The 72,089-nt window shown below is 39.4% G+C and overlaps 1 protein-coding gene across 1 annotated transcript; it reads left to right on the top strand.

Moving 5' to 3' along the window:
* Positions 1–32,289: 32,289 nt before the first annotated feature.
* LOC309558657 (uncharacterized protein) lies at positions 32,290–36,741 on the top strand (the record flags this gene model as incomplete). The annotated part of the gene is made up of 3 exons (XM_082261722.1): positions 32,290–32,408; positions 32,496–32,597; positions 35,856–36,741. The coding sequence occupies exons 1-3, from the start codon at positions 32,344–32,346 to the stop codon at positions 36,739–36,741; spliced, it is 1,053 nt and encodes a 350-aa protein (XP_082117848.1). The 5' UTR covers positions 32,290–32,343.
* Between the last annotated feature and the right edge of the window lie 35,348 nt (positions 36,742–72,089).

Here is a 72,089-nt window from a genome sequence, read left to right as displayed (position 1 = left end):
TTGCCTGAAACCTTTGATTGGGTCAAAATGACTTTATTTTGGTCTCCATGTTTCTAAAAAGCCTTATTTAGTCAAAATAACTGCATTTGGTCACCAAAGGTCTGAAAACCTTTTTTAGCCAAAATGACTGTATTTTTGACTTTTAGAGTCTTAAAATGCCGGTTTTAGACAAGATAATTGCATTTTGTTACCAGTGATCTGAAAACATTAGTTTGGTTCAAAATGACACTATTTTGGTCTCCAAGTGTCTAAAAAGCCTTTTTTAGTCAAAATAACTGCATTTGGTCACCAAAGGTCTGAAAACCTTTTTTAGCCAAAATGACTGTATTTTTGACTTTTAGAGTCTTAAAAAGCCGGTTTTAGACAAGATAAACTACATTTGGTGACCAATGGCCTGAAAAAAGGTTTTTGGTCAAAATGACTCTATTTTGGTCTCCAAGTGTCTTAAAAGCCCTTTTTAGTCAAAATAACTACGTTTGGTCACCAAAGGTCTGAAAAACTTTTTTAGCCAAAATGACTGTATTTTTGTCTTTTAGAGTCTTAAAAAGCCGGTTTTAGACAAGATAATTGCATTACGTAACCAGTGATCTGAAAACATTTTTTTGGTCAAAATGACTCTATTTTGGTCTCCAAGTGTCTTAAAAGCCCTTTTTAGTCAAAATAACTGCATTTGGTCACCAAAGGTCTGAAAAAATATGTAGTCAAAATGATTGTATTTTTGTCAATTAGAATCTTAAAAAGCCGGTTTTGGACAAGATAATTGCATTTTTTTAACCAATCGCCTGAAACATTTGTTTGGGCAAAATGACTCTATTTTGGTCTCCAAGTGTCTAAAAAGCCTATTTAATCAAAATAAATGCATTTGGTCACCAAAAGTCTGAAAACCTTTTTTAGCCAAAATGACTGTATTTTTGACTTTTAGAGTCTTAAACCACCGCTTTTAGACAAGATAAACTACATTTGGTAACCAATGGCCTGAAAAAAGGTTTTTGGTCAAAATCACTCATTTTAGGTCTCCAAGTGTCTAAAAAGCTCTTTTTAGTCAAAATAACTACGTTTGGTCACCAAAGGTCTAAACAAATGTAGTCAAAATGATTGTATTTTCGTCTATTAGAGTCTTAAAAAGCCGGTTGTGGACAAGATAATTGCATTTGGTAACCAATTGCCTGAAACATTTGATTGGGTCAAAATGACTCTATTTTGGTCTCCAAGTGTCTAAAAAGCCTTTTTTTAGTCAAAATAACTGCATTTGGTCACCAAAGGTCTGAAAACCTTTTTTAGCCAAAATGACTGTATTTTTGTCTTTTAGAGTCTTAAAACACCGCTTTTAGACAAGATAAACTACATTTGGTAAGAAATGGCCTGAAAAAATGTTTTTGGTCAAAATGACTCTATTTAGGTCTCCAAGTGTCTAAAAAGCCCTTTTTAGTCAAAATAACTACGTTTGGTCACCAAAGGTCTGAAAAACTATTTTAGCCAAAATGACTGTATTTTTGTCTTTTAGAGTCTCAAAACTCCGCATTTAGATTTGGTATTTGTTTGGGTCAAAATGACTTTATTTTGGTCTCCAAGTGTCTAAAAAGCCTATTTAATCAAAATAAATGCATTTGGTCACCAAAAGTCTGAAAACCTTTTTTAGCCAAAATGACTGTATTTTTGACTTTTAGAGTCTTAAACCACCGCTTTTAGACAAGATAAACTACATTTGGTAACCAATGGCCTGAAAAAATGTTTTTGGTCAAAATCACTCATTTTAGGTCTCCAAGTGTCTAAAAAGCTCTTTTTAGTCAAAATAACTACGTTTGGTCACCAAAGGTCTAAAAAAATGTAGTCAAAATGATTGTATTTTCGTCTATTAGAGTCTTAAAAAGCCGGTTGTGGACAAGATAATTGCATTTGGTAACCAATTGCCTGAAACATTTGATTGGGTCAAAATGACTCTATTTTGGTCTCCAAGTGTCTAAAAAGCTTTTTTTAGTCAAAATAACTGCATTTGGTCACCAAAGGTCTGAAAACCTTTTTTAGCCAAAATGACTGTATTTTTGTCTTTTAGAGTCTTAACCACTTAAGCCCCGGAGGATTTGGCTGCTAAAGGACCAGGGGTTTTTTTGCGATTTTTTACTGCGTGACTTTAACGGACAATTGCGCGGTCGTGCGACGCTGTACCTAAACGAATTTGACGTCCTTTTTTTCCCACAAACAGAGCTTTCTTTTGGTGGTATTTGATCACCTGTGCGATTTTTTGATCACGCGCTATAAACAAAAAAAGAGCGTAAATTTTGCAAAAATAACAATATTTTTCACATTTTTTTATATGAAATTCCCCAAAAAAAAAAGTAAAAATCAAAATTTTTTAACATTTTTCGGCCAATTTGTTTTATGCTACCTATGTTTGGTAAAAAAAATCGCAAAAAGCGTATTTTGATTGGTTTGCGCAAAAGTTATCGCGTTTACTAACAAAGAGAAAGATTTTTGTCATTTTTGGTGTTTTTTTTTTTAACGCGTAATGGCGGCGATCTGCGATTTTTTTTTCGGTACTGCGACATTGCGGCGGACAGATCGGACCCTTGACTGACATTTTTGACACTTTTGGGGTTACCAGTGACATTACTGCAGTAATCAGTGCTATACATATGCACTGTTACTGCAAAAATGACACTGGCAGGGAAGGGGTTAACTTTATTGGACAGGGAGGGGTTAAGTGTGTCCTAGGGGCGTGCTTTCTACTGTGTAGGGACATTGCTATTGGTGTAAAAGCAAAGATCAACCGTTCTACATAGAACGGTCAGATCTTTACTTTTACACAGGGAGAACTGACAGGCAGCTTGTTTACACAAGCTGCTCTGTCTTTCTCCCTTCACAGGAGCGATCGCAGTGTGACTGGCGGACATCGAGTCCGCCGGTCACACGCACTGACTTGCCTGTGAACGAGCCGCGGCGGGCGCGCGCCTCGGCGGGCGCGCGCCCGCTCGCTATAGGCTCGCAAGTCAGTGACAGGCGAGTGACGTTAAAACACCGCTTTTAGACAAGATAAACTACATTTGGTAAGAAATGGCCTGAAAAAATGTTTTTGGTCAAAATGACTCTATTTAGGTCTCCAAGTGTCTAAAAAGCCCTTTTTAGTCAAAATAACTACGTTTGGTCACCAAAGGTCTGAAAAACTATTTTAGCCAAAATGACTGTATTTTTGTCTTTTAGAGTCTCAAAACTCCGCATTTAGATTTGGTATTTGTTTGGGTCAAAATGACTTTATTTTGGTCTCCATGTTTCTAAAAAGCCTTATTTAGTCAAAATAACTGCATTTGGTCACCAAAGGTCTGAAAACCTTTTTTAGTCAAAATGACTGTATTTTTGACTTTTAGAGTCTTAAACCACCGCTTTTAGACAAGATAAACTACATTTGGTAACCAATGGCCTGAAAAAATGTTTTTGGTCAAAATAACTCTATTTAGGTCTCCAAGTGTCTAAAAAGCCAATTTTAGTCAAAATAACTACGTTTGGTCACCAAAGGTCTGAAAAACTTTTTTAGCAAAAATGACTGTATTTTTGTCTTTTAGAGTCTTAAAAAGCCGGTTTTAGACAAGATAATTGCATTACGTAACCAGTGATCTGAAAACATTTTTTTGGTCAAAATGACTCTATTTTGGTCTCCAAGTGTCTAAAAAGCATATTTAGTCAAAATAACTGCATTTGGTCACCAAAGCTCTGAAAACATTTTTATAACCAAACTGTTTGAAAAAAATATGTAGTCAAAATGATTGTATTTTTGTCAATAAGAATCTTAAAAAGCCGGTTGTGGACAAGATAATTGCATTTGGTAACCAATTGCCTGAAACATTTGATTGGGTCAAAATGACTCTATTTTGGTCTCCAAGTGTCTAAAAAGCCTTTTTTAGTCAAAATAACTGCATTTGGTCACCAAAGGTCTGAAAACCTTTTTTAGCCAAAATGACTGTATTTTTGTCTTTTAGAGTCTTAAAACACCGCTTTTAGACAAGATAAACTACATTTGGTAAGAAATGGCCTGAAAAAATGTTTTTGGTCAAAATGACTCTATTTAGGTCTCCAAGTGTCTAAAAAGCCCTTTTTAGTCAAAATAACTACGTTTGGTCACCAAAGGTCTGAAAAACTTTTTTAGCCAAAATGACTGTATTTTTGTCTTTTAGAGTCTTAAAAAGCCGGTTTTAGACAAGATAATTGCATTTCGTTACCAGTGATCTGAAAACATTAGTTTGGGTCAAAATGACTCTATTTTGGTCTCCAAGTGTCTTAAAAGCCTATTTTAGTCAAAATAACTACGTTTGGTCACCAAAGGTCTGAAAAATGTAGTCAAAATGATTGTATTTTCGTCTATTAGAGTCTTTAAAAGCCGGTTTCGGACAAGATAATTGCATTTGTTAACCAATTGCCTGAAACATTTGATTGGGTCAAAATGACTTTATTTTGGTCTCCATGTTTCTAAAAAGCCTTATTTAGTCAAAATAACTGCATTTGGTCACCAAAGGTCTGAAAACCTTTTTTAGCCAAAATGACTGTATTTTTGACTTTTAGAGTCTTAAAAAGCCGGTTTTAGACAAGATAAACTACATTTGGTGACCAATGGCCTGAAAAAAGGTTTTTGGTCAAAATGACTCTATTTAGGTCTCCAAGTGTTCAAAAACCCCTTTTTAGTCGAAATAACTACGTTTGGTCACCAAAGGTCTGAAAAACTTTTTTAGCCAAAATGACTGTATTTTTGTCTTTTAGAGTCTTAAAAAGCCGGTTTTAGACAAGATAATTGCATTACGTAACCAGTGATCTGAAAACATTTTTTTGGTCAAAATGACTCTATTTTGGTCTCCAAGTGTCTTAAAAGCCCTTTTTAGTCAAAATAACTGCATTTGGTCACCAAAGGTCTGAAAAAAATATGTAGTCAAAATGATTGTATTTTTGTCAATTAGAATCTTAAAAAGCCGGTTTTGGACAAGATAATTGCATTTTTTTAACCAATCGCCTGAAACATTTGTTTGGGCAAAATGACTCTATTTTGGTCTCCAAGTGTCTAAAAAGCCTATTTAATCAAAATAAATGCATTTGGTCACCAAAAGTCTGAAAACCTTTTTTAGCCAAAATGACTGTATTTTTGACTTTTAGAGTCTTAAACCACCGCTTTTAGACAAGATAAACTACATTTGGTAACCAATGGCCTGAAAAAAGGTTTTTGGTCAAAATCACTCATTTTAGGTCTCCAAGTGTCTAAAAAGCTCTTTTTAGTCAAAATAACTACGTTTGGTCACCAAAGGTCTAAAAAAATGTAGTCAAAATGATTGTATTTTCGTCTATTAGAGTCTTAAAAAGCCGGTTGTGGACAAGATAATTGCATTTGGTAACCAATTGCCTGAAACATTTGATTGGGTCAAAATGACTCTATTTTGGTCTCCAAGTGTCTAAAAAGCCTTTTTTTAGTCAAAATAACTAAATTTGGTCACCAAAGGTCTGAAAACCTTTTTTAGCCAAAATGACTGTATTTTTGTCTTTTAGAGTCTTAAAACACCGCTTTTAGACAAGATAAACATCATTTGGTAACCAATGGCCTGAAAACATGTTTTTGGTCAAAATTACTCTATTTTGGTCTCCAAGTGTCTAAAAAGCCTTTTTTAGTCAAAATAACTGCATTTGGTCACCAAAGGTCTGAAAACCTTTTTTAGCCAAAATGACTGTATATTTGTCTTTTAGAGTCTTAAAACACCGCTTTTAGACAAGATAAACTACATTTGGTAAGAAATGGCCTGAAAAAATGTTTTTGGTCAAAATGACTCTATTTAGGTCTCCAAGTGTCTAAAAAGCCCTTTTTAGTCAAAATAACTACGTTTGGTCACCAAAGGTCTGAAAAACTATTTTAGCCAAAATGACTGTATTTTTGTCTTTTAGAGTCTCAAAACTCCGCATTAAGATTTGGTATTTGTTTGGGTCAAAATGACTTTATTTTGGTCTCCATGTTTCTAAAAAGCCTTATTTAGTCAAAATAACTGCATTTGGTCACCAAAGGTCTGAAAACCTTTTTTAGCCAAAATGACTGTATTTTTGACTTTTAGAGTCTTAAACCACCGCTTTTAGACAAGATAAACTACATTTGGTAACCAATGGCCTGAAAAAATGTTTTTGGTCAAAATAACTCTATTTAGGTCTCCAAGTGTCTAAAAAGCCAATTTTAGTCAAAATAACTACGTTTGGTCACCAAAGGTCTGAAAAACTGTTTTAGCCAAAATGACTGTATTTTTGTCTTTTAGAGTCTTAAAAAGCCGGTTTTAGACAAGATAATTGCATTTCGTTACCAGTGATCTGAAAACATTAGTTTGGGTCAAAATGACTCTATTTTGGTCTCCAAGTGTCTTAAAAGCCTATTTTAGTCAAAATAAATGCATTTGGTCACCAAAAGTCTGAAAACCTTTTTTAGCCAAAATGACTGTATTTTTGACTTTTAGAGCCTTAAACCACCGCTTTTAGACAAGATAAACTACATTTGGTAACCAATGGCCAGAAAAAATGTTTTTGGTCAAAATCACTCTATTTAGGTCTCCAAGTGTCTAAAAAGCTCTTTTTAGTCAAAATAACTACATTTGGTCACCAAAGGTCTGAAAAATGTAGTCAAAATGATTGTATTTTCGTCTATTAGAGTCTTTAAAAGCCGGTTTCGGACAAGATAATTGCATTTGGTAACCAATTGCCTGAAACATTTGATTGGGTCAAAATGACTCTATTTTGGTCTCCAAGTGTCTAAAAAGCCTTTTTTAGTCAAAATAACTGCATTTGGTCACCAAAGGTCTGAAAACCTTTTTTAGCCAAAATGACTGTATTTTTGTCTTTTAGAGTCTTAAAACACCGCTTTTAGACAAGATAAACTACATTTGGTAAGAAATGGCCTGAAAAAATGTTTTTGGTCAAAATGACTCCATTTAGGTCTCCAAGTGTCTAAAAAGCCCTTTTTAGTCAAAATAACAACGTTTGGTCACCAAAGGTCTGAAAAACTATTTTAGCCAAAATGACTGTAGTTTTGTCTTTTAGAGTCTTAAAAAGCCGGTTTTAGACAAGATAATTGCATTTCGTTACCAGTGATCTGAAAACATTAGTTTGGGTCAAAATGACTCTATTTTGGTCTCCAAGTGTCTTAAAAGCCTATTTTAGTCAAAATAACTACGTTTGGTCACCAAAGGTCTGAAAAATGTAGTCAAAATGATTGTATTTTCGTCTATTAGAGTCTTTAAAAGCCGGTTTCGGACAAGATAATTGCATTTGGTAACCAATTGCCTGAAACATTTGATTGGGTCAAAATGACTTTATTTTGGTCTCCATGTTTCTAAAAAGCCTTATTTAGTCAAAATAACTGCATTTGGTCACCAAAGGTCTGAAAACCTTTTTTAGCCAAAATGACTGTATTTTTGACTTTTAGAGTCTTAAAATGCCGGTTTTAGACAAGATAATTGCATTTTGTTACCATTGATCTGAAAACATTAGTTTGGTTCAAAATGACACTATTTTGGTCTCCAAGTGTCTAAAAAGCCTATTTTAGTCAAAATAACTGCATTTGGTCACCAAAGCTCTGAAAACATTTTTGTAACCAAACTGTTTGAAAAAAATATGTAGTCAAAATAATTGTATTTTTGTCAATAAGAATCATAAAAAGCCGGTTGTGGACAAGATAATTGCATTTGGTAACCAATTGCCTGAAACATTTGATTGGGTCAAAATGACTCTATTTTGGTCTCCAAGTGTCTAAAAAGCCTTTTTTAGTCAAAATAACTGCATTTGGTCACCAAAGGTCTGAAAACCTTTTTTAGCCAAAATGACTGTATTTTTGTCTTTTAGAGTCTTAAAACACCGCTTTTAGACAAGATAAACTACATTTGGTAAGAAATGGCCTGAAAAAATGTTTTTGGTCAAAATTACTCTATTTAGGTCTCCAAGTGTCTAAAAAGCCCTTTTTAGTCAAAATAACTACGTTTGGTCACAAAGGTCTGAAAAACTATTTTAGCCAAAATGACTGTATTTTTGTCTTTTAGAGTCTCAAAACTCCGCATTTAGATTTGGTATTTGTTTGGGTCAAAATGACTTAATTTTGGTCTCCATGTTTCTAAAAAGCCTTATTTAGTCAAAATAACTGCATTTGGTCACCAAAGGTCTGAAAACCTTTTTTAGCCAAAATGACTGTATTTTTGACTTTTAGAGTCTTAAACCACCGCTTTTAGACAAGATAAACTACATTTGGTAACCAATGGCCTGAAAAAATGTTTTTGGTCAAAATAATTCTATTTAGGTCTCCAAGTGTCTAAAAAGCCCTTTTTAGTCAAAATAACTACGTTTGGTCACCAAAGGTCTGAAAAACTTTTTTAGCCAAAATGACTGTATTTTTGTCTTTTAGAGTCTTAAAAAGCCGGTTTTAGACAAGATAAACTACATTTGGTGACCAATGGCCTGAAAAAAGGTTTTTGGTCAAAATGACTCTATTTAGGTCTCCAAGTGTTCAAAAACCCCTTTTTAGTCAAAATAACTACGTTTGGTCACCAAAGGTCTGAAAACTTTTTTAGCCAAAATGACTGTATTTTTGTCTTTTAGAGTCTTAAAAAGCCGGTTTTAGACAAGATAATTGCATTACGTAACCAGTGATCTGAAAACATTTTTTTGGTCAAAATGACTCTATTTTGGTCTCCAAGTGTCTAAAAAGCCTATTTAATCAAAATAAATGCATTTGGTCACCAAAAGTCTGAAAACCTTTTTTAGCCAAAATGACTATTTTTGACTTTTAGAGTCTTAAACCACCGCTTTTAGACAAGATAAACTACATTTGGTAACCAATGGCCTGAAAAAATGTTTTTGGTCAAAATCACTCATTTTAGGTCTCCAAGTGTCTAAAAAGCTCTTTTTAGTCAAAATAACTACGTTTGGTCACCAAAGGTCTAAAAAAATGTAGTCAAAATGATTGTATTTTCGTCTATTAGAGTCTTAAAAAGCCGGTTGTGGACAAGATAATTGCATTTGGTAACCAATTGCCTGAAACATTTGATTGGGTCAAAATGACTCTATTTTGGTCTCCAAGTGTCTAAAAAGCTTTTTTTAGTCAAAATAACTGCATTTGGTCACCAAAGGTCTGAAAACCTTTTTTAGCCAAAATGACTGTATTTTTGTCTTTTAGAGTCTTAAAACACCGCTTTTAGACAAGATAAACTACATTTGGTAAGAAATGGCCTGAAAAAATGTTTTTGGTCAAAATGACTCTATTTAGGTCTCCAAGTGTCTAAAAAGCCCTTTTTAGTCAAAATAACTACGTTTGGTCACAAAGGTCTGAAAAACTATTTTAGCCAAAATGACTGTATTTTTGTCTTTTAGAGTCTCAAAACTCCGCATTTAGATTTGGTATTTGTTTGGGTCAAAATGACTTTATTTTGGTCTCCATGTTTCTAAAAAGCCTTATTTAGTCAAAATAACTGCATTTGGTCACCAAAGGTCTGAAAACCTTTTTTAGTCAAAATGACTGTATTTTTGACTTTTAGAGTCTTAAACCACCGCTTTTAGACAAGATAAACTACATTTGGTAACCAATGGCCTGAAAAAATGTTTTTGGTCAAAATAACTCTATTTAGGTCTCCAAGTGTCTAAAAAGCCAATTTTAGTCAAAATAACTACGTTTGGTCACCAAAGGTCTGAAAAACTTTTTTAGCCAAAATGACTGTATTTTTGTCTTTTAGAGTCATAAAAAGCCGGTTTTAGACAAGATAATTGCATTTCGTTACCAGTGATCGGAAAACATTAGTTTGGGTCAAAATGACTCTATTTTGGTCTCCAAGTGTCTTAAAAGCCTATTTTAGTCAAAATAACTACGTTTGGTCACCAAAGGTCTGAAAAATGTAGTCAAAATGATTGTATTTTCGTCTATTAGAGTCTTTAAAAGCCGGTTTCGGACAAGATAATTGCATTTGGTAACCAATTGCCTGAAACATTTGATTGGGTCAAAATGACTTTATTTTGGTCCCCATGTTTCTAAAAAGCCTTATTTAGTCAAAATAACTGCATTTGGTCACCAAAGGTCTGAAAACCTTTTTTAGCCAAAATGACTGTATTTTTGACTTTTAGAGTCTTAAAATGCCGGTTTTAGACAAGATAATTGCATTTTGTTACCAGTGATCTGAAAACATTAGTTTGGTTCAAAATGACACTATTTTGGTCTCCAAGTGTCTAAAAAGCCTATTTTAGTCAAAATAACTGCATTTGGTCACCAAAGCTCTGAAAACATTTTTGTAACCAAACTGTTTGAAAAAAATATGTAGTCAAAATAATTGTATTTTTGTCAATACGAATCTTAAAAAGCCGGTTGTGGACAAGATAATTGCATTTGGTAACCAATTGCCTGAAACATTTGATTGGGTCAAAATGACTCTATTTTGGTCTCCAAGTGTCTAAAAAGCCTTTTTTAGTCAAAATAACTGCATTTGGTCACCAAAGGTCTGAAAACCTTTTTTTAGCCAAAATGACTGTATTTTTGTCTTTTAGAGTCTTAAAACACCGCTTTTAGACAAGATAAACTACATTTGGTAAGAAATGGCCTGAAAAAATGTTTTTGGTCAAAATAATTCTATTTAGGTCTCCAAGTGTCTAAAAAGCCAATTTTAGTCAAAATAACTACGTTTGGTCACTAAAGGTCTGAAAAACTATTTTAGCCAAAATGACTGTATTTTTGTCTTTTAGAGTCTCAAAACACCGCATTTAGATATGGTATTTCTTTGGGTCAAAATTACTTTATTTTGGTCTCCGTGTTTCTAAAAAGCCTTATTTAGTCAAAATAACTACATTTTGGTCACCAAAGGTCTGAAAAACGATTTTAACCAAAATGACTGTATTTTTGTCTTTTAGAGTCTCAAAACTCCGCATTTAGATTTGGTATTTGTTTGGGTCAAAATGACTTTATTTTTGTCTCCATGTTTCTAAAAAGCCTTATTTAGTCAAAATAACTGCATTTGGTAACCAAAGGTCTGAAAAAAAATATGTAGTCAAAATGATTGTATGTTCGTCTATTAGAGTCTTAAAAAGCTGGTTTTGGACAAGATAATTGCATTTTTTTAACCAATCGCCTGAAACATTTGTTTGGGTCAAAATGACTCTATTTTGGTCTCCAAGTGTCTAAAAAGCCTTTTTTAGTCAAAAAAACTGTATTTGGTCACCAAAGGTCTGAAAACCTTTTTTTAGCCAAAATGACTGTATTTTTGTCTTTTAGAGTCTCAAAACTCCGCATTTAGATTTGGTATTTGTTTGGGTCAAAATGACTTTATTTTGGTCTCCATAATTCTAAAAAGCCTCATTTAGTCAAAATAACTGCATTTGGTCACCAAAGGTCTGAAAACCTTTTTTAGCCAAAATGACTGTATTTTTGACTTTTAGAGTCTTAAAAAGCCGGTTTTAGACAAGATAATTGCATTTTGTTACCAGTGATCTGAAAACATTAGTTTGGTTCAAAATGACACTATTTTGGTCTCCAAGTGTCTAAAAAGCCTATTTTAGTCAAAATAACTGCATTTGGTCACAAAAGCTCTGAAAACCTTTTTGTAACCAAACTGCCTGTATTTTTGGCTTTTAGAGTCTTAAAACACCGTTTTTACACAAGATAAACTACATTTGGTAACCAATGGCCTGAAAAAATGTTTTTGGTCAAAATGACTCTATTTAGGTCTCCAAGTGTCTAAAAAGGACTTTTTAGACAAAATAACTACGTTTGATCACCAAAGGTCTGAAAACCTTTTTTAGTCAAAATGACTGTATTTTTGACTTTTAGAGTCTTAAACCACCGCTTTTAGACAAGATAAACTACATTTGGTAACCAATGGCCTGAAAAAATGTTTTTGGTCAAAATAACTCTATTTAGGTCTCCAAGTGTCTAAAAGGCCAATTTTAGTCAAAATAACTACGTTTGGTCACCAAAGGTCTGAAAATTTTTTTTAGCCAAAATGACTGTATTTTTGTCTTTTAGAGTCTTAAAAAGCCGGTTTTAGACAAGATAATTGCATTTCGTTACCAGTGATCTGAAAACATTAGTTTGGGTCAAAATGACTCTATTTTGGTCTCCAAGTGTCTTAAAAGCCTATTTTAGTCAAAATAACTACGTTTGGTCACCAAAGGTCTGAAAAATGTAGTCAAAATGATTGTATTTTCGTCTATTAGAGTCTTTAAAAGCCGGTTTCGGACAAGATAATTGCATTTGGTAACCAATTGCCTGAAACCTTTGATTGGGTCAAAATGACTTTATTTTGGTCTCCATGTTTCTAAAAAGCCTTATTTAGTCAAAATAACTGCATTTGGTCACCAAAGGTCTGAAAACCTTTTTTAGCCAAAATGACTGTATTTTTGACTTTTAGAGTCTTAAAATGCCGGTTTTAGACAAGATAATTGCATTTTGTTACCAGTAATCTGAAAACATTAGTTTGGTTCAAAACGACACTATTTTGGTCTCCAAGTGTCTAAAAAGCCTTTTTTAGTCAAAATAACTGCATTTGGTCACCAAAGGTCTGAAAACCTTTTTTAGCCAAAATGACTGTATTTTTGACTTTTAGAGTCTTAAAAAGCCGGTTTTAGACAAGATAAACTACATTTGGTGACCAATGGCCTGAAAAAAGGTTTTTGGTCAAAATGACTCTATTTAGGTCTCCAAGTGTTCAAAAACCCCTTTTTAGTCAAAATAACTACGTTTGGTCACCAAAGGTCTGAAAAACTTTTTTAGCCAAAATGACTGTATTTTTGTCTTTTAGAGTCTTAAAAAGCCGGTTTTAGACAAGATAATTGCATTACGTAACCAGTGATCTGAAAACATTTTTTTGGTCAAAATGACTCTATTTTGGTCTCCAAGTGTCTTAAAAGCCCTTTTTAGTCAAAATAACTGCATTTGGTCACCAAAGGTCTGAAAAAAATATGTAGTCAAAATGACTGTATTTTTGTCAATTAGAATCTTAAAAAGCCGGTTTTGGACAAGATAATTGCATTTTTTTAACCAATCGCCTGAAACATTTGTTTGGGCAAAATGACTCTATTTTGGTCTCCAAGTGTCTAAAAAGCCTATTTAATCAAAATAAATGCATTTGGTCACCAAAAGTCTGAAAACCTTTTTTAGCCAAAATGACTGTATTTTTGACTTTTAGAGTCTTAAACCACCGCTTTTAGACAAGATAAACTACATTTGGTAACCAATGGCCTGAAAAAAGGTTTTTGGTCAAAATCACTCATTTTAGGTCTCCAAGTGTCTAAAAAGCTCTTTTTAGTCAAAATAACTACGTTTGGTCACCAAAGGTCTAAACAAATGTAGTCAAAATGATTGTATTTTCGTCTATTAGAGTCTTAAAAAGCCGGTTGTGGACAAGATAATTGCATTTGGTAACCAATTGCCTGAAACATTTGATTGGGTCAAAATGACTCTATTTTGATCTCCAAGTGTCTAAAAAGCCTTTTTTAGTCAAAATATCTGCATTTGGTCACCAAAGGTCTGAAAACCTTTTTTAGCCAAAATGACTGTATTTTTGTCTTTTAGAGTCTTAAAACACCGCTTTTAGACAAGATAAACTACATTTGGTAAGAAATGGCCTGAAAAAATGTTTTTGGTCAAAATAATTCTATTTAGGTCTCCAAGTGTCTAAAAAGCCAATTTTAGTCAAAATAACTACGTTTGGTCACCAAAGGTCTGAAAAACTATTTTAGCCAAAATGACTGTATTTTTGTCTTTTAGAGTCTCAAAACACTGCATTTAGATATGGTATTTCTTTGGGTCAAAATGACTTTATTTTGGTCTCCGTGTTTCTAAAAAGCCTTATTTAGTCAAAATAACTACATTTTGGTCACCAAAGGTCTGAAAAACGATTTTAACCAAAATGACTGTATTTTTGTCTTTTAGAGTCTCAAAACTCCGCATTTAGATTTGGTATTTGTTTGGGTCAAAATGACTTTATTTTTGTCTCCATGTTTCTAAAAAGCCTTATTTAGTCAAAATAACTGCATTTGGTAACCAAAGGTCTGAAAAAAAATATGTAGTCGAAATGATTGTATGTTCGTCTATTAGAGTCTTAAGAAGCTGGTTTTGGACAAGATAATTGCATTTTTTTAACCAATCGCCTGAAACATTTGTTTGGGTCAAAATGACTCTATTTTGGTCTCCAAGTGTCTAAAAAGCCTTTTTTAGTCAAAAAAACTGTATTTGGTCACCAAAGGTCTGAAAACCTTTTTTTAGCCAAAATGACTGTATTTTTGTCTTTTAGAGTCTCAGAACTCCGCATTTAGATTTGGTAGTTGTTTGGGTCAAAATGACTTTATTTTGGTCTCCATGTTTCTAAAAAGCCTCATTTAGTCAAAATAACTGCATTTGGTCACCAAAGGTCTGAAAACCTTTTTTAGCCAAAATGACTGTATTTTTGACTTTTAGAGTCTTAAAAAGCCGGTTTTAGACAAGATAATTGCATTTTGTTACCAGTGATCTGAAAACATTAGTTTGGTTCAAAATGACACTATTTTGGTCTCCAAGTGTCTAAAAAGCCTATTTTAGTCAAAATAACTGCATTTGGTCACAAAAGCTCTGAAAACCTTTTTGTAACCAAACTGCCTGTATTTTTGGCTTTTAGAGTCTTAAAACACCGTTTTTACACAAGATAAACTACATTTGGTAACCAATGGCCTGAAAAAATGTTTTTGGTCAAAATGACTCTATTTAGGTCTCCAAGTGTCTAAAAAGGACTTTTTAGACAAAATAACTACGTTTGATCACCAAAGGTCTGAAAACCTTTTTTAGTCAAAATGACTGTATTTTTGACTTTTAGAGTCTTAAACCACCGCTTTTAGACAAGATAAACTACATTTGGTAACCAATGGCCTGAAAAAATGTTTTTGGTCAAAATAACTCTATTTAGGTCTCCAAGTGTCTAAAAAGCCAATTTTAGTCAAAATAACTACGTTTGGTCACCAAAGGTCTGAAAATTTTTTTTAGCCAAAATGACTGTATTTTTGTCTTTTAGAGTCTTAAAAAGCCGGTTTTAGACAAGATAATTGCATTTCGTTACCAGTGATCTGAAAACATTAGTTTGGGTCAAAATGACTCTATTTTGGTCTCCAAGTGTCTTAAAAGCCTATTTTAGTCAAAATAACTACGTTTGGTCACCAAAGGTCTGAAAAATGTAGTCAAAATGATTGTATTTTCGTCTATTAGAGTCTTTAAAAGCCGGTTTCGGACAAGATAATTGCATTTGGTAACCAATTGCCTGAAACCTTTGATTGGGTCAAAATGACTTTATTTTGGTCTCCATGTTTCTAAAAAGCCTTATTTAGTCAAAATAACTGCATTTGGTCACCAAAGGTCTGAAAACCTTTTTTAGCCAAAATGACTGTATTTTTGACTTTTAGAGTCTTAAAATGCCGGTTTTAGACAAGATAATTGCATTTTGTTACCAGTGATCTGAAAACATTAGTTTGGTTCAAAATGACACTATTTTGGTCTCCAAGTGTCTAAAAAGCCTTTTTTAGTCAAAATAACTGCATTTGGTCACCAAAGGTCTGAAAACCTTTTTTAGCCAAAATGACTGTATTTTTGACTTTTAGAGTCTTAAAAAGCCGGTTTTAGACAAGATAAACTACATTTGGTGACCAATGGCCTGAAAAAAGGTTTTTGGTCAAAATGACTCTATTTAGGTCTCCAAGTGTTCAAAAACCCCTTTTTAGTCAAAATAACTACGTTTGGTCACCAAAGGTCTGAAAAACTTTTTTAGCCAAAATGACTGTATTTTTGTCTTTTAGAGTCTTAAAAAGCCGGTTTTAGACAAGATAATTGCATTACGTAACCAGTGATCTGAAAACATTTTTTTGGTCAAAATGACTCTATTTTGGTCTCCAAGTGTCTTAAAAGCCCTTTTTAGTCAAAATAACTGCATTTGGTCACCAAAGGTCTGAAAAAAATATGTAGTCAAAATGATTGTATTTTTGTCAATTAGAATCTTAAAAAGCCGGTTTTGGACAAGATAATTGCATTTTTTTAACCAATCGCCTGAAACATTTGTTTGGGCAAAATGACTCTATTTTGGTCTCCAAGTGTCTAAAAAGCCTATTTAATCAAAATAAATGCATTTGGTCACCAAAAGTCTGAAAACCTTTTTTAGCCAAAATGACTGTATTTTTGACTTTTAGAGTCTTAAACCACCGCTTTTAAACAAGATAAACTACATTTGGTAACCAATGGCCTGAAAAAAGGTTTTTGGTCAAAATCACTCATTTTAGGTCTCCAAGTGTCTAAAAAGCTCTTTTTAGTCAAAATAACTACGTTTGGTCACCAAAGGTCTAAACAAATGTAGTCAAAATGATTGTATTTTTGTCTATTAGAGTCTTAAAAAGCCGGTTGTGGACAAGATAATTGCATTTGGTAACCAATTGCCTGAAACATTTGATTGGGTCAAAATGACTCTATTTTGGTCTCCAAGTGTCTAAAAAGCCTTTTTTAGTCAAAATAACTGCATTTGGTCACCAAAGGTCTGAAAACCTTTTTTAGCCAAAATGACTGTATTTTTGTCTTTTAGAGTCTTAAAACACCGCTTTTAGACAAGATAAACTACATTTGGTAAGAAATGGCCTGAAAAAATGTTTTTGGTCAAAATAATTCTATTTAGGTCTCCAAGTGTCTAAAAAGCCAATTTTAGTCAAAATAACTACGTTTGGTCACCAAAGGTCTGAAAAACTATTTTAGCCAAAATGACTGTATTTTTGTCTTTTAGAGTCTCAAAACACCGCATTTAGATATGGTATTTCTTTGGGTCAAAATGACTTTATTTTGGTCTCCGTGTTTCTAAAAAGCCTTATTTAGTCAAAATAACTACATTTTGGTCACCAAAGGTCTGAAAAACGATTTTAACCAAAATGACTGTATTTTTGTCTTTTAGAGTCTCAAAACTCCGCATTTAGATTTGGTATTTATTTGGGTCAAAATGACTTTATTTTTGTCTCCATGTTTCTAAAAAGCCTTATTTAGTCAAAATAACTGCATTTGGTAACCAAAGGTCTGAAAAAAAATATGTAGTCAAAATGATTGTATGTTCGTCTATTAGAGTCTTAAAAAGCTGGTTTTGGACAAGATAATTGCATTTTTTTAACCAATCGCCTGAAACATTTGTTTGGGTCAAAATTACTCTATTTTGGTCTCCAAGTGTCTAAAAAGCCTTTTTTAGTCAAAAAAACTGTATTTGGTCACCAAAGGTCTGAAAACCTTTTTTTAGCCAAAATGACTGTATTTTTGTCTTTTAGAGTCTCAAAACTCCGCATTTAGATTTGGTATTTGTTTGGGTCAAAATGACTTTATTTTGGTCTCCATGTTTCTAAAAAGCCTCATTTAGTCAAAATAACTGCATTTGGTCACCAAAGGTCTGAAAACCTTTTTTAGCCAAAATGACTGTATTTTTGACTTTTAGAGTCTTAAAAAGCCGGTTTTAGACAAGATAATTGCATTTTGTTACCAGTGATCTGAAAACATTAGTTTGGTTCAAAATGACACTATTTTGGTCTCCAAGTGTCTAAAAAGCCTATTTTAGTCAAAATAACTGCATTTGGTCACAAAAGCTCTGAAAACCTTTTTGTAACCAAACTGCCTGTATTTTTGGCTTTTAGAGTCTTAAAACACCGTTTTTACACAAGATAAACTACATTTGGTAACCAATGGCCTGAAAAAATGTTTTTGGTCAAAATGACTCTATTTAGGTCTCCAAGTGTCTAAAAAGGACTTTTTAGACAAAATAACTACGTTTGATCACCAAAGGTCTGAAAACCTTTTTTAGTCAAAATGACTGTATTTTTGACTTTTAGAGTCTTAAACCACCGCTTTTAGACAAGATAAACTACATTTGGTAACCAATGGCCTGAAAAAATGTTTTTGGTCAAAATAACTCTATTTAGGTCTCCAAGTGTCTAAAAAGCCAATTTTAGTCAAAATAACTACGTTTGGTCACCAAAGGTCTGAAAAACTGTTTTAGCCAAAATGACTGTATTTTTGTCTTTTAGAGTCTTAAAAAGCCGGTTTTAGACAAGATAATTGCATTTCGTTACCAGTGATCTGAAAACATTAGTTTGGGTCAAAATGACTCTATTTTGGTCTCCAAGTGTCTTAAAAGCCTATTTTAGTCAAAATAACTACGTTTGGTCACCAAAGGTCTGAAAAATGTAGTCAAAATGATTGTATTTTCGTCTATTAGAGTCTTTAAAAGCCGGTTTCGGACAAGATAATTGCATTTGGTAACCAATTGCCTGAAACCTTTGATTGGGTCAAAATGACTTTATTTTGGTCTCCATGTTTCTAAAAAGCCTTATTTAGTCAAAATAACTGCATTTGGTCACCAAAGGTCTGAAAACCTTTTTTAGCCAAAATGACTGTATTTTTGACTTTTAGAGTCTTAAAATGCCGGTTTTAGACAAGATAATTGCATTTTGTTACCAGTGATCTGAAAACATTAGTTTGGTTCAAAATGACACTATTTTGGTCTCCAAGTGTCTAAAAAGCCTTTTTTAGTCAAAATAACTGCATTTGGTCACCAAAGGTCTGAAAACCTTTTTTAGCCAAAATGACTGTATTTTTGACTTTTAGAGTCTTAAAAAGCCGGTTTTAGACAAGATAAACTACATTTGGTGACCAATGGCCTGAAAAAAGGTTTTTGGTCAAAATGACTCTATTTTGGTCTCCAAGTGTCTTAAAAGCCCTTTTTAGTCAAAATAACTACGTTTGGTCACCAAAGGTCTGAAAAACTTTTTTAGCCAAAATGACTGTATTTTTGTCTTTTAGAGTCTTAAAAAGCCGGTTTTAGACAAGATAATTGCATTACGTAACCAGTGATCTGAAAACATTTTTTTGGTCAAAATGACTCTATTTTGGTCTCCAAGTGTCTTAAAAGCCCTTTTTAGTCAAAATAACTGCATTTGGTCACCAAAGGTCTGAAAAAATATGTAGTCAAAATGATTGTATTTTTGTCAATTAGAATCTTAAAAAGCCGGTTTTGGACAAGATAATTGCATTTTTTTAACCAATCGCCTGAAACATTTGTTTGGGCAAAATGACTCTATTTTGGTCTCCAAGTGTCTAAAAAGCCTATTTAATCAAAATAAATGCATTTGGTCACCAAAAGTCTGAAAACCTTTTTTAGCCAAAATGACTGTATTTTTGACTTTTAGAGTCTTAAACCACCGCTTTTAGACAAGATAAACTACATTTGGTAACCAATGGCCTGAAAAAAGGTTTTTGGTCAAAATCACTCATTTTAGGTCTCCAAGTGTCTAAAAAGCTCTTTTTAGTCAAAATAACTACGTTTGGTCACCAAAGGTCTAAACAAATGTAGTCAAAATGATTGTATTTTCGTCTATTAGAGTCTTAAAAAGCCGGTTGTGGACAAGATAATTGCATTTGGTAACCAATTGCCTGAAACATTTGATTGGGTCAAAATGACTCTATTTTGGTCTCCAAGTGTCTAAAAAGCCTTTTTTTAGTCAAAATAACTGCATTTGGTCACCAAAGGTCTGAAAACCTTTTTTAGCCAAAATGACTGTATTTTTGTCTTTTAGAGTCTTAAAACACCGCTTTTAGACAAGATAAACTACATTTGGTAAGAAATGGCCTGAAAAAATGTTTTTGGTCAAAATGACTCTATTTAGGTCTCCAAGTGTCTAAAAAGCCCTTTTTAGTCAAAATAACTACGTTTGGTCACCAAAGGTCTGAAAAACTATTTTAGCCAAAATGACTGTATTTTTGTCTTTTAGAGTCTCAAAACTCCGCATTTAGATTTGGTATTTGTTTGGGTCAAAATGACTTTATTTTGGTCTCCAAGTGTCTAAAAAGCCTATTTAATCAAAATAAATGCATTTGGTCACCAAAAGTCTGAAAACCTTTTTTAGCCAAAATGACTGTATTTTTGACTTTTAGAGTCTTAAACCACCGCTTTTAGACAAGATAAACTACATTTGGTAACCAATGGCCTGAAAAAATGTTTTTGGTCAAAATCACTCATTTTAGGTCTCCAAGTGTCTAAAAAGCTCTTTTTAGTCAAAATAACTACGTTTGGTCACCAAAGGTCTAAAAAAATGTAGTCAAAATGATTGTATTTTCGTCTATTAGAGTCTTAAAAAGCCGGTTGTGGACAAGATAATTGCATTTGGTAACCAATTGCCTGAAACATTTGATTGGGTCAAAATGACTCTATTTTGGTCTCCAAGTGTCTAAAAAGCTTTTTTTAGTCAAAATAACTGCATTTGGTCACCAAAGGTCTGAAAACCTTTTTTAGCCAAAATGACTGTATTTTTGTCTTTTAGAGTCTTAACCACTTAAGCCCCGGAGGATTTGGCTGCTAAAGGACCAGGGGTTTTTTTGCGATTTTTTACTGCGTGACTTTAACGGACAATTGCGCGGTCGTGCGACGCTGTACCTAAACGAATTTGACGTCCTTTTTTTCCCACAAACAGAGCTTTCTTTTGGTGGTATTTGATCACCTGTGCGATTTTTTGATCACGCGCTATAAACAAAAAAAGAGCGTAAATTTTGCAAAAATAACAATATTTTTCACATTTTTTTATATGAAATTCCCCAAAAAAAAAAGTAAAAATCAAAATTTTTTAACATTTTTCGGCCAATTTGTTTTATGCTACCTATGTTTGGTAAAAAAAATCGCAAAAAGCGTATTTTGATTGGTTTGCGCAAAAGTTATCGTGTTTACTAACAAAGAGAAAGATTTTTGTCATTTTTGGTGTTTTTTTTTTTAACGCGTAATGGCGGCGATCTGCGATTTTTTTTTCGGTACTGCGACATTGCGGCGGACAGATCGGACCCTTGACTGACATTTTTGACACTTTTGGGGTTACCAGTGACATTACTGCAGTAATCAGTGCTATACATATGCACTGTTACTGCAAAAATGACACTGGCAGGGAAGGGGTTAACTTTATTGGACAGGGAGGGGTTAAGTGTGTCCTAGGGGCGTGCTTTCTACTGTGTAGGGACATTGCTATTGGTGTAAAAGCAAAGATCAACCGTTCTACATAGAACGGTCAGATCTTTACTTTTACACAGGGAGAACTGACAGGCAGCTTGTTTACACAAGCTGCTCTGTCTTTCTCCCTTCACAGGAGCGATCGCAGTGTGACTGGCGGACATCGAGTCCGCCGGTCACACGCACTGACTTGCCTGTGAACGAGCCGCGGCGGGCGCGCGCCTCGGCGGGCGCGCGCCCGCTCGCTATAGGCTCGCAAGTCAGTGACAGGCGAGTGACGTTAAAACACCGCTTTTAGACAAGATAAACTACATTTGGTAAGAAATGGCCTGAAAAAATGTTTTTGGTCAAAATGACTCTATTTAGGTCTCCAAGTGTCTAAAAAGCCCTTTTTAGTCAAAATAACTACGTTTGGTCACCAAAGGTCTGAAAAACTATTTTAGCCAAAATGACTGTATTTTTGTCTTTTAGAGTCTCAAAACTCCGCATTTAGATTTGGTATTTGTTTGGGTCAAAATGACTTTATTTTGGTCTCCATGTTTCTAAAAAGCCTTATTTAGTCAAAATAACTGCATTTGGTCACCAAAGGTCTGAAAACCTTTTTTAGTCAAAATGACTGTATTTTTGACTTTTAGAGTCTTAAACCACCGCTTTTAGACAAGATAAACTACATTTGGTAACCAATGGCCTGAAAAAATGTTTTTGGTCAAAATAACTCTATTTAGGTCTCCAAGTGTCTAAAAAGCCAATTTTAGTCAAAATAACTACGTTTGGTCACCAAAGGTCTGAAAAACTTTTTTAGCAAAAATGACTGTATTTTTGTCTTTTAGAGTCTTAAAAAGCCGGTTTTAGACAAGATAATTGCATTACGTAACCAGTGATCTGAAAACATTTTTTTGGTCAAAATGACTCTATTTTGGTCTCCAAGTGTCTAAAAAGCATATTTAGTCAAAATAACTGCATTTGGTCACCAAAGCTCTGAAAACATTTTTATAACCAAACTGTTTGAAAAAAATATGTAGTCAAAATGATTGTATTTTTGTCAATAAGAATCTTAAAAAGCCGGTTGTGGACAAGATAATTGCATTTGGTAACCAATTGCCTGAAACATTTGATTGGGTCAAAATGACTCTATTTTGGTCTCCAAGTGTCTAAAAAGCCTTTTTTAGTCAAAATAACTGCATTTGGTCACCAAAGGTCTGAAAACCTTTTTTAGCCAAAATGACTGTATTTTTGTCTTTTAGAGTCTTAAAACACCGCTTTTAGACAAGATAAACTACATTTGGTAAGAAATGGCCTGAAAAAATGTTTTTGGTCAAAATGACTCTATTTAGGTCTCCAAGTGTCTAAAAAGCCCTTTTTAGTCAAAATAACTACGTTTGGTCACCAAAGGTCTGAAAAACTTTTTTAGCCAAAATGACTGTATTTTTGTCTTTTAGAGTCTTAAAAAGCCGGTTTTAGACAAGATAATTGCATTTCGTTACCAGTGATCTGAAAACATTAGTTTGGGTCAAAATGACTCTATTTTGGTCTCCAAGTGTCTTAAAAGCCTATTTTAGTCAAAATAACTACGTTTGGTCACCAAAGGTCTGAAAAATGTAGTCAAAATGATTGTATTTTCGTCTATTAGAGTCTTTAAAAGCCGGTTTCGGACAAGATAATTGCATTTGTTAACCAATTGCCTGAAACATTTGATTGGGTCAAAATGACTTTATTTTGGTCTCCATGTTTCTAAAAAGCCTTATTTAGTCAAAATAACTGCATTTGGTCACCAAAGGTCTGAAAACCTTTTTTAGCCAAAATGACTGTATTTTTGACTTTTAGAGTCTTAAAAAGCCGGTTTTAGACAAGATAAACTACATTTGGTGACCAATGGCCTGAAAAAAGGTTTTTGGTCAAAATGACTCTATTTAGGTCTCCAAGTGTTCAAAAACCCCTTTTTAGTCGAAATAACTACGTTTGGTCACCAAAGGTCTGAAAAACTTTTTTAGCCAAAATGACTGTATTTTTGTCTTTTAGAGTCTTAAAAAGCCGGTTTTAGACAAGATAATTGCATTACGTAACCAGTGATCTGAAAACATTTTTTTGGTCAAAATGACTCTATTTTGGTCTCCAAGTGTCTTAAAAGCCCTTTTTAGTCAAAATAACTGCATTTGGTCACCAAAGGTCTGAAAAAAATATGTAGTCAAAATGATTGTATTTTTGTCAATTAGAATCTTAAAAAGCCGGTTTTGGACAAGATAATTGCATTTTTTTAACCAATCGCCTGAAACATTTGTTTGGGCAAAATGACTCTATTTTGGTCTCCAAGTGTCTAAAAAGCCTATTTAATCAAAATAAATGCATTTGGTCACCAAAAGTCTGAAAACCTTTTTTAGCCAAAATGACTGTATTTTTGACTTTTAGAGTCTTAAACCACCGCTTTTAGACAAGATAAACTACATTTGGTAACCAATGGCCTGAAAAAAGGTTTTTGGTCAAAATCACTCATTTTAGGTCTCCAAGTGTCTAAAAAGCTCTTTTTAGTCAAAATAACTACGTTTGGTCACCAAAGGTCTAAAAAAATGTAGTCAAAATGATTGTATTTTCGTCTATTAGAGTCTTAAAAAGCCGGTTGTGGACAAGATAATTGCATTTGGTAACCAATTGCCTGAAACATTTGATTGGGTCAAAATGACTCTATTTTGGTCTCCAAGTGTCTAAAAAGCCTTTTTTTAGTCAAAATAACTAAATTTGGTCACCAAAGGTCTGAAAACCTTTTTTAGCCAAAATGACTGTATTTTTGTCTTTTAGAGTCTTAAAACACCGCTTTTAGACAAGATAAACATCATTTGGTAACCAATGGCCTGAAAACATGTTTTTGGTCAAAATTACTCTATTTTGGTCTCCAAGTGTCTAAAAAGCCTTTTTTAGTCAAAATAACTGCATTTGGTCACCAAAGGTCTGAAAACCTTTTTTAGCCAAAATGACTGTATATTTGTCTTTTAGAGTCTTAAAACACCGCTTTTAGACAAGATAAACTACATTTGGTAAGAAATGGCCTGAAAAAATGTTTTTGGTCAAAATGACTCTATTTAGGTCTCCAAGTGTCTAAAAAGCCCTTTTTAGTCAAAATAACTACGTTTGGTCACCAAAGGTCTGAAAAACTATTTTAGCCAAAATGACTGTATTTTTGTCTTTTAGAGTCTCAAAACTCCGCATTAAGATTTGGTATTTGTTTGGGTCAAAATGACTTTATTTTGGTCTCCATGTTTCTAAAAAGCCTTATTTAGTCAAAATAACTGCATTTGGTCACCAAAGGTCTGAAAACCTTTTTTAGCCAAAATGACTGTATTTTTGACTTTTAGAGTCTTAAACCACCGCTTTTAGACAAGATAAACTACATTTGGTAACCAATGGCCTGAAAAAATGTTTTTGGTCAAAATAACTCTATTTAGGTCTCCAAGTGTCTAAAAAGCCAATTTTAGTCAAAATAACTACGTTTGGTCACCAAAGGTCTGAAAAACTGTTTTAGCCAAAATGACTGTATTTTTGTCTTTTAGAGTCTTAAAAAGCCGGTTTTAGACAAGATAATTGCATTTCGTTATCAGTGATCTGAAAACATTAGTTTGGGTCAAAATGACTCTATTTTGGTCTCCAAGTGTCTTAAAAGCCTATTTTAGTCAAAATAAATGCATTTGGTCACCAAAAGTCTGAAAACCTTTTTTAGCCAAAATGACTGTATTTTTGACTTTTAGAGCCTTAAACCACCGCTTTTAGACAAGATAAACTACATTTGGTAACCAATGGCCAGAAAAAATGTTTTTGGTCAAAATCACTCTATTTAGGTCTCCAAGTGTCTAAAAAGCTCTTTTTAGTCAAAATAACTACATTTGGTCACCAAAGGTCTGAAAAATGTAGTCAAAATGATTGTATTTTCGTCTATTAGAGTCTTTAAAAGCCGGTTTCGGACAAGATAATTGCATTTGGTAACCAATTGCCTGAAACATTTGATTGGGTCAAAATGACTCTATTTTGGTCTCCAAGTGTCTAAAAAGCCTTTTTTAGTCAAAATAACTGCATTTGGTCACCAAAGGTCTGAAAACCTTTTTTAGCCAAAATGACTGTATTTTTGTCTTTTAGAGTCTTAAAACACCGCTTTTAGACAAGATAAACTACATTTGGTAAGAAATGGCCTGAAAAAATGTTTTTGGTCAAAATGACTCCATTTAGGTCTCCAAGTGTCTAAAAAGCCCTTTTTAGTCAAAATAACAACGTTTGGTCACCAAAGGTCTGAAAAACTATTTTAGCCAAAATGACTGTAGTTTTGTCTTTTAGAGTCTTAAAAAGCCGGTTTTAGACAAGATAATTGCATTTCGTTACCAGTGATCTGAAAAAAATGTTTTTGGTCAAAATGACTCTATTTAGGACTCCTAGTGTCTAAAAAGCCCATTTTAGACAAAATAACTACGTTTGGTCACCAAAGGTCTGAAGTAAGAAATTAGTCAAAATGACTGTATTGTAGTCTTTTAGAGTCTTAAAAAGCCGGTTTGGACAGGATAATTGCATTTGGTAACTAATCGTCTGAAATATTTGTTTTGGTCAAAATGACTCTATTTTGGTCTCCAAGTGTCTAAAAAGCCTTTTTTAGTAAAAATAACTGAATTTGGTCACCAAAGGTCTGAAAACGTTTTTTTAGCCAAAATGACTGTATTTTTGTCTTTTAGAGTCTCAAAACTCCGCATTTAGATTTGGTATTTGTTTGGGTCAAAATGACTTTATTTTGGTCTCCATGTTTCTAAAAAGCCTTATTTAGTCAAAATAACTGCATTTGGTCACCAAAGGTCTGAAAACCTTTTTTAGCCAAAATGACTGTATTTTTGACTTTTAGAGTCTTAAAAAGCCGGTTTTAGACAAGATAATTGCATTTTGTTACCAGTGATCTGAAAACATTAGTTTGGTTCAAAATGACACTATTTTGGTCTCCAAGTGTCTAAAAAGCCTATTTTAGTCAAAATAACTGCATTTGGACACCAAAGCTCTGAAAACCTTTTTGTAACCAAACTGACTGTATTTTTGGCTTTTAGAGTCTTAAAACACCGTTTTTACACAAGATAAACTACATTTGGTAACCAATGGCCTGAAAAAATGTTTTTGGTCAAAATGACTCTATTTAGGTCTCCAAGTGTCTAAAAAGGACTTTTTAGACAAAATAACTACGTTTGATCACCAAAGGTCTGAAAACCTTTTTTAGCCAAAATTACTGTATTTTTGTCTTTTAGAGTCTTAAAACACCGCTTTTAGACAAGATAAACTACATTTGGTAAGAAATGGCCTGAAAAAATGTTTTTGGTCAAAATAACTCTATTTAGGTCTCTAAGTGTCTAAAAAGCCCTTTTTAGTCAAAATAACTACGTTTGGTCACCAAAGGTCTGAAAAACGATTTTAGCCAAAATGACTGTATTTTTGTCTTTTAGAGTCTCAAAACTCCGCATTTAGATATGGTATTTCTTTGGGTCAAAATGACTCTATTTTGGTCTCCAAGTGTCTAAAAAGCCTTTTTTAGTCAAAATAACTACGTTTGGTCACCAAAGGTCTGAAAAACTTTTTTAGCCAAAATGACTGTATTTTTGTCTTTTAGAGTCTTAAAAAGCCGGTTTTAGACAAGATAATTGCATTTCGTAACCAGTGATCTGAAAACAATTTTTTTGGTCAAAATGACTCTATTTTGGTCTCCAAGTGTCTTAAAAGCCCTTTCTAGTCAAAATAACTGCATTTGGTCACCAAAGGTCTGAAAAAAATATGTAGTCAAAATGATTGTATTTTTGTCAATTAGAATCTTAAAAAACAGGTTTGGGACAAGATAATTGCATTTTTTTAACCAATCGCCTGAAACATTTGTTTGGGCAAAATGACTCTATTTTGGTCTCCAAGTGTCTAAAAAGCCTATTTAATCAAAATAAATGCATTTGGTCACCAAAAGTCTGAAAACCTTTTTTAGCCAAAATGACTGTATTTTTGACTTTTAGAGTCTTAAACCACCGCTTTTAGACAAGATAAACATCATTTGGTAACCAATGGCCTGAAAACATGTTTTTGGTCAAAATGACTCTATTTTGGTCTCCAAGTGTCTAAAAAGCCTTTTTTAGTCAAAATAACTGCATTTGGTCACCAAAGGTCTGAAAACCTTTTTTAGCCAAAATGACTGTATATTTGTCTTTTAGAGTCTTAAAACACCGCTTTTAGACAAGATAAACTACATTTGGTAAGAAATGGCCTGAAAAAATGTTTTTGGTCAAAATGACTCTATTTAGGTCTCAAAGTGTCTAAAAAGCCCTTTTTAGTCAAAATAACTACGTTTGGTCACCAAAGGTCTGAAAAACTATTTTAGCCAAAATGACTGTATTTTTGTCTTTTAGAGTCTCAAAACTCCGCATTTAGATTTGGTATTTGTTTGGGTCAAAATGACTTTATTTTGGTCTCCATGTTTCTAAAAAGCCTTATTTAGTCAAAATAACTGCATTTGGTCACCAAAGGTCTGAAAACCTTTTTTAGCCAAAATGACTGTATTTTTGACTTTTAGAGTCTTAAACCACCGCTTTTAGACAAGATAAACTACATTTGGTAACCAATGGCCTGAAAAAATGTTTTTGGTCAAAATAACTCTATTTAGGTCTCCAAGTGTCTAAAAAGCCAATTTTAGTCAAAATAACTACGTTTGGTCACCAAAGGTCTGAAAAACTTTTTTAGCCAAAATGACTGTATTTTTGTCTTTTAGAGTCTTAAAAAGCCGATTTTAGACAAGATAATTGCATTTCGTTACCAGTGATCTGAAAACATTAGTTTGGGTCAAAATGACTCTATTTTGGTCTCCAAGTGTCTTAAAAGCCTATTTTAGTCAAAATAAATGCATTTGGTCACCAAAAGTCTGAAAACCTTTTTTAGCCAAAATGACTGTACTTTTGACTTTTAGAGCCTTAAACCACCGCTTTTAGACAAGATAAACTACATTTGGTAACCAATGGCCAGAAAAAATGTTTTTGGTCAAAATCACTATTTAGGTCTCCAAGTGTCTAAAAAGCTCTTTTTAGTCAAAATAACTACGTTTGGTCACCAAAGGTCTGAAAAATGTAGTCAAAATGATTGTATTTTCGTCTATTAGAGTCTTAAAAAGCCGGGTTTAGACAAGATAATTGCATTTCATAACCAGTGATCTGAAAACTTTTTTGGTCAAAATGACTCTATTTTGGTCTCCAAGTGTCTAAAAAGCCTTTTTTAGTCAAAATAACTGCATTTGGTCACCAAAGGTCTGAAAACCTTTTTTATCCAAAATGACCGTATTTTTTTCTGTTAGAGTCTTAAAACACCGCTTTTAGACAAGATAAACTACATTTGGTAACCAATGGCCTGAAAAAATGTTTTTGGTCAAAATGACTCTATTTAGGTCTCCAGGTGTCTAAAAAGCCCTTTTTAGTCAAAATAACTACGTTTGGTCACCAAAGGTCGGAAAAACTATTTTAGCCAAAATGACTGTATTTTTGTCTTTTAGAGTCTCAAAACCCTGCATTTAGATTTGGTATTTGTTTGGGTCAAAATGACTCTATTTTGGTCTCCAAGTGTCTAAAAAGCCTTATTTAGTCAAAATAACTGCATTTGGTCACCAAAGCTCTGAAAACCTTTTTGTAGTCAAAATGACTGTATTTTTGTCTATTAGAGTCTTAAAAATCCGGTTTTGGACAAGATAATTGCATTTGGTAACCAATCGCCTGAAACATTTGTTTGGGTCAAAATGACTCTATTTTGGTCTCCAATTGTCTAAAAAGCCTTTTATAGTCAAAATAACTGCATTTGGTCACCAAAGGTCTGAAAACCTTTTTTAGCCAAAATTACTGTATTTTTGTCTTTTAGAGTCTTAAAACACCGCTTTTAGATAAGATAATTGCACTTCGTTACCAGTGATCTGAAAACATTAGTTTGGGTCAAAATGACTCTATTTTGGTCTCCGAGTGTCTAAAAAGCCTATTTTAGTCAAAATAAATGCATTTGGTCACCAAAAGTCTGAAAAACTATTTTACCCAAAATGACTGTATTTTTGTCTTTTAGAGTCTCAAAACTCCGCATTTAGATTTGGTATTTGTTTGGGTCAAAATGACTCTATTTTGTTCTCCAAGTGTCTAAAAAGCCTTATTTAGTCAAAATAACTGCATTTGGTCACCAAAGCTCTGAAAACATTTTTGTAGTCAAAATGACTGTATTTTTGACTTTTTGACTAAAAAGCCGGTTTTAGACAAGATAATTGCATTTCGTAACAAATGGCTTGAAAAAATGTTTTTGGTCAAAGTAACTCTATTTTGGTCTCCAATTGTCTAAAAGGCCGTTTTTAGTCAAAATAACTGCATTTGATCACCAAAAGTCTGAAAAAATTTTTTGTCAAAATGACTATATTTTTGTCTTTTAGAGTCTTAAAACGCTTGTTTTAGACAAAATAAATGCATTTGGTGTCCATTGGCCTGAAATTGTTTTTTGGTCAAAATGACTTCTGTTTTGGTCTCCAATTGTCAAAAAAGCCTTTTTTAGTCAAAATAACTGCATTTGATTAAAAAAGGTCTGAAAAAAATGTTTTAGTTAAGATGGCTGTATTTTTGTCTTTTAGAGTCTTAAAACGCTTGTTTTAGGCAAGATAAATGCATTTCGTAAACAATGGCCTGAAACATTTTTTTGGGTCAAAATGACTCTATTTTCGTCTTTTAGAGTCTTAAAAAGCCGGTTTTAGACAAGATAATTGCATTTCATAACCAATGGCCTGAAAAAATGTTTCTGGTCAAAGTGACTCTTTTTTGGTCTCCAATTGTCTAAAAAGCCTTTTCTGGTGAAAATAAGTGCATTTGGTCACCAAAGGTCTGAAAAAAAATTTAGTCAAAATGACTGTATTTTTGTCTTTTAGAATCTTAAATGCTTGTTTTAGACAAGATAATTGCATTTCATAACCAATGGCCTGAAAAAAAGTTTTTGGTCAAAATAACTATTTTGGTTTCCATGTTGTCTAAAAGGCCTTTTTTTAGTCAAACTGCATTTGGTCACCAAAGTTCCGAAAATTGTTTTTAGTCAAAATGACTGTATTTTCGTCTTTTAGAGTCTTAAAAAGCCGGTTTTAGACAAGATAATTGCATTTCGTAACAAATGGCTTGAAAAAATGTTTTTGGTCAAAGTAACTCTATTTTGGTCTCCAATTGTCTAAAAGGCCGTTTTTAGTCAAAATAACTGCATTTGATCACCAAAAGTCTGAAAATTTTTTTGTCAAAATTACTATATTTTTGTCTTTTAGAGTCTTAAAACGCTTGTTTTAGACAAAATAAATGCATTTGGTGTCCATTGGCCTGAAACATTTTTTTTGGTCAAAATGACTTCTGTTTTGGTCTCCAAGTGTCAAAAAAGCCTTTTTTAGTCAAAATAACTGCATTTGATTAAAAAAGGTCTGAAAAAAATGTTTTAGTCAAGATGGATGTATTTTTGTCTTTTAGAGTCTTAAAACGCTTGTTTTAGGCAAGATAAATGCATTTCGTAAACAATGGCCTGAAACATTTTTTTGGGTCAAAATGACTCTATTTTCGTCTTTTAGAGTCTTAAAAAGCCGGTTTTAGACAAGATAATTGCATTTCATAACCAATGGCATGGAAAATAGTTTTTGGTCAAAATGACTATTTTGGTCTCCATGTGTCTAAAAGGCCTTTTTTTAGTCAAACTAACTGCATTTGGTCACCAAAAGTCTGAAAACCTTTTTTAGCCAAAATTACTGTATTTTTGACTTTTAGAGTCTTAAACCACTGCTTTTAGACAAGATAAACTACATTTGGTAACCAATGGCCTGAAAAAATGTTTTTGGTCAAAATGACTCTATTTTGGTTTCCAAGTGTCTAAAAAGCCTTTTTTAGTCAAAATAACTGCACTTGGTCACCAAAGGTCTGTAAAAAATTTAGTCAAAATGACTGTATTGTAGTCTTCTAGAGTCTTAAAAAGCCTGAAACATTTGTTTTGGTCAAAATGACTCTATTTTGGTCTCCAAGTGTCTAAAAAGCCTTTTTTAGTCAAAATAACTGCATTTGGTCACCAAAGGTCTGAAAACCTTTTTTAGCCAAAATTACTGTATTTTTGTCTTTTAGAGTCTTAAAACACCGCTTTTAGACAAGATAATTGCATTTCGTTAGCAGTGATCTGAAAACATTAGTTTGGGTCAAAATGACTCTATTTTGGTCTCCAAGTGTCTAAAAAGCCTATTTTAGTCAAAATAAATGCATTTGGTCACCAAAAGTCTGAAAAACTTTTTTAGCCAAAATGACTGTATTTTTGTCTTTTAGAGTCTCAAAACTCCGCATTTAGATTTGGTATTTGTTTGGGTCAAAATGACTCTATTTTGGTCTCCAAGTGTCTAAAAAGCCTTATTTAGTCAAAATAACTGCATTTGGTCACCAAAGCTCTGAAAACCTTTTTGTAGTCAAAATGACTGTATTTTTGTCTATTAGAGTCTTAAAAAGCCGGTTTTGGACAAGATAATTGCATTTGGTAACCAATCGCCTGAAACATTTGTTTGGGTCAAAATGACTCTATTTTGGTCTCCAATTGTCTAAAAAGCCTTTTATAGTCAAAATAACTGCATTTGGTCACCAAAGGTCTGAAAACCTTTTTTAGCCAAAATTACTGTATTTTTGTCTTTTAGAGTCTTAAAACACCGCTTTTAGATAAGATAATTGCATTTCGTTACCAGTGATCTGAAAACATTAGTTTGGGTCAAAATGACTCTATTTTGGTCTCCAAGTGTCTAAAAAGCCTATTTTAGTCAAAATAAATGCATTTGGTCACCAAAAGTCTGAAAACCTTTTTTAGCCAAAATGACTGTATTTTTGACTTTAAGGCTGGGTTCACATGTGGGCGTTGGCGTTTTTCAGGCGTTTGTTTATCGTTTTTCCAGCCTTGTTTTGGCGTTTTTCAGGAGTTTTTTCAGGCGTTTTTGCAAGCGTTTACAAGCGTTTTACAGGCGTTTTTATAGGCGTTTTTTATAGGCGTTTTTGTGTAGTGACTTGGCCAATGAAAAGCATTGTGTTTTGTTTACAAAATTTGCAAAGGAACCTCCCAGGGACCTCCTCCCCTGCATTGGACCTCCCAGGGACCTCCTCTTCTTCATTTTGTTTTTTTCTTTTTTGTCTGTGTGAGTTCTCTGCTGCTTAAAATGGACGACAATGAAAGAGGATTTCTGTTTTGTGCATCACTTGCACTTCTGATGCTGGAGGAAGAGAAGGAAGAGAGTAGTCGACAATACTGGGTCCATCCTGTGATTGCTAATCGGCGACAGCGTGGCCAGTTCTGGGCAATGTATGATGACCTTCGTGTGCACGAGGACAAATTTTTTCAATACACACGGATGTCAGTAAAAAGGTGGGTACATCTCCTAATATCCTCAATAAGCTTGTACTTTGAATGATATATTATTTGCCCACTAACAATCAATATTATATTGTACAGTTTTGATGAGTTGCTGGAGTTACTCTCTGCACATCTTCAGCGACAAGACACTGATTTTCGTGACTGTATTCCACCTGTGGAAAGGCTGATCATTACACTGCGGTAAGCAACAACCCACGTCCCCATCCCCCATCTCTCAAACCCCATCTCCCTCACCCTACTCCACTTACAATCAGTGCCACGTATCAGTGCCACGAATAAGTGTCCACCAGTGCCACGTATAAGTGCCACGTATCATTGCCACGTATTAGTGCCACGAATAAGTGTCCACCAGTGCCACGTATCAGTGCCACGAATCAGTGCCACGAATAAGTGTCCACCAGTGCCACGTATCAGTGCCACGAATAAGTGTCCACCAGTGCCACGTATAAGTGCCACGTATCATTGCCACGTATTAGTGCCACGAATAAGTGTCCACCAGTGCCACGTATCAGTGCCACGTATTAGTGCCACGAATAAGTGTCCACCAGTGCCACGTATCAGTGCCACGTATTAGTGCCACGAATAAGTGTCCACCAGTGCCACGTATCAGTGCCACGAATCAGTGCCACGAATAAGTGTCCACCAGTGCCACGTATCAGTGCCACGAATAAGTGTCCACCAGTGCCACGTATAAGTGCCACGTATCATTGCCATGTATTAGTGCCACGAATAAGTGTCCACCAGTGCCACGTATCAGTGCCACGAATAAGTGTCCACCAGTGCCACGTATCAGTGCCACGAATAAGTGTCCACCAGTGCCATGTATAAGTGCCACGAATAAGTGTCCACCAGTGCCACGTATAAGTGCCATGTATCATTGCCACGTATTAGTGCCACGAATAAGTGTCCACCAGTGCCACGTATCAGTGCCACGTATCATTGCCACGTGTTAGTGCCACGAGTAAGTGTCCACCAGTGCCACGTATCAGTGCCACGAATCAGTGCCACGAATAAGTGTCCACCAGTGCCACATATCAGTGCCACGAATAAGTGTCCACCAGTGCCACGTATAAGTGCCACGAATAAGTGTCCACCAGTGCCACATATAAGTGCCACGTATCATTGCCACGTATTAGTGCCACGAATAAGTGTCCACCAGTGCCACGTATCAGTGCCACGTATTAGTGCCACGAATAAGTGTCCACCAGTGCCACGTATCAGTGCCACGTATCATTGCCACGTATTAGTGCCACGAATAAGTGTCCACCAGTGCCACGTATCAGTGCCACGAATCAGTGCCACGAATAAGTGTCCACCAGTGCCACGTATCAGTGCCACGAATAAGTGTCCACCAGTGCCACGTATCAGTGCCACGAATAAGTGTCCACCAGTGCCACGTATAAGTGCCACGAATAAGTGTCCACCAGTGCCACGTATAAGTGCCACGTATCATTGCCACGTATTAGTGCCACGAATAAGTGTCCACCAGTGCCACGTATCAGTGCCACGTATTAGTGCCACGAATAAGTGTCCACCAGTGCCACGTATCAGTGCCACGTATCATTGCCACGTATTAGTGCCACGAATAAGTGTCCACCAGTGCCACGTATCAGTGCCACGAATCAGTGCCACGAATAAGTGTCCACCAGTGCCACGTATCAGTGCCACGAATAAGTGTCCACCAGTGCCACGTATCAGTGCCACGAATAAGTGTCCAACAGTGCCACGTATCAGTGCCACGAATAAGTGTCCAACAGTGCCACGTATCAGTGCCACGAATAAGTGTCCACCAGTGCCACGTATCAGTGCCACGAATCAGTGCCACGAATAAGTGTCCACCAGTGCCACGTACAAACACCTCCCTTTCCACCCACCATGTGCACCCGCAAGAGTGTCACTGGTTGGAATCCCAACCACGACACTACCTGCCTGGAGTTTGTATGTTCTCCCTGTGCCTGCGTGGGTTTACTCCCACACTCCAAAGACCTCCAACCTCCTCCCCCTTGTCCTCTACCCCAGGTATTGCTGATCCTGTGGCCCTGCAGCTTTTGCAGAACTAAAAGTCCCATTAACCATTGCAAGCTGCTGACAGTTACAAGCATGAGACTCCCAAAGGCGCAGATATTATGTGATTTTTAGTCCCACAACAGATGGAGGGCCACAAGTTGAGCATCCATGCTCTACCCCTATGAATAAGCCATGCTATACCCCGTATGAATAAAATAGAGACACCAACACAACATTTGTACTTGTGGTACATTTTTTTTTAATTTTTTTAATATGCTGAATTGCATAGAACTCTATGCTAAATAATAACAACTCTTGAACACAGGAGAGTGTCCTGAGCAAACATGAATGTTGCAACCGAAAACTGTATACCAAAAAAATTACAAATTATGAAATGTAGGGGAGCTTGGGCATAAATTGTCAAACATTGCTCCCTGTGTAAAGTATGGGGATGGAGCAGAAGAGGGGTTTGGGTAATGGGGAAAACCGGAGTAGGGAGGTGGTCGTGTTGGCGGTGGTGGTGGTGCGAATGAGGATGGTGCATGGTGGTAAGTACGTGGAGGACAGGTAATTTGGGAAGGTGCTGAGGTAATTTGGGAAGGTGCAGAGGTAATTTGGGAAGGTGCTGAAGATGGGCAGGGTGGGTCATCTGAGGGGATGAAGGAGGAAATACAGTCAAGCATTGCCTTCCGCATTGCTATCTGCCTCGATTCAGGCACCTTGTCAACAAATGGCTCCAGACTTCTTAGAAACATAATTGTAGGGTTTTCCTCCCTTCTTTGTACAAATTGCGACATCATGCCCACTATTTGGTTATATCTATCATTCCTTCGTTTTGGTGGCCTTGTGGTTGCTCGCCGTAGTGTCGCAGCAGGGGGGGAAGCATTTCAGGGCTGGCCGATGGTCTGTTAGGAATTTGACTTGTTCTTGATACCTCTGTCAAAGGTCTTTCTTCTACTTGGGGTTCTGTATTATCTGGAACTGGCAGTTCAAGGGAGGGAGATGCTAATTCAGTTAATGACATGTCCGGTACTGCCATGTCCATAAATTGCATTTCTCGTTGTTCTTGAATTTGTATTTCTTGACTCTCCTCCACTTCGTTGTCGTCCTCTTCTTCAGGAGCTGTGTTGCTCCAGGAACTCTGGGTACTGTGGAAAAAAAAAACATGCTCTAGAATGTCTGCATGCATACTTTATATGTAACTTTCAAAGTAACATGACCTACTTGTTCATTTGTAGTGAAGGCCACAGAAAGTCAAGGTCTTTTGCATGAATATATTGCGGCGGTTCCTCAGCTGCCTGCCCACTCCGGAACTCCCTTAACTGGCGCTTATAACGGGCATAAGCGTCCTTCAAGCTTTTCCATTTACGTTTAAGTTGAAAAACTGTTAAAAAAAGAAAATAATTATGTTTTTTTTTTTCTTTTCCACAGGTACTTAGCAACTGGTCAATCCCTGGCAAGTTTACACTTTGCATTTATGATTGGGAAATCTACAGCTAGCTACATTATACGGGACACTTGTGCCAAAATCTGGGATGTCTTACATGATGTGGAGATGGCCCAACCTAAGGAGGACGAGTGGCTCTCTATTTCTAAAGTCTTTTGGGAAAGATGCAATTTCCCAAACTGTGTAGGAGCTATAGATGGCAAGCATATACGAGTAATTAAACCAGTTAACAGTGGTACAAAATATTTTAATTATAAAAAATATTTCTCTTTTGTTCTATTGGCGGTCGTGGATGCCAATTATTGCTTCCGCTACATTGATATTGGCTCTTACGGGAGTAGTTCGGACTCCAGCATCTTTGCGCATTCTACTTTTGGCCAGATGCTACGTAACAATAACCTAGACCTACCTGATAACAATCCACTACCGGGAACCAATGGTCCACCTGTCCCCTATGTGTTTGTTGGGGATGAAGCGTCTGCGCTTCATGAACACCTTCTAAGGCCATACTCAAGCCGAAACCTCAATGTGGAGAAGAGGGTGTTCAACTATAGGCTAACCAGAGCAAGGAGAGTGGTTGAGTGTGCTTTTGGCCTGCTATCAAACAAATGGCGATTTTTACACAGCGTCATAAATCTCAACATGGAAAACGCAATATGCGCAGCCAAGGCAGCGTGCATCTTACATAATTTTGTAAGGAAGCGGGATGGTGTGTGCTTCGAAGATGCTTTAATGCACACAATGCAGAGGGCACAATGGAGCGGGAGTCGTGGGAACACAACTGGTGCATATGTTCGAGATACCTTCAACAACTTCTTCATGAACACAGGACAGGTTCCATGGCAAATGGAAGCCATTGAAAATTGCTAATGACAATTGATAAGTGACAATCTCTGTATTGATGTGCATTAAATAAATTTAAAGGTATCATTTCAAATAAAGGTATTATTGCAATCTAACATTCTGTATTGGTGTGCATTCATGGTATGATACAAAGTGCTTATTTGTGGTGTCATGTGACCAGGGATTTTGTTTGTGCAATTAAACTACAAGGTAAGAAAAAAAAGTATAGCCAGAGCGAGAGCATTATTAAAAAAAAACAACCCTCTACTCCATTCACACTACTCTGACTTTTCGGGCGACTTCTCAAGTCGCCCCAAGTCAGGTGGCACTGATACGTGGCACTGGTGGACACTGATACGTGGCAATGATTTGTGGCACTGATACGTGGCACTGGTGGACACTTATTTGTGGCACTCATGTGTGGCACTGATATGTGGCACTGGTGGACAATGATTTGTGGCACTGATACGTGGCACTGGTGGACACTTATTCGTGGCATTAATACGTGGCACTGGTGGACACTTATTCGTGGCACTGATACGTGGCACTGATACGTGGCACTGGTGGAAACTTATTCGTGGCACTAATACGTGGCACTGATACGTGGCACTGATGGACACTTATTCGTGGCACTGATACGTGGCACTGATACGTGGCACTGGTGGAAACTTATTCGTGGCACTAATACGTGGCACTGATACGTGGCACTGGTGGACACTTATTCGTGGCACTAATACGTGGCAATGATACGTGGCACTGGTGGACACTTATTCGTGGCATTAATACGTGGCACTGGTGGACACTTATTCGTGGCACTGATACGTGGCACTGATACGTGGCACTGGTGGAAACTTATTCGTGGCACTAATACGTGGCAATGATACGTGGCACTGGTGGACACTTATTCGTGGCATTAATACGTGGCACTGGTGGACACTTATTCGTGGCACTAATACGTGGCACTGATACGTGGCACTGGTGGACACTTATTCGTGGCACTGATACGTGGCACTGATACGTGGCACTGGTGTAAACTTATTCGTGGCACTAATACGTGGCACTGATACGTGGCACTGGTGGACACTTATTCGTGGCACTAATACGTGGCAATGATACGTGGCACTGGTGGACACTTATTCGTGGCATTAATACGTGGCACTGGTGGACACTTATTCGTGGCACTGATACGTGGCACTGATACGTGGCACTGGTGGAAACTTATTCGTGGCACTAATACGTGGCACTGATACGTGGCACTGATACGTGGCACTGGTGGACACTTATTCGTGGCATTAATACGTGGCACTGGTGGACACTTATTCGTGGCACTGATACGTGGCACTGATACGTGGCACTGGTGGACACTTATTCGTGGCACTGATACGTGGCACTGATACGTGGCACTGGTGGAAACTTATTCGTGGCACTAATACGTGGCACTGATACGTGGCACTGATACGTGGCAACTTATTCGTGGCACTAATACGTGGCACTGGTGGACACTTATTCGTGGCACTGATACGTGGCACTGATACGTGGCACTGGTGGAAACTTATTCGTGGCACTAATACGTGGCACTGATACGTGGCACTGGTGGACACTTATTCGTGGCACTAATACGTGGCACTGATTTGTGGCACTGGTGGACACTGATTTGCGGCACTGATTTGTGGCATTCTTGGACACTGATTTGTGGCACTGATATGTGGCACTGGTGGACACTGATTTGCGGCACTGATTTGCGGCACTGATCCGTGGCACTGGTGGACACTGATTTGTGGCACTGATACGTGGCACTGATATGTGGCATTGTTGGACACTGATTTGTGGCACTTATATGTGGCATTGGTGGACACTGACTTGTGGCACTGATTTGTGGCACTGGTGGACACTGATTTGCGGCACTGATTTGTGGCACTGGTGGACACTAATTTGCGGCACTGATTTGTGGCATTCTTGGACACTGATTTGTGGCACTGATATGTGGCACTGGTGGACACTGATTTGCGGCACTGATTTGCGGCACTGATCCGTGGCACTGGTGGACACTGATTTGTGGCACTGATACGTGGCACTGATATGTGGCATTGTTGGACACTGATTTGTGGCACTTATATGTGGCATTGGTGGACACTGACTTGTGGCACTGATTTGTGGCACTGGTGGACACTGATTTGCGGCACTGATTTGGGGCACTGGTGGACACTAATTTGCGGCACTGATTTGTGGCATTCTTGGACACTGATTTGTGGCACTGATATGTGGCACTGGTGGACACTGATTTGCGGCACTGATCCGTGGCACTGGTGGACACTGATTTGTGGCACTGATACGTGGCACTGATATGTGGCATTGTTGGACACTGATTTGTGGCACTTATATGTGGCATTGGTGGACACTGACTTGTGGCACTGATTTGTGGCACTGGTGGACACTGATTTGCGGCACTGATTTGTGGCACTGGTGGACACTGATTTGCGGCACTGATTTGTGGCACTGGTGGACACTGATTTGCGGCACTGATTTGTGGCATTCTTGGACACTGACTTGTGGCACTGATATGTGGCACTGGTGGACACTGATTTGCGGCACTGATCCGTGGCACTGGTGGACACTGATTTGCGGCACTGATTTGTGGCATTGTTGGACACTGATTTGTGGCACTGATTTGTGGCACTGGTGGACACTTATTTGTGGCAGTGATATGTGGCACTAGTGGACACTGATTTGCGGCACTGATTTGTGGCACTGGTGGACACTTATTTGTGGCACTGATATGTGGCACTGATATGTGGCACTGGTGGACACTGATATGCAATGCAACACATATCTCCCCCCACATACATGCTGTTGTAAAGATGCAGACATGAAATCAGACACAAGGCAAGACATGCAGAACACAACACTTTACCTTTCTCATGCTGCTGCTTCTTGCTCAATGTCGACCACCCTGAAATAACTTTAGTAGCTATTTCCTCCCATGCCCTCTGCCTCTTATTCCTGTTCTTATAATGGATATTTTTGGTATCATAAAGACAAGGAAAAGTCCGGATAATAGCAATGAAAGATTCAGCTTCTAATAAGAAATTAGTTTCTTCCATGTTTCCTGGACAATGTGCTCACAGAGGCGTGCCAAGGGGGTGGAGAGCTGGGTGGAGAGCTGGGTGGAGAGCTGGGTGGAGATTTGTGCTGTTTGAGCTGATCAGGAGCAACAAAACGTTTGTAAAACACTTGTAAAACGCCTGTGAAACGCCAAATAACACTTTACATTGATGTCTATGGGACAAAACGCCTGTGATCTGCCCAAAAAGAAGCTCAAGTACTTTTTTGAGCGTTTGGCGTTTTCCTTAGGGCGTCAAAACGCTCAGATGTGAACAGGGGTCATTGCAATGAATGGGATTTGTCTTGTTGGGCGTTTTGAGAGCTGATTAGTGAGCAGAAAAACGCTCCAAAAACGCCCAAAAACGCCCACATGTGAACGGAGCCTTAGAGTCTTAAACCACCGCTTTTAGACAAGATAAACTACATTTGGTAACCAATGGCCTAAAAAATGTTTTTGGTCAAAATGACTCTATTTAGGTCTCCAAGTGTCTAAAAAGCCCTTTTTAGTCAAAATAACTACGTTTGGTCACCAAAGGTCTGAAAAACTATTTTATCCAAAATGACTGTATTTTTGTCTTTTAGAGTCTCAAAACTCCGCATTTAGATTTGGTATTTGTTTGGGTCAAAATGACTCTATTTTGGTCTCCAAGTGTCTAAAAAGCCTTATTTAGTCAAAATAACTGCATTTGGTCACCAAAGCTCTGAAAACCTTTTTGTAGTCAAAATGACTGTATTTTTATCTATTAGAGTCTTAAAAAGCCGGTTTTGGACAAGATAATTGCATTTGGTAACCAATCGCCTGAAACATTTGTTTGGGTCAAAATGACTCTATTTTGGTCTCCGATTGTCTAAAAAGCCTTTTATAGTCAAAATAACTGCATTTGGTCACCAAAGGTCTGAAAACCTTTTTTAGCCAAAATTACTGTATTTTTGTCTTTTAGAGTCTTAAAACACCGCTTTTAGATAAGATAATTGCATTTCGTTACCAGTGATCTGAAAACATTAGTTTGGGTCAAAATGACTCTATTTTGGTCTCCAAGTGTCTAAAAAGCCTATTTTAGTCAAAATAAATGCATTTGGTCACCAAAAGTCTGAAAACCTTTTTTAGCCAAAATGACTGTATTTTTGACTTTTAGAGTCTTAAACCACCGCTTTTAGACAAGATAAACTACATTTGGTAACCAATGGCCTGAAAAAATGTTTTTGGTCAAAATGACTCTATTTTGGTTTCCAAGTGTCTAAAAAGCCTTTTTTAGTCAAAATAACTGCACTTGGTCACCAAAGGTCTGTAAAAAATTTAGTCAAAATGACTGTATTGTAGTCTTCTAGAGTCTTAAAAAGCCTGAAACATTTGTTTTGGTCAAAATGACTCTATTTTGGTCTCCAGGTGTCTAAAAAGCCTTTTTTAGTCAAAATAACTGCATTTGGTCACCAAAGGTCTGTAAAAAAAATTAGTCAAAATGACTGTATTGTGGTCTCCTAGAGTCTTAAAAAGCCTGAACCATTTGTTTTGGTCAAAATGACTCTATTTTGGTCTCCAAGTGTCTAAAAAGCCTTTTTTCGTCAAAATAACTGCATTTGGTCACCAAAAGTCTGAAAACCTTTTTTAGCCAAAATTACTGTATTTTTGTCTTTTAGAGTCTTAAAACACCGTTTTTACACAAGATAAACTACATTTGGTAACCAATGGCCTGAAAAAATGTTTTTGGTCAAAATGACTCTATTTAGGTCTCCAAGTGTCTAAAAAGCACTTTTTAGACAAAATAACTACGTTTGGTCACCAAAGGTCTGAAAAACGATTTTAGCCAAAATGACTGTATTTTTGTCTTTTAGAGTCTCAAAACTCCGCATTTAGATTTGGTATTTGTTTGGGTCAAAATGACTCTATTTTGGTCTCCAAGTGTCTAAAAAGCCTTTTTTAGTCAAAATAACTGCATTTGGTCATCAAAGGTCTGAAAACCTTTTTTAGCCAAAATTACTGTATTTTTGTCTTTTAGAGTCTTAAAACACCGCTTTTAGAAAAGATAAACTACATTTGGTAACCAATGGCCTGAAAAAATGTTTTTGGTCAAAATTACTCTATTTAGGTCTCCAGGTGTCTAAAAAGCCCTTTTTAGTCAAAATAACTACGTTTGGTCACCAAAGGTCTGAAAAACTATTTTAGCCAAAATGACTGTATTTTTGTCTTTTAGAGTCTCAAAACTCTGCATTTAGATTTGGTATTTGTTTGGGTCAAAATGACTCTATTTTGGTCTCCAAGTGTCTAAAAAGTCTTATTTAGTCCAAATAACTGCATTTGGTCACCAAAGCTCTGAAAACATTTTTGTAGTCAAAATGACTGTATTTTTGACTTTTAGAGTCTTAAAACACCGCTTTTAGACAAGATAAACTACATTTGGTAACCAATGGCCTAAAAAAATGTTTTTGGTCAAAGTGACTCTTTTTTGGTCTCCAATTGTCTAAAAAGCCTTTTCTGGTGAAAATAACTGCATTTGGTCACCAAAGGTCTGAAAAAAATTTAGTCAAAATGACTGCATTTTCGTCTTTTAGAATCTTAAATGCTTGTTTTAGACAAGATAATTGCATTTCATAACCAATGGCCTGAAAAAAAGTTTTTGGTCAAAATAACTATTTTGGTCTCCATGTTGTCTAAAAGGCCTTGTTTTAGTCAAACTGCATTTGGTCACCAAAGTTCCGAAAATTGTTTTTAGTCAAAATGACTGTATTTTCGTCTTTTAGAGTCTTAAAAAGCCGGTTTTAGACAAGATAATTGCATTTCGTAACAAATGGCTTGAAAAAATGTTTTTGGTCAAAGTAACTCTATTTTGGTCTCCAATTGTCTAAAAGGCCGTTTTTAGTCAAAATAACTGCATTTGATCACCAAAAGTCTGAAAATTTTTTTGTCAAAATGACTATATTTTTGTCTTTTAGAGTCTTAAAACGCTTGTTTTAGACAAAATAAATGCATTTGGTGTCCATTGGCCTGAAATTTTTTTTTGGTCAAAATGACTTCTGTTTTGGTCTCCAAGTGTCAAAAAAGCCTTTTTTAGTCAAAATAACTGCATTTGATTAAAAAAGGTCTGAAAAAATGTTTTAGTTAAGATGGCTGTATTTTTGTCTTTTAGAGTCTTAAAACGCTTGTTTTAGGCAAGATAAATGCATTTCGTAAACAATGGCCTGAAACATTTTTTTGGGTCAAAATGACTCTATTTTCGTCTTTTAGAGTCTTAAAAAGCCGGTTTTAGACAAGATAATTGCATTTCATAACCAATGGCATGAAAAATAGTTTTTGGTCAAAATGACTATTTTGGTCTCCATGTGTCTAAAAGGCCTTTTTTTAGTCAAACTAACTGCATTTGGTCACCAAAGTTCTGAAAATTGTTTTTAGTCAAAATGACTGTATTTTCGTCTTTTAGAGTCTTAAAACGCCGGTTTTATATACAAGATAACTGTATATGGTAAACCAATGAACTGAAAAAATGTGGTCAAAATTACACTATTTTGGTCTCCAAGTGTCTAAAAATCCTTTTTTTAGTCAAACTAACTGCATTTAGTCACCAAAGGTCTGAAATTTTTTTTAGTCAAAATAACTTAATTTTCGTCTTTTAGATTCTTAAAAAGCCAGTTTTAGACAAGATGCAGTTGCATTTGGTAACCAAAGGCCTGAAACATTTTTTGGGGTCAAAATGACTCTATTGTGGTCTTCAAGTGTCTAACAAGCCTTTTTTAGTCAAAATAACTGTATTTGGTCAGCAAAGATCTGAAAAAAAATTTAGTCAAAATGACTGTATTTTTGTCTTATAGAGTCTTAAAACACTTGTTTTAGACAAGATAACTGCATTTGGTCTCCAATAGCCTGCACATTTTTTTTGTCAAAATGACTCTATTTTGGTCTTCAAGTGTCTAACAAGCCTTTTTAGTCAAAATAACTGTATTTGGTCACCAAAGATCTGAAAAATGTTTTAGTCAAAATGACTGTATTTTTGTCTTTTAGAGTCTTAAAACGCTTGTTTTAGACAAGATAACTGCATGTGGTAACCAATAGCCTGAAAATTTTTTTTGGTCAAAGTGACTATTTTGGTCTCCAATTGTCTAAAAAGCCTTTTTTAGTCAAAATAACTGCATTTGATCACCAAAGGTCTGAAAAAAATGTAGTCAAAATGACTGTATTTTTGTCTTTTGGAGTCTTAAAACGCTTGTTTTAGACAAGATAAATGCATTTGGTCTCCATTGGTCTGAAAACATTTTTTTGGTCAAAATGAATTCTGTTTGACTCCAAGTGTCAAAAAAGCCTTTTTTAGTCAAAATAACTGCATTTGATTAAAAAAGGTCTAAAAAAAATGTTTTAGTCAAGATTAGAGTTGAGCAGACGCCTGGATGTCCGTGTTCGGCGGGTTCGGCCGAACTTGAAAAAAAAGTCCAGGTCCGTGTCCCGGACTTTTTCCGAACTTTACCCGGACACCGAACCCCATTGAAGTCAATAGGGACCCGAACTTTCAGGCACTAAAATGGCTCTAAAAAACCAAAGGAAAGGGCTAGAGTGCTGCAAATGGCAGCAAAACATAGTTAAGAGCATGGCAAGTGCTCTGCAAACAAATGTGGATAGGGAAATAACTTAAAACAACAAAAAAAAACAGAAAAATAAAACAATGTTCTTCATCTCTGAAGGACGAGGCCCATATGGAGTAGGAGGGAGGTTGAGGTGGTGGTGGCTGTGGCGGTGATGCGGTGTAGGTGGAAGCGGCAGTGGAGGAGGGCGAGGTAGCCAACACTGCTTTTTTTCAGAAATTTTAAATGAGGGTACACCCCAAAAGAGTGAGAAAGAGCAAAAATAGAACAATGTCTGGGTACGGTCGGTATCCATCTCTATTCTGCACAAGGTACGGAAAAGTCCCTTGGGATACATGCCTGGTTCATTTTAATGAACGTGAGCTTGTCCACATTGTCTCTGGACAGGCGGCTGCGCTTGTCTGTGATAAATACCCGTTCAGATAATACACTGGCTGCAGGGCACGCCAGCACCTCCAAGGCGTAAAGGGCAAGCTCAGGCCATGTGCCCAATTTGGAGACCCAGAAGTTGAAGGGGGCAGACCCGTCATTCACTACATGTAGGCGTGTGCACACATACTGCTTCACCATGTTGGTGAAATGCTGCCTCCTGCTAAGACGTTCCATATGAGCTGCTAGTGCTGCTGTTTGTTGTGGCGTGCTGACAAAGCTTTTCCACATTTCGGACATGCTAACCCTGCCTTCTGAGGTGCTGGCGGTGCCCTGGTTGCGTTGGCGACCTCTTCCTCCTCCTCCTCCTCCTCTGCCTTGTGCTTCCACTGTGGCCCCGCTGTCAGGTGGGAATGCCAGCAGCATCGCGTCTACCAGCGTGCGCTTGTACTCGCGCATCTTGCGATCGCGCTCCAGTGAGTGAATTAAGGACGGTACGTTGTCCTTGTAACGGGGATCCAGCAGCGTGGCCACACAGTAATCAGCACAAGTTAGAATGTAGGCAATTCGGCGGTCGTTGTGGAGACACTGCAGCATGTAATCGCTCATGTGTGCCAGGCTGCCCAGAGGCAACGAAAGGCTGTCCTCTGTGGGAGGTGTATCGTCTGTGTCCTCTGTATCCCCCCAGCAATGCACCAGTGATGGCCATGAGCTGGCCTGGGTTCCACCCTGCTGTGAACATGGTTCCATCTCCTCCTCCATCTCCTCCTCCTCATTCTCCTCATCCTCCAGAACTGTTCCTCTGCTGGACAATTGTGTCCCTGGCGTTTGTGGGTGCAGGAACCCACCCTCTGAGCCCCTTGCGAATGACTGCCCTGAAAGCCTTGGAAATGTTACCTCTTTATCCTCCTCCTCCTCCTCATCCTGTGCCACATCCTCTTCCATCATCGCCCGAATTGTTTTTTGAAGGAGGCATAGAAGTGGAATAGTTAAGCTGACAATGGCGTCATCTGCACTGGCCATGTTGGTGGAGTACTCAAAACAGTGCAACAAGGCACACAGGTCTCGCATGGAGGCCCAGTTATTGGTGGTGAAGTGGTGCTGTTCCGCAGAGCGACTCACGCGTGCGTGCTGCAGCTGAAACTCCACTATGGCCTGCTGCTGCTCGCACAGTCTTTCCACCTTGTGGGCACGTCACATATGAGGCGGTGAGCGGGAAGGCCGAAGTTACGCTGCAGCGCTGACAGGCAAGCAGCAGCAGGGTGAGAACGCCGAAAGTGCGCACAGACGGCCCGCACTTTCTGCAGCAGCTCTGACATATCGGGATAATTTTTAAGGAACCTCTGCACCACCAAATTCAGCACATGCGCCAGGCAAGGGATGTGCGTCAAACCGGCTAGGCCCAGAGCTGCTATAAGATTTCGCCCGTTATCGCACACCACCAGGCCGGGCTTGAGGCTCGCTGGCAGCAACCACTCATTTGTCTGCTGTTCCATGCTCCTCCACAACTCCTGCGCGGTGTGTGGTTTTTCCCCCAAACAGGCAAGTTTTAAAACTGTTTGCTGTCGTTTACCCCTGGACGTGCTGAAGTTGGTGGTGAAGGTGTTACGCTGACCGGATGAGGAGGCGGTAGAGGATGAGGAAGCGGAGTAGGAGGAGTTAGGAACAGGAGGCAAACTGAAGCGCCCGGCAATCCTCGGTGGTGGAAGGACATGCGCCAAATTGCTATCCGCCTCAGGCCCATCCGCCACTGCATTTACCCAGTGTGCCGTTAGGGAAATATAACGCCCCTGACCGTGCTTACTGGTCCACGTATCGGTAGTTAGGTGGACCTTGGCACAGATGGCGTTGCGCAGTGCACACCTGATTTTTTTCCCCCACTTGGTTGTGCAGGGAAGGGATGGCTTGCCTGATAAAGTAGTGGCGGCTGGGCACGACGTACTGTGGGACAGCCACCGACATAAGGTTTTTAAAACTGTGCGTCTCCACCAGATGGAATGACAGCATTTCAAAGGCCAAGACCAGGGATCGCGGGTGGGTAGGGGGGTACTTCCTCTTCCTCTCAAGTGTTTGGGAGATGGAAAGCTGAACGCTTCCACAGGACATTGTGGAGATGGTTGGTGACCCAGGCGGTGGTGTTGCTGACAGATCGTCTGTTTGCGGGTTGGCAGGTGCCGATATCACTACAGATGTGGATGGATAGGCCGAGACTGCAGCAGAAGAGGAAGCAGGAAGAGCCAGAGACGTTTCTTGGTTTTGAAGGTGTCTACTCCACTGCAGCTCGTGCTTTGCACTTAGATGCCTGATCATGCAGGTTGTGCACAGGTTGAGAAGGTTTATGCCTCGCTTCAGGCTCTGATTGCACAGGGTGCAAACCACTCGTGTCCTGTCATCAGCACATTTTCTGAAGAACTTCCACGCTAGAGAACTCCTTTGAGCTGGCTTTGCTGCGCTTGTTCCCTTGCTGTGTTGGGCAGTAGCAGGCGTAGTGTCTAGGGCACAGCCGCTCCGCTTCTGCACCCTGCTCCCTCTTCTGCTGTGCTGGTGGCTCTGTGCGACCACCGCCTTTTCCTCCAAACTACTCAGGTCACCCGCATGACCTTCATTCCATGTGGGGTTGAGGACCTCATCATCCTCCACATCATCTTCCACCCAGTCTTCACCCCTGCCCTCCTTGTCAGTCTCCATAATTCTGAACGCCGTAGCAGTTGGCACCTGCGTTTCGTCATCATCGGAGACGTGCTGCGATGGTCCTTGCATGTACTCATCTTGAGAAATAAGTGGTTGGGCATCGCTGCACTCAATCTATTCCACTTCTGGGGCAGGGCTAGGTGGATGGCCCTGGGAAACCCTGCTGACAGAGTCCTCAAAAAGAAGAAGAGACTGCTGTATGACTTGGGGCTCAGACTGCTTGTCTGATTTGCAAGGGGGTGAGGTGAAAGACGGTTGGACATTGGCTGCAGGTGCCAACTCTGAACTTTCTGCAGTAGACTGGGTGGGAGACAATGTGAAGGAACTGGAGGCACTGTCAGGAGCAAACCAATCTACTATCGCCTCTACTTGTTCTGGCCTCATCACTTCTAGAGGCGTATGATGCGCTACCAAATACTGCTGCAGGTTCTGTCGCCTACTCACACTTGAGGAAGGTGTTTCACTTGTGCGTGTAGCTGGCACAGATCGACCACATCCTCTCCTTGCCACAGGAGCTCTACCAGCAGCACCACGACCCAGGCCACGGCCCCTATTTGACGGTCTCCTCATATTTCTGTAATTTATGATCTTGCCCTAGAAAGGCGTTAATTGAATAGCGGAACAAAACAACAACAGTATCGCACGGGTGTATCTCACAGTCAAATATGCAAACTATGCCGCAATTTTATTTTTTTACCCCAAAAGGGTGTATATTGAATAGCGGAATAGGAAAAAGGATAAAACACGGTGTATCTCACACGTACAAACACAGACTAGGCCCCGATTAAAAAATTTTGTACCCTAAAGGGAGGATGAGGAAGAGGAGTAGGAGGAGTTCGGAACAGGAGGCAAACTGAAGCGCCAATCCTTGGCGGTGGAAGGAGATGCGCCAAACAAATTTAAAAAGGTGTATCTCACATGTACCGATACAAACTATCCCGCAATTTAATTTTTTACACTCAAACAGGGTGTATATTGAATAGCGGAATAGGACAAATTTTACAAAACGGTGTATCTCACACGTACAAACACAAACTAGGCCCCGATTACTATTTTTTGTACTCTAAAGGCAGGATGAGGAAGAGGAGTAGGAGGAGTTGGGAACAGGAGGCAAACTGAAGCGCCCTGCATTCCTCGGCGGTGGAAGGAGATGTGCCAAACAAATTTAAAAAGATGTATCTCACATGTACCGATACAGACTATGCCGTAATTTAATTTTTTACACTCAAACAGCGGAATAGGAAAAATTTTACAAAACGGTGGTGTATCTCACACGTACAAACCCAGACTAGGCCCCGATTACTATTTTTTGTACCCCCAAAGGCAGGATGAGGTTTAGGAGGAGTTTGGAACAGGCAGGAGGCAGACTGGAGCACCCTCAAATCCTCGGCAGTATGAGATGCGCCCCAAAAATTGGAAAGGTGTATCTCACACGTACCGACACAGACTATCCCGCAATTTAATTGTTTATACCCAAAGGTGTAGATTGAATAGCGGAATAGAAAATATGATATCAAAAGGTGTATGTATCTTACACGTAGAGACCCAGACTAGGCCCAAATTACTATTTTTTGTACCCCCAAAGGCAGGATGAGGAGTAGGAGCAGTTCGGAACAGGCAGCACCCTCAAATCCTCGGCAGTATGAGATGCGCCCCAAAAATTGGAAAGGTGTATCTCACACGTACCGACACTGACTATCCCGCAATTTAATTGTTTATACCCAAAGGTTTAGATTGAATAGCGGAATAGAAAATATGATATCAAAAGGTGTATGTATCTCACGTAGAGACCCAGACTAGGCCCAAATTACTATTTTTTGTACCCCCAAAGGCCGGATGAGGAGTAGGAGGAGTTCGGAACAGGCAGCACCCTCAAATCCTCGGCAGTATGAGATGCGACCCAAAAATTGGAAAGGTGTATCTCACACGTACCGACACAGACTATCCCGCAATTTAATTGTTTATACCCAAAGGTGTAGATTGAATAGCGGAATAGAAAATATGATATCAAAAGGTGTATGTATTTCACACGTAGAGACTCAGACTAGGCACAAATTACTATTTTTTGTATCCCCAAAGGCAGGATGAGGAGTAGGAGGAGTTCGGAACAGGCAGCACCCTCAAATCCTCGGCAGTATGAGATGCGCCCCAAAAATTGGAAAGGTGTATCTCACACGTACCGACACAGACTATCCCGCAATTTAATTGTTTATACCCAAAGGTTTAGATTGAATAGCGGAATAGAAAATATGATATCAAAAGGTGTATGTATCTCACACGTAGAGACCCAGACTAGGCCCAAATCACTATTTTTCATACCCCCAAAGGAAGGATGAGGAGTAGGAGGAGTTCGGAACAGGCAGCACCCTCAAATCCTCGGCAGTATGAGATGCGACCCAAAAATTGGAAAGGTGTATCTCACACGTACCGACACAGACTATCCCGCAATTTAATTGTTTATACCCAAAGGTGTAGATTGAATAGCGGAATAGAAAATATGATATCAAAAGGTGTATGTATTTCACACGTAGAGACTCAGACTAGGCACAAATTACTATTTTTTGTATCCCCAAAGGCAGGATGAGGAGTAGGAGGAGTTCGGAACAGGCAGCACCCTCAAATCCTCGGCAGTATGAGATGCGCCCCAAAAATTGGAAAGGTGTATCTCACACGTACCGACACAGACTATCCCGCAATTTAATTGTTTATACCCAAAGGTGTAGATTGAATAGCGGAATAGAAAATATGATATCAAAAGGTGTATGTATCTCACACGTAGAGACCAAGACTGGGCCCAAATTACTATTTTTTGTACCCCCAAAGGCAGGATGAGGAGTAGGAGGAGTTCGGAACAGGCAGCACCCTCAAATCCTCGGCAGTATGAGATGCGCCCCAAAAATTGGAAAGGTGTATCTCACACATACCGACACTGACTATCCCGCAATTTAATTGTTTATACCTAAAGGTGTAGATTGAATAGCGGAATAGAAAATATGATATCAAAAGGTGTATGTATCTCACACGTAGAGACCCAGACTAGGCCCAAATTACTATTTTTTGTACCCCCAAAGGCAGGATGAGGAGTAGGAGGAGTTCGGAACAGGCAGCACCCTCAAATCCTCGGCAGTATGAGATGCGCCCCAAAAATTGGAAAGGTGTATCTCACACGTACCGACACTGACTATCCCACAATTTAATTGTTTATACCCAAAGGTTTAGATTGAATAGCGGAATAGAAAATATGATATCAAAAGGTGTATGTATCTCACACGTAGAGACTCAGACTAGGCCCAAATTACTATTTTTTGTACCCCCAAAGGCAGGATGAGGAGTAGGAGGAGTTTGGAACAGGCAGCACCCTCAAATCCTCAGCAGTATGAGATGCGCCCCAAAAATTGGAAAGGTGTATCTCACACGTACCGACACAGACTATCGCGCAATTTAATTGTTTATACCCAAAGGTTTAGATTGAATAGCGGAATAGAAAATATGATATCAAAAGGTGTATGTATCTCACACGTAGAGACCCAGACTAGGCCCAAATTACTATTCTTTGTACCCCCAAAGGCAGGATGAGGAGTAGGAGGAGTTCGGAAAAGGTACCACCCTCAAATCCTCGGCAGTATGAGATGCGCCCCAAAAATTGGAAAGGTGTATCTCACACGTACCGACACAGACTATCCCGCAATTTAATTGTTTATACCCAAAGGTTTAGATTGAATAGCGGAATAGAAAATATGATATCAAAAGGTGTATGGATCTCACACGTAGAGACCCAGACTAGGCCCAAATTACTATTTTTCGTACCCCCAAAGGCAGGATGAGGAGTAGGAGGAGTTCGGAACAGGCAACACCCTGTAACGCTCTTGCGTTTTTTGTTAGTGAATGGATTTACAGCTGCAGAATTATTACACTCAGTAGTCATGTAGAGATGTGTTGAACAAACATATCCAACTCTCAGGACTCATCACCGTGCACAGCCTGTTTTATGCAAATATACATACACTCAATATGATGTTCCTGGAGTGATAGGATGTATATGATAGTATAGAGGTGAGAGACAGGCGTTAGAAATGGTGAGCACTCAGTAGTAATATTCAGGAGAGTGGTAGGTGATGATAGGTAGTATGCAGATAGGTTTAGCAATCATGTATAGTAGCAGGTGGTAGGGGACAGCAGATGAAGTATACAAGAGAGAGTAACCTAGTGCAATGATGTAGATGATGGTAGGCTCAAGAGCTAGCAATCTATGAAGTTATGCAGATGATAGGAATAGTGCTTACATAGTAACAGTCCTTAGTATGCAGAGGTAGATAGTGTAAGTTTAGTTAGGAAGAAATCCCCTGTGGGGTAGTTATCACAAGTTGGGTTAGTAGTAGCAAGGTCCAGTAGCAAGAGAGTGATCCGGTAGCGAGATACGGGATCGGTAGCGAGGTTCCGGTTTTGTTCAGGCAAAGGAATAGCTAGAAGCTTCGGCAGCATAGGACAAGACTGGTCAAGCATGCGGTTTGAACGAGCAATGAGTGAGAGAAAACCGGCGATTGAAATAGCCGCTCATAGCGGCGCTCGGCGATGATGTCATCGTTCTTAAAGGTGTATGCGTTCCACCTAGTTAGCAAGGTGGGACGCAATATTAAGGTAAATGGGAAATAAGGGTACCAAAGGTACCAGAATCTTACAGTACCCCCCCTTAAGGCCGGCTCCGGAAGGCCATAGCACTGTTTTTTCCGGGTATTTCGAGTGAAATGTTCGTATAAGCCTAGGTGCGTGAACATCAGCAGTATCCAACCAGGTGTCGTCTTGGGGTCCATAGTTCTTCCATCTTATGAGATATTGGAGTCTTCCTCTGTGGATACGAGAATCCAGAATCTCCTTGATCTCATATTCTTCTCCGCCTTCAACTTGTACTGGAGGTGGAGGCAAGATGGTAGGCCTCATTCCTTGGTTAGGAACATGTGGTTTTAGTAGCGACACATGAAAGATGGGATGTATTTTGAGATCTGCCGGTAAGGTGAGTTGCACTGCAGCTTTTCCAATGAGTTTCTTAATTGGGAAGGGTCCCAGAAATAAAGGTCCAAGTTTTTTACTAGGGATCTTTAATATCAAATTTTTTGTAGATAGCCAAACAAGATCCCCAATAGCATATTGAGGAGAGGGTTTTCTACGTAGGTCGTAGTACCTTTTTTGTTGACTATGGGCATGTGATATGGTGGTGTTGAGTAAACCCAGAGAGTCCTTTATTTGGGTGAGATAATCAGAGGCCACTGGGTTACTTGATGGAAGGATGCGTGGTGGAAGAAGAGTGGGATGAAACCCATAGTTCAAGTAGAATGGACTTTGCTTAGTAGTACTGTGGGTTGCGTTGTTATAAGCTAATTCCGCCAGCGGGAGGAGGTCCACCCAATCGTCCTGTAGGTATGAGGTAGATATTGCTCAATGCACTAGTTGACTCTTTCTGTCTGTCCGTTGGTCTGAGGGTGGTAAGGAGAAGTAAGTTTTCGCTCTATTCGTAGTATCTGACATAGAGCTTGCCAAAACTTGGAGATGAACTGTGAACCACGGTCAGACAGAAGGGTCTTTGGAATACCATGTAACTTAAAGACATGTTTCACTAGCAATTCCGCTGTTTGCTTGGATGAGGGTAATCTTCGAATAGAAATAAAATGTGCCATCTTGGTCAGATGGTCCACTGACACTAGGATGGTGTTAAATCCTTTGGAAGGTGGTAGTTCTACTATGAAGTCTAAGGACACAACTTCCCATGGAACCTGGGGTATTGGTAGACTACAAAGTAGACCAGATGGTTTTGTAGTGTCAATTTTGGACCTTGCACAGATGTCACAAGAAGAAACAAATTTTTGTACGGTCATCTTCATGTCAGGCCACCAAAACTGCCTAGTAAGTAAATTAAATGTTTTAGTCATACCCATATGTCCTGCCATAGGCACATCATGCGACAATTCCAAAATCTTGGTACGCATAGTAGGGGGTATGTAAAGTTTGTCGTTGTAATAGAGGAAGCCTTCTGCATCAGCACTTAGTTGTGGTGGAGGTGAATCCAATCCTATGCTGTGCAAAATCTCTTCCTTCAGGGAACGAACAACACCGACAATACGTTCATAGGGTATTATAGGAATTGAAGGTATTTCGGCGTAGTTATCCTCGGTTAATCGTGACAGCGCATCCGCCTTTTTATTTTTGTCTGCAGGAGTGTAGGTCACCAAAAAGTTGAATCTTAAAAAGAATAAGGACCATCGTACCTGCCGGTGGGAAAGAGTCTTGTTAGTCTGAAGGTATTGAAGATTTTTATGATCTGTGTATATGAGAACTGGTAATCGAGTACCCTCAAGTAGGTGTCGCCAATTCTCCAATGCCAATTTTATTGCAAGCAACTCTTTTTCACCCACTGGGTAATTCACCTCGGGGCTGCTTAGTGATTTTGAGAAAAAAGCAACTGGGTGAAGTGGTGAAGTATTTGTTGGTCGTTGGGAGAGAACTGCTCCTACTGCCATATTTGACGCATCTACCTCCAGGATGTATTGAAGGGATGGGTCTGGATGGCGTAGTATGGGAGCAGAAGTAAAGCTTGATTTTAACAAGCGGAAAGCTCCATTTGCTTCTTCTGACCATTTGAATGTTTTTTTTATACTTGTGAGTTGTGTGAGAGGTCTCACAATAGCAGAGAAGTTCTTGATGAACTTCCTATAGAAGTTAGAAAATCCGAGGAATCTTTGTAATGCTTTACGAGTTGTTGGCACAGGCCAATCTAGAATACAGGATATCTTGCTCATATCCATTTTGATTCCATTTTTAGATATGATGTATCCTAGGAATAGTACTTCTTCTTTATGGAATAAACATTTTTTTAATTTTACGTATAAGTTGTGTGCAAGTAGTCTGGACAACACGAGTCTTACATGTTTTATGTGTTCAGATAAAGATTGAGAATAAATAAGTATATCGTCCAGATATACTACAACACAAACATCAAGTAAGTCTCTGAAGATGTCATTTATGAATCGTTGAAAGGCTGCGGGAGCATTACACAACCCGAATGGCATCGCAAGGTACTCGAACAATCCGTATCTGGTTCTGAATGCTGTCTTCCATTCATCCCCGTCACGGATTCGGATTAGGTTGTATGCCCCTTTCAGGTCCAATTTCGAAAAGTAGGTAGCCCCGCGCACCTGTTCAATAAGTTCAGGAATGAGGGGCAAGGGATAGCGATCCTTTATTGTAATGGTATTTAATTGCCTGTAATCAATAATAGGCCTGAGACTTGAATCCTTATTGCGGACAAAGAAGAGTCCTGCAGCAGTAGAGGAAGTAGAAGGTCTGATGAACCCTTTCGCCAAATTCTCATCCAAGTATTCCTTGAGATGAGAGAGTTCATCCTGTGAAAGAGGATAAACATGACCGAAAGGCAACTTGCTATTAGAGAGTAGATCGATACAACAATCATAGTCCCTATGGGGAGGCAACACTTGAGCATTTTTTTCAAGGAAGACTTCCGACAAATCCTGGTAACATAGAGGTATAATCTCATCTGTCACCACAGACAGGATCTTTCCATATGATGAGAGATTACACGTGGTTTCGCAATAGTGAGAAGAGAAGGTTAGAGTTCTTGTTTTCCAATCAATGATTGGTTGATGTATGTGTAACCAGGGAAGTCCCAAAATAATGGGAAAATGTGGTGAGGTTAGTACATCAAAAGTGGTAGTCTCCATATGAGACTCATTGGCAGTGACAAGGAGTGCTTGTGTCTGATTGGTGATTGGACCAGAGGATAACGGAATACCGTTAATGAAACTAACAGAGACAGGTTTGAGTTTTGAAATAATAGGTATTTTATTTAAGGTAGCAAAACAAGTATCGATATAGTTCCCACAAGATCCTGTGTCGATCATAGCCTTGGTGGTGATCCTAGTTTGGTCCCACTGTAATGTCAAATGAATAAAAAGATAAGGATTAGAAAAGGAAGTCGTTAGTCCCCCTACCAAGACATTTGAACACTCACCCTCTTTTTTGCGGACAAGGGGACAGCCGCTTAACAAATGATCCGGGGAGGCGCAGTACATGCAGAGATGTTCGGATCTTCTCCTGGCACGTTCGGTAAAGGATAAAGGTGGACGTATCATTCCTACCTCCATAGGAGTAGGGTCAACAGCCGACATCCGAGAAGGACTGGACAATGGCAATCCCATCTTCTCAGCCTTTCTTTCTCGCAGTCGTCTGTCAATATTGATACTGGTCTGTATCAGGGCAGCCAAGGTGTCAGGTAAATCCGCTCGGGCGAGCTCGTCTTTAACGGCTTCTGATAGGCCGAGTCTGAACTGAGTTCTTAGAGATGTATCATTCCACCCTGAATCAAGGGTCCATCTTTTGAACTCTGCCACAAAGTCTTCAACAGGTCTCCTTCCTTGTTTTAAAGCCCTCAATTGGGTATCAGCAGTACTCTGCCTATTGGGGTCTTCATATAAACTAGCGAGTTGCGCTAGGAATAAAGGATAGGAGTTGAGAAGTGGATCATCTTTCTCAAAGAGAGAGTCTGCCCAGGCACGGGGATCACCCGTCAGATAGGAAATAGTGGTACAGACTTTAATTTGGTCAGTAGGGTAGGTACGAGGTTTTAACAAGAAAAGCAATTGACATGCGTTTTTAAATTCACAAAATTTTTTCCGATCACCTGTAAACACTAGAGGAGGGTTTATCTTAGGCTCACGGGGCTGAGCAGCAGAGAGCTGTGCGAGACGGCCAACCTGCTGTCTCAAAGCCTGATTTTCGTTTTTTACCTCTGTAAGGGCAAGTATCAATGCATCTACTTGTTGTTTTAACTGCATAACTTGAGTGGGTAATTCTGCTGAATCCATATTTTAAGGCTCGTTCAATCTGTAACGCTCTTGCGTTTTTTGTTAGTGAATGGATTTGCAGCTGCAGAATTATTACACTTAGTAGTCATGTAGAGATGTGTTGAACAAACATATCCAACTCTCAGGACTCATCACCGTGCACAGCCTGTTTTATGCAAATATACATACACTCAATATGATGTTCCTGGAGTGATAGGATGTATATGATAGTATAGAGGTGAGAGACAGGCGTTAGAAATGGTGAGCACTCAGTAGTAATATTCAGGAGAGTGGTAGGTGATGATAGGTAGTATGCAGATAGGTTTAGCAATCATGTATAGTAACAGGTGGTAGGGGACAGCAGATGAAGTATACAAGAGAGAGTAACCTAGTGCAATGATGTAGATGATGGTAGGCTCAAGAGCTAGCAATCTATGAAGTTATGCAGATGATAGGAATAGTGCTTACATAGTAACAGTCCTTAGTATGCAGAGGTAGATAGTGTAAGTTTAGTTAGGAAGAAATCCCCTGTGGGGTACTTATCACAAGTTGGGTTAGTAGTAGCAAGGTCCAGTAGCAAGAGAGTGATCCGGTAGCGAGATACGGGATCGGTAGCGAGGTTCCGGTTTTGTTCAGGCAAAGGAATAGCTAGAAGCTTCGGCAGCATAGGACAAGACTGGTCAAGCATGCGGTTTGAACGAGCAATGAGTGAGAGAAAACCGGCGATTGAAATAGCCGCTCATAGCGGCGCTCGGCGATGATGTCATCGTTCTTAAAGGTGTATGCGTTCCACCTAGTTAGCAAGGTGGGACGCAATATTAAGGTAGAAATGGGAAATAAGGGTACCAAAGGTACCAGAATCTTACACACCCTCTAATCCTCGGCAGTATGAGATGCGCCCGAAAAATTGGAAAGGTGTATCTCACACGTACCGACACAGACTATCCCGCAATTTAATTGTTTATACCCAAAGGTGTAGATTGAATAGCGGAATAGAAAATATGATATCAAAAGGTGTATGTATCTCACACGTAGAGACCCAGACTAGGCCCAAATTACTATTTTTTGTACCCCCAAAGGCAGGATGAGGAGTAGGAGGAGTTCGGAACAGGCAGCACCCTCAAATCCTCGGCAGTATGAGATGCGCCCCAAAAATTGGAAAGGTGTATCTCACACGTACCGACACAGACTATCCCGCAATTTAATTGTTTATACCCAAGGGTTTAGATTGAATAGCGGAATAGAAAATATGATATCAAAAGGTGTATGTATCTCACACGTAGAGACCCAGACTAGGCCCCAATTACTATTTTTTGTACCCCCAAAGGCAGGATGAGGAGTAGGAGGAGTTCGGAACAGGCAGCACCCTCAAATCCTCGGCAGTATGAGATGCGCCCCAAAAATTGGAAAGGTGTATCTCACACGTACCGACACTGACTATCCCGCAATTTAATTGTTTATACCCAAAGGTTTAGATTGAATAGCGGAATAGAAAATATGATATCAAAAGGTCTATGTATCACACACGTAGAGACCCAGACTAGGCCCAAATTACTATTTTTGTACCCCCAAAGGCAGGATGAGGAGTAGGAGGAGTTCGGAACAGGCAGCACCCTCAAATCCTCGGCAGTATGAGATGCACCCCAAAAATTGGAAAGGTGTATCTCACGCGTACCGACACAGACTATCCCGCAATTTAATTGTTTATACCCAAAGGGTTAGATTGAATACCGGAATAGAAAATATTATATCAAAAGGTGTATGTATCTCACACGTAGAGACTCAGACTAGGCCCAAATTACAATTTTTTGTACCCCCAAAAGCAAGATGAGGAGTAGGAGGAGTTCCGAACAGGCAGCACCCTCAAATCCTCGGCAGTATGAGATGCGCCCCAAAAATTGGAAAGGTGTATCTCACACGTACCAACACAGACTATCCCGCAATTTAATTGTTTATACCCAAAGGTGTAGATTGAATAGCAGAATAGAAAATATGATATAAAATTGGTGATTTATCAATAGCACATGTGAACAGCAGTGTCTTATATCAGTCAGCTCTGCTGCAGGCTATGGAGGGAAAAAAAAATCCCCTTTTAAGTTTGTAATTTTTAACTAGATTAGTACAGACTATGCCACAATTTAATTTTTTTAACCCAAGGGTGTATATTGAATAGTGGAATAGAAAAAAGTGTATAACTTTTGAAATCACTCAATAATAGCACATGTGTGAACACAGCAGTGTATTATCACAGTCAGCACAGCAGCAGGCTATGGAGGGAAAAAAAATTCCCCTTTTAAGTTTGTAATTTTTAACTAGATTAGTACAGACTATGCCACAATTTAATTTTTTTAACCCAAGGGTGTATATTGAATAGTGGAATAGAAAAAAGTGTATAACTTTTGAAATCACTCAATAATAGCACATGTGTGAACACAGCAGTGTATTATCACAGTCAGCACAGCAGCAGGCTATGGAGGGAAAAAAAATTCCCCTTTTAAGTTTGTAATTTTTAACTAGATTAGTACAGACTATGCCACAATTTAATTTTTTTAACCCAAGGGTGTATATTGAATAGTGGAATGGAAAAAAGTGTATAACTTTTGAAATCACTCAATAATAGCACATGTGTGAACACAGCAGTGTATTATCACAGTCAGCACAGCAGCACTGAAGGAAAAACGCTGCACACAACTGACTGATAAAAAATACTTTTTGCTCCCTCCTCCTCAGTGGGCAAAAAGATTGTGTTCACACCACCCCACACACAGCAAAATCGATGTGGACCACTGACACCTGCCTATCTCCAGACTCTCCCTAAAAGGATTGATAAGATCGGTCACTGCAAATCCCCCCCACACAGCAAAATCGAATGTAGTAGAACACTGACCCTAAATATCTCCAGCCTCTCCCTAAAAGGATTGATAAGATCGGTCACTGCCGGCACTGCAAACCCCCCCCCCCACACACAGCTAAATCGATTGTAGAACACTGACCCTAAATATCTCCAGCCTCGCCCTAAAATGCCTATATCTCGCCCTCCCTGCAGTACTCCGACCTGTCCCTCAATTCTATTTCGGACACAATATGATTTTTTGCCTGTCTGTCCCTAATCAGCAGCCAGCACGTATGATGTGTGCTCTGTCCCTGTACTACAGCATAATGACGCAGCGGCGCTCGGTCTCGAACTTATAAAGACTTGGTCACATGCTTCAGATGGCCAATCACAGCTACTAATACATTTGTAGGCATGGCTGGGATGGCTTAAGGCACACCAGTTAAACGCTTGTTGATTGGCTGTTGAAAGCCCGCCATGAAAAGCGCGCCAATACATACAAACCCGGAAATAAAATGACCGAACACGGATTTTTACCCGAATATACAGTAAAGTTTTCGGGTCCATGTTCGGGTAACAAAAATCCAATTATTCGGTATGAACACGAATAATACAGTCCGTGTTCGCTCAACCCTAGTCAAGATGGCTGTATTTTTGTCTTTTAGAGTCTTTAAAAGCCGCTTTTAGACTAGATAACTGTATTTGCTAAACCAATGACCTGAAAAAATTGTTTTTAGTGAAAATGACTCTATTTTGGTCTCCAAGTGTCTAAAAAGCCTTTTTCTAGTCAAGATAACCAAAGGTCTGAAATTTTTTTTTAGTCAAAATGACTTAATTTTCGTCTTTTAGAGTCTTAAAAAGCCGGTTTTAGACAAGATGCAGTTGCATTTGGTAACCAATAGCCTGAAAAAAATGTTTTGGTCAAAATTACTATTTTGGTCTCCAAGTGTCTAAAAGGCCTTTTCTGGTCAAAATAACTGCATTTGGTCACCAAAGTTTTGAAAATTGTTTTGAATTGTTCTGAAATTTTTTTTAGTCAAAATGACTGTATTTTCGTCTTTTAGAGTCTTAAAGAGCTGGTTTTAGACAAGATAATTGCATTTCGTAACCAATGGCCTGAAACATTTTTTTGGGTCAAAATGACTCTATTTTGGTCTTCAAGTGTCTAACAAGCCTTTTTAGTCAAAATAACTGTATTTGGTCACCAAAGTTTTGAAAATAGTTTTTAGTCAAAATGACTGTATTTTCGTCTTTTAGAGTCTTAAAAAGCCGGTTTTAGACAAGATAATTGCATTTCGTAACAAATGGCCTGAAAAAATGTTTTTGGTCAAAGTGACTCTATTTTGGTCTCCAATAGTGTTGAGCGAACACGGACTGTATTATTCGTGTTCGTATCGAATAATTGGATTTTTGTTACCCGAACACGGACCCGAAAACTTTACTGTATGTTCGGGTTTAAAATCCGTGTTCGGTTATTTTATTTCCGGGTTTGTATGTATTGGCGCGCTTTTAATGGCGGTCTTTCAACAGCCAATCAACAAGTATTTAACTGGTGTGCCTTAAGCCATCCCAGCCATGCCTACAAATGTATTAGTAGCTGTGATTGGCCATCTGAAGCATGTGACCAAGTCTTTATAAGTTTGAGACTGAGCTCCGCTGCGTCATTCTGCTGTAGTACAGGGATAGAGCACACATCATACAGCACGTATGCTGCTGATTAGGGACAGGCAGTCAAAAATCATATTGTGTCCGAAAAGATATCAGGGACAGGTCGGAGTGCAGCAGGCAGGGCGAGATATTAGGGCATTTTAGAGCGAGGCTGGAGATAGGCAGGGTCAGTGTTCTACAATTGATTTTGCTGTGTGGGGGGTTTGCAGTGCCGGCAGTGACCGATCTTAATGATCATTTTAGGGCCAGGCTGGAGATAGGCAGGGTCAGTGTTCTACAATCGATTTTGCTGTGTGGGGGGTTTGCAGTGCCGGCAGTGACCGATCTTATTGATCATTTTAGGGCGAGGCTGGAGATAGGCAGGGTCAGTGGTCCACATCGATTTTGCTGTGTGTGGGGTGGTGTGAAAACAATCTTTTTGCCCGCTGAGGAGGAGGGAGAAAAAAGTATTTTTTATCAGTCAGTTGTGTGCAGCGTTTTTCCTTCAGTGCTGCTGACTGTGATAATACACTGCTGTGTTCACATGTGCTATTATTGAGTGATTTCAAAAGTTATACACTTTTTTCTATTCCACTATTCAATATACACCCTTTTGGGTTAAAAAAATTAAATTGTGGCATAGTCTGTACTAATCTATTTAAAAATTACAAACTTAAAAGGGGAATTTTCTTTTTTTTTTCCCTCCATAGCCTGCAGCAGAGCTGACTGATATAAGACACTGCTGTTAACATGTGCTATTGAAAAATCACCAATTTTATATCATGTTTTCTATTCCGCTATTCAATCTACACCCTTGGGGTAAAAACAATTAAATTGCGGGATAGTCTGTATCGGTACGTGTGAGATACACCTTTCCAATTTTTGGGGCGCATCTCATACTGCCGAGGATTTGAGGGTGCTGCCTGTTCTGAACTCCTCCTACTCCTCATCCTGCCTTTGGGGGTACAAAAAATAGTAATTTGGGCCTAGTCTGGGTCTCTACGTGTGAGATACATACACCTTTTGATATCATATTTTCTATTCCGCTATTCAATCTACACCTTTGGGTATAAACAATTAAATTGCGGGATATTCTGTGTCGGTACGTGTGAGATACACCTTTCCAATTTTTGGGGCGCATCTCATACCGCCAAGGATTGCAGGGTGCTTCAGTGTGCCTCCTGCCTGTTCCGAACTCCTCCTACTCCTCATCCTGCCTTTGGGGGTACAAAAAATAGTAATTTGGGCCTAGTCTGGGTCTGTACGTGTGAGATACATACACCTTTTGATATCATATTTTCTATTCCGCTATTCAATCTATACCTTTGGGGTAAAAACAATTAAATTGTATGTAACGCTCCTGCGTTTTATGTATGGTGTGGATTTTCAGCTGCAGAAATATTCCACTTCAGTAGTCATGTAGAGAAACGCTGAGACACCATTCCCAACTCCCAATGACTCATCATGTGTGGAGGATCTCAATTCAGCAAGTAAATACACACACTCAATAAGATGTTTCCTAGAGTGACTTATGTATATAGTAACACAGTGATGATAGGCTGAAGAGACAGGTTGGGTAGAGATGGTAGATGACAGACACTTGAAAGGAAATGTTCTTGAAAGTAAGATAGTAGCAGATGGATGCAGATAGGTTTAGCAATCATGTATGGTAGCAGATGACAGAGTAGCAGGTGGACATACAAGAGAGATCAACCCAGTGCAAGAACAGGTGGTAGTAGGTTCAAGATCTAGCAATCTTAGATAATGCAGATGTAGTAATAGTCCTTAGTATGCAGAGCTAGATAGTGTAAGCTTCAGTATGAAGTTTATAGAGGTTTCCCCTATGGGGTACTTATCACTAATAGCAATGTAGCAGAGGAGAGGTTCGGCAAGAGCGGATGATCCGGTAGCGGGATACAGGGATCAGCGCAGCGTGGTTCCGACAGCGAGGTATGCTTGCAAGCATGAGAGCTTCAAGACAGGTTAGCATCAAGGCACAAAGCAGTTTGAACGAACACATGTGAGTGAGAGCCGGCGATCTAAATAGCCATCAGTCCGGCGCTCAGTGATGACAGCATCAGTCTTAAAGGTGTATGCGCACCTTACCAAAAGAGAATGGTGGGGCGCATACACTTATGAAAGAGTAATTAGGGTACCCAAAGGTACCAGAACATTACAGTACCCCCCCTTTAAGGCCGGCTCCTGAAGGCCTCTGGAGCTGGTTTGTCTGGGTACTTCGCATGAAAATTGCGGATTAATCTAGAGGCATGTATGTCAGAGGTGTTTAGCCAGGTGTTGTCTTGGGGCCCATAGTTCTTCCATCGAACCAAGTACTGAAGTCTTCCTCTAAAGATACGAGAATCCAGAATCTCTTTTATCTCATTTTCTTCTCCACCTTCAACTTGTACAGGAGGAGGAGGTGGGATAGTAGGCCTTATTCCTTGGTCAGGAACATGGGGCTTCAGTAGCGACACATGGAAAATGGGATGTATTTTGAGGTCTATTGGCAATGTAAGCTGTACTGCAGCTTTTCCAATAAGTTTCTTGATTGGGAAAGGTCCCAAGAACAGAGGTCCAAGCTTTTTGCTAGGGATTTTCAGTCTTAAATTTTTTGTTGAGAGCCAAACGAGGCCCCCGATAGCGTACTGAGGAGAAGGTCTTCTGCGAAGATCATAGTATTTCTTTTGTTGACTATGAGCATGTGCAATGGTAATATTAAGCAAACCCAGAGAGTCCTTTATTTGGGTAAGATAGTCTGAAGCTACTGGGTTATTTGAAGGAAGGATGCTTGGTGGAAGAATAGAGGGATGAAACCCATAGTTCAAGTAGAACGGACTCTGCTTGGTCGTACTGTGGGTTGCGTTGTTGTAGGCAAATTCTGCCAGAGGGAGAAGATCCACCCAATCATCCTGTTGGTAAGAAGTGTAACAACGTAAATATTGCTCGATGCATTGGTTGACTCTTTCAGTCTGTCCGTTGGTCTGCGGATGGTAAGGAGAAGTGAGCTTTCGCTCGATCCGTAGTATGTGACATAGTTCTTGCCAGAACTTGGAAATAAATTGTGATCCACGGTCAGACAGAAGAGTTTTTGGGATACCATGTAACTTAAAGACATGTTTCATCAGGAGTTCTGCCGTTTGTTTGGACGAAGGTAGTCTGCGAATAGCAATGAAATGTGCCATTTTTGTCAGATGGTCCACTGACACTAAGATGGTATTAAATCCTTTGGAAGGAGGCAATTCCACTATAAAGTCCAAGGACACAACTTCCCATGGAGTTTGGGGTATTGGTAGACTGCATAGTAGACCGGATGGTCTCGTAGTGTCAATTTTGGACCTGGCACAGACATTGCATGAAGAGACGAATTTTTGTATAGATGTTTTCATGTCAGGCCACCATAATTGCCTGGCAATCAGATTAATAGTCTTTGTCATACCCATATGTCCTGCCATTGGCACATCATGCGATAATTCCAAGATCTTGGTGCGTATGGTAGGTGGTATGTAAAGTTTGTCGTTGTAGTAGAGGAAGCCTTCTGCATCAGTATTTAGTTGTGGTGGGGGTGAATCCAAACTTATACCATGCAAAACCTCTTCCTTCAAGGAACGGACAACTCCAATAATGCGTTTGTGAGGTATTATAGGAACGGAAGGGATTTCGAAGTAGTTTTCTTCAGTTAGTCGTGATAGTGCATCCGCCTTTTTGTTCTTATCTGCAGGTGTGCAATCCTGAATGCAGGATATCTTACTCATGTCCATCTCGATTCCTGTTTTGGATATGATGTAGCCTAGAAACAGTACCTCTTCTTTATGAAACAAGCATTTTTTCAGTTTCACATAAAGGTTGTGTGCAAGCAATCTCGATAATACTAGTCTTACATGTCTTATGTGTTCAGACAGGGATCGTGAATATATAAGTATATCGTCCAGATATACCACAACACAGACATCTAGTAAGTCTCTGAAAATATCGTTTATAAATCGTTGAAAAACTGCAGGAGCGTTGCACAGCCCGAATGGCATTACAAGATATTCGAACAATCCGTATCTGGTTCTGAATGCAGTCTTCCACTCGTGTCCATCATGGATTCGAATGAGATTGTATGCTCCTTTCAGGTCCAATTTTGAAAAATAGGTAGCTCCACGCACCTGCTCAATGAGCTCAGGGATAAGCGGTAGAGGATAGCGATCTTTTATTGTAATAGCATTCAATTGCCTATAGTCGATGATAGGCCTGAGACTTGAGTCCTTATTGCGGACAAAAAAGAGTCCTGCTGCTGTGGAAGAAGTGGAAGGTCTAATAAAACCTTTTTCCAAATTCTCATCCAAATAGTCTTTGAGATGGGAAAGTTCATCCTGTGAAAGAGGATAAACATGACCGAACGGCAATTTGCTATTTGGGAGTAGATCAATGCTACAATCATAGTCTCGATAGGGAGGTAGTGCTTGAGCATTTTTCTCAAGAAAAACCTCAGAGAGATCCTGATAACATAGTGGTGCAATCTCATCTGTCACCACAGACAGGATCTTCCCGAAAGACAGGAGGTTACACGTACCCTCGCAATAGCAAGAGAGGAAGGTCAGGGTCCGTTCCTTCCAATCTATGGTTGGTTGATGTGTGTGCAACCAGGGAAGTCCCAAAACAATGGGAAAGTGGGGTGAAGATATTAGATCGAAGGTAGTGGTCTCCATATGAGACCCGTTAGTAGTGACTAGGAGTGCCTGTGTCTGATCAGTGATCGGACCAGAGGATAAAGGAACACCGTTAATAAGACTCACTGAGACAGGTTTAAGTTTAGAAATAATAGGAACTTTATTTAAAGCAGCAAAACGTATGTCAATATAATTTCCACAAGATCCTGTGTCAATCATGGCCTTAGTAGTAATCCTGTTCTGGTCCCACTGTAATGTCAAGCAAACAGAAAGGTAAGGGTTAGTGATTGAAGTTGTCAATCCCCCTAGGAGGACATGTGAACACTCACCCTTCTTTTTGTAGACTAGGGGACAGACGTTTATCTTGTGATCCGGGGATGCACAGTACAAGCAGAGATTACCAGATCGTCTTCTGGCTCTTTCCATAGTTGATAGAGGTGGGCGTATGGTTCCTATCTCCATAGGAACGGGGTCAACGGCCGAAATCCGAGAAGAACTGGATAATGGCATTCCCATTTTCTCAGCCTTTCTTTCTCGTAGTCCTCTATCTATGGTGATACTGAGTTGTATCAATGCATCCAGGGTTTTTGGCAGATCCGCTCGGGCGAGCTCGTCTTTAACGGCCTCTGATAGGCCAAGCCTAAATTGGGTTTTCAGAGATGCATCATTCCATTCTGAATCAAGGGTCCATCTCTTGAATTCTGCGACAAAGTCTTCTACAGGTCTCCCACCCTGTTTCAAGGATCTTAATTGAAGATCGGCAGTACTCTGCCTATTGGGATCATCATATAGGCTAGTGAGTTCTGCTAGGAACAAGGCATAGGAGTTGAGAAGCTGATCGCTTTTCTCTAAAAGAGAGTCTGCCCAGGCCCGAGGATCGCCTGTTAGGTAAGAAATAATAGTACAAACCTTAATGTGATCAGTAAGGTAGGTACGGGGTTTTAGCAAGAAAAGTATCTCACATGCGTTTTTAAATTCGCGAAATTTTTTGCGATCGCCTGTAAATACCAAAGGAGGATTTATTTTGGGTTCAGGGGACTGAGCAGTGGTAAGTTGTGTCAGTCTAATTACCTGCTGCGACAGAGCCTGATTGTCTTCTTTTAATTCAGCAAATGCGTGTATTAACGCAGTTACTTGCTGTTTTAATTGTGTCATCTGAGTGGTTATTTCTGCTGAATCCATTTGTGGTTCGTTCAATCTGTAACGCTCCTGCGTTTTATGTATGGTGTGGATTTTCAGCTGCAGAAATATTCCACTTCAGTAGTCATGTAGAGAAACGCTGAGACACCATTCCCAACTCCCAATGACTCATCATGTGTGGAGGATCTCAATTCAGCAAGTAAATACACACACTCAATAAGATGTTTCCTAGAGTGACTTATGTATATAGTAACACAGTGAGGATAGGCTGAAGAGACAGGTTGGGTAGAGATGGTAGATGACAGACACTTGAAAGGAAATGTTCTTGAAAGTAAGATAGTAGCAGATGGATGCAGATAGGTTTAGCAATCATGTATGGTAGCAGATGACAGAGTAGCAGGTGGACATACAAGAGAGATCAACCCAGTGCAAGAACAGGTGGTAGTAGGTTCAAGAGCTAGCAATCTTAGATAATGCAGATGTAGTAATAGTCCTTAGTATGCAGAGCTAGATAGTGTAAGCTTCAGTATGAAGTTTATAGAGGTTTCCCCTATGGGGTACTTATCACTAATAGCAATGTAGCAGAGGAGAGGTTCGGCAAGAGCGGATGATCCGGTAGCGGGATACAGGGATCAGCGCAGCGTGGTTCCGACAGCGAGGTATGCTTGCAAGCATGAGAGCTTCAAGACAGGTTAGCATCAAGGCACAAAGCAGTTTGAACGAACACATGTGAGTGAGAGCCGGCGATCTAAATAGCCATCAGTCCGGCGCTCAGTGATGACAGCATCAGTCTTAAAGGTGTATGCGCACCTTACCAAAAGAGAATGGTGGGGCGCATACACTTATGAAAGAGTAATTAGGGTACCCAAAGGTACCAGAACATTACACTGTATCGGTACGCGTGAGATACACCTTTCCAATTTTTGGGGCGCATCTCATACCGCCAAGGATTGCAGGGTGCTTCAGTGTGCCTCCTGCCTGGTCCGAACTCCTCCTACTCCTCATCCTGCCTTTGGGGGTACAAAAAATAGTAATCGGGGCCTAGTCTGGTTCTGTACGTGTGAGATACATACACCTTTTGATATCATATTTTCTATTCCGCTATTCAATCTACACCCTTGGGGTAAAAACAATTAAATTGCGGGATAGTCTGTATCGGTACGTGTGAGATACACCTTTCCAATTTTTGGGGCGCATTTCATACTGCTGAGGATTGCAGGGTGCTTCAGTGTGCCTCCTGCCTGTTCTGAACTCCTCCTACTCCTCATCCTGCCTTTGGGGGTACAAAAAAATAGTAATTTGGACCTAGTCTGGGTCTGTACGTGTGAGGTACATACACCTTTTGATATCATATTTTCTATTCCGCTATTCAATCTACACCCTTGGGGTAAAAACAATTAAATTGCGGGATAGTCATTATCGGTACGTGTGAGATACACCTTTCCAATTTTTGGGGCGCATCTCATACCGCTGAGGATTGCAGGGTGCTTCATTTTGCCTCCTGTTCGAACCTCCTCCTACTCCTCATCCTCATCCTTTCTTTAGGGTACAAAAAATTGTAATCGGGGCCTAGTCTGTGTTTGTACGTGTGAGATACACCACCGTTTTGTAAAATTTTTCCTATTCCGCTATTCAATATACACCCTGTTTGAGTGTAAAAAATTAAATTATGGCATAGTCTGTATCGGTATATGTGAGATACACCTTTTTAAATTTGTTTGGCGCATCTCCTTCCACCGCCGAGGATTGCAGGGCGCTTCAGTTTGCTTCCTGTTCCGAACTCCTCCTACTCCTCTTCCTCATCCTGCCTTTAGGGTACAAAAAATTGTAATCGGGGCCTAGTCTGTGTTTGTACGTGTGAGATACACCGTATTATAAAATTTTTCCTATTCCGCTATTCAATATACACCCTTTTGGAGTGTAAAAAATTAAATTACGGCATAGTCTGTATCGGTACGTGTGAGATACACCTTTTAAATTTGTTTGGCGCATCTCCTTCCACCGCCAAGGATTGCAGGGCGCTTCAGTTTGCCTCCTGTTCCGAACTCCTCCTCTTCCTCATCCTCCCTTTAGGGTACAAAAAATTTTAATCGGGGCCTAGTCTGTGTTTGTACGTGTGAGATACACCGTGTTTTATCCTTTTTTCTATTCCGCTATTCAATATACACCCTTTTGGGGTAAAAAAAATTAAATTGCGGCATAGTTTGCATATTTGACTGTGAGATACACCCGTGCGATACTGTTTTTGTTTTGTTCCGCTATTCAATAAACACCTTTCTAGGGCAAGATCATAAATTACAGAGGGTCGTGGTGCTGCTGGTAGAGCTCCTGTTGCAAGGAGAGGACGTGGTCGATCTGTGCCAGCTACACGCACAAGTGAAACACCTTCCTCAAGTGTGAGTAGGCGACAGAACCTGCAGCAGAATTTGGTAGGGCATAATGCACATCTAGAAGTGATGAGGCCAGAAGAAGTACAGGCGATAGTAGATTGGGTTGCTGACAGTGCCTCCAGTTCCTTCACATTGTCTCCCACCCAGTTTACTGCAGAAAGGTCAGAGTTGGCACCTGCAGCCAATGTCCAACCGTCTTTCACCTCACCCCTTGCAAATCAGACAAGCAGTCTGAGCCCCAAGTCATACAGCAGTCTCTTCTTCTTTTTGATGACTCTGTCAGCATGGTTTCCCAGGGCCATCCACCTAGCCCTGCCCCAGAAGTGGAAGAGATTGAGTGCAGCAATGCCCAACCACTTATTTCTCAAGATGAGTACATGGAAGGACCATCGCAGCACGTCTCCGATGATGACGAAACGCAGGTGCCAAGTGCTACGGCATTCAGAATTTTAGAGACCGACAAGGAGGGCAGGGGTGAAGACTGGGTGGAAGATGATGTGGAGGACGATGAGGTCCTCGACCCCACATGGAATGAACGTCATGCAGGTGACCTGAGTAGTTTGGAGGAAAAGGCGGTGATCGCACAGAGCCACCAGCACAGCAGAAGAGGGAGCAGGGTGCAGAAGCGGAGCGCCCGTGCCCTAGACACTACGCCTGCTACTGCCACACGCAGCAAGGGAACGAGCGCACCAAAGCCAGCTCAAAGGAGTTCTCTAGCGTGGAAGTTCTTCAGAAAATGTGCTGATGACAGGACACGAGTGGTTTGCACCCTGTGCAATTAGAGCCTGAAGCGAGGCATAAACCTTCTCAACCTGAGCACAACCTGCATGATCAGGCATCTAAGTGCAAAGCACGAGCTGCAGGGGAGTAGACACCTTCAAAACCAAGAAAGGTCTCTGGCTCCTCCTGCTTCCTCTTCTGCTGCAGTCTCGGCCTCTCCATCCACATCTGTAGTGATACCGGCACCTGCCACCCCGCAAACAGACGATCTGCAACACCACCACCTGGGTCACCAACCATCTCCACAATGTCCCGTGGAAGCATTCAGCTTTCCATCTCCCAATCACTTCAGAGGAAGAGGAAGTACCCCCCTACCCACCCACGATCCCTGGCCCTGAATGCCAGCATTTCAAAATTCTTGGCCTTTGAAATGCTGTCATTCCGTCTGGTGGAGACGCACAGTTTTAAAAGCCTTATGTCGGTGGCTGTCCCACAGTAGGTCGTGCCCAGCCGCCACTACTTTTCCAGGCAAGCCATCCCTTCCCTGCACAACCAAGTGGGGGACAAAATCAGGTGTGCACTGCGCAACGCCATCTGTGCCAAGGTCCACCTAACTACCGATATGTGGACCAGTAAGCACGGTCAGGGGCGTTATATCTCCCTAACGGCACACTGGGTAAATGCAGTGGCGGATGGGCCTGAGGCGGATAGCAATTTGGCGCATGCCCTTCCACCACCGAGGATTGCAGGGCGCTTCAGTTTGCCTCCTGTTCCTAACTCCTCCTACTCCGCTTCCTCATCCTCTACCGCCTCCTCATCCGGTCAGCGTAACACCTTCACCACCAACTTCAGCACGGCCAGGGGTAAACGACAGCAGGCAGTTTTAAAACTTGCCTGTTTGGGGGAAAAACCACACACCGCGCAGGAGTTGTGGAGGACCATGGAACAGCAGACAAATGAGTGGTTGCTGCCAGCGAGCCTCAAGCCCGGCCTGGTGGTGTGCGATAACGGGCGAAATTTCATAGCAGCTCTGGGCCTAGCCGGTTTGACGCACATCCCTTGCCTGGTGCATGTGCTGAATTTGGTGGTGCAGAGGTTCCTTAAAAATTATCCCGATATGTCAGAGCTGCTGCAGAAAGTGCGGGCCGTCTGTGCGCACTTTCGGTGTTCTCACCCTGCTGCTGCTCGCCTGTCAGCGCTGCAGCGTAACTTCGGCCTTCCTGCTCACCGCCTCATATGTGACGTGCCCACAAGGTGGAACTCCACCTTGCACATGCTGGAAAGACTGTACGAGCAGCAGCAGGCCATAGTGGAGTTTCAGCTGCAGCACGCACGCGTGAGTCGCTCTGCGGAACAGCACCACTTCACCACCAATAACTGGGCCTCCATGCGTGACCTGTGTGCCTTGTTGCGCTGTTTTGAGTACTCCACCAACATGGCCAGTGCCGATGACGCAGTTGTCAGATTAACTATTCCACTTCTATGCCTCCTTCAAAAAACGATTTGGGCGATGATAGAAGAGGATGTGGCACAGGATGAGGAGGAGGAGGATGAAGAGGTAACATTTCCAAAGCTTTCAGGGCAGTCATTCGCAAGGGGCTCCGAGGGTGGGTTCCTGCACACACAAACGCCAGGGACACAATTGTCCAGCAGGGGCACAGTTCTGGAGGAGGATGAGGAGGAGGAGATGGAGGAGGAGATGGAACCATGTTCACAGCAGGGTGGCACCCAGGCCAGCTCATGGCCATCACTGGTGCGTGGCTGGGGGGATACAGAGGACACAGATGATACACCTCCCACAGAGGACAGCCTTTCGTTGCCTCTGGGCAGCCTGGCACACATGAGCGATTACATGCTGCAGTGTCTCCACAACGACCGCCGTGTTGCCCACATTCTAACTTGTGCTGATTACTGGGTGGCCACGCTGCTGGATCCCCGTTACAAGGACAACGTACCGTCCTTAATTCACTCACTGGAGCGCGATCGCAAGATGCTCGAGTACAAGCGCACGCTGGTAGACGCGATGCTGCTGGCATTCCCACCTGACAGCGGGGCCACAGTGGAGGCACAAGGCAGAGGAGGAGGAGGAGGAGGAAGAGGTCACCAACGCAACCAGGGCTCCGCCAGCACCTCAGAAGGCAGGGTTAGCATGGCCGAAATGTGGAAAAGCTTTGTCAGCATGCCACAACAAACAGCAGCACCAGCAGCTCATATGGAACGTCTTAGCAGGACGCAGCATTTCACCAACATGGTGGAGCAGTACGTGTGCACACGCCTAGACGTACTGAATGACGGGTCTGCCCCCTTCAACTTCTGGGTCTCCAAGTTGGGCACATGGCCTGAGCTTGCCCTTTACGCCTTGGAGGTGCTGGCGTGCCCTGCAGCCAGTGTATTATCTGAACGTGTATTT

Source organism: Pelophylax lessonae (assembly GCF_965119305.1).
Source record: "Pelophylax lessonae genome assembly, chromosome: 6".
NCBI lineage: Eukaryota > Metazoa > Chordata > Amphibia > Anura > Ranidae > Pelophylax > Pelophylax lessonae.
The sequence above is the reverse complement of the archived record's forward strand: the minus strand, read 5'-3'. Positions and strand labels throughout refer to the sequence as shown.